The 72,089-nt window shown below is 37.5% G+C and overlaps 1 protein-coding gene and 1 long non-coding RNA gene across 2 annotated transcripts; one reads left to right on the top strand and one right to left on the bottom strand.

The window, feature by feature from the left end:
• Window positions 1-20,792: 20,792 nt before the first annotated feature.
• Window positions 20,793-21,776, bottom strand: LOC101283058 (28S ribosomal protein S33, mitochondrial-like). The gene has a single exon (XM_033416023.2). It carries the CDS (start codon window positions 21,387-21,389, stop codon window positions 20,979-20,981), a length of 411 nt encoding a protein of 136 aa, XP_033271914.1. The 5' UTR covers window positions 21,390-21,776; the 3' UTR covers window positions 20,793-20,978.
• Window positions 21,777-52,539: 30,763 nt separating this feature from the next.
• On the top strand, window positions 52,540-53,106 carry LOC125964983 (uncharacterized). Its single transcript, XR_007478380.1, has 2 exons — window positions 52,540-52,664; window positions 53,008-53,106. It is a non-coding gene; the product is annotated as an uncharacterized LOC125964983 (long non-coding RNA).
• The last annotated feature ends 18,983 nt before the right edge of the window (window positions 53,107-72,089 follow it).

Raw genomic sequence — 72,089 nt, 5'->3', positions numbered from 1 at the left:
TATAGTCTGAAGTCAGGGAGCCTGATTCCTCCAGTTCCTTTTTTCATTCTCAAGATTGCTTTGGCTATTCGGGGTCTTTTGTGTTTCCATACAAATTGCAAAATTTTTTTTTTCTAGTTCTGTGAAAAATGCCAGTGGTAGTTTGATAGGGATTGCATTGAATCTATAGATTGCTTTGGGTAGTAGAGTCATTTTCACAATGTTGATTCTTCCAATCCAAGAACATGGTATATCTCTCCATCTATTTGTATCATCTTTAATTTCTTTCATCAGTGTCTTATAATTTTCTGCATACAGGTCTTTTGTCTCCTTAGGTAGGTTTCATAATTCTTAAATAAATCATATTTTTAAACTGCACCCTGCCTTATTTTTGCATTAATATGCAAAAGACCTTCAGGTTTTTTTGAATTATTTTTTAAACTTTTTAATTGAAATATAGTTGATTTACAATATTGTGTTAGTCTCTGGTGTATAGTATAGAGATTCTGTTTTTTTTAAGATTAGGTTCAATTATAGGTTATTACAAGATATTGGGTATAATTCCCTGTGCTATACTGTAAATTATTGTTGCTTTTATCTATTTTATGTCTAGTAGTTTGTATTTGTTAATCCCCTAGCCTTAATTTGTCTTTCCCTCCCCTTTCACCTTTGGTAACCATAAGTTTGTTTTCTATATCTGTGAGTCTGTTCCTGTTTTTTAATATACATTCACTTGTATTATTTTTTAGATTCCACGTATGAGTGATATCACATAATACTTGTCTCTGACTTATTTCACTAAGCATAGTGTTCTCTAGCCCCATCCACATTGCTACAAATATTTCAATATTTGTAGCAATATTTCATTCTCTTTCATGGCTAAGTAATATTCCATTGTATATGTGTATACACACATACACAACACATGTACATGTGTGTGTGTGTGTGTGTATATATATATATATATATATATATACACACACACACACACACACCACATTTTCTTAAGCCAGTCCTCTGTTGGTGGACACCTGGGTTGCTTCCATGTCTGGTTTTTGGAAAAATGTCTATTCAGGTCTTCTGTCCATTTGTACTGGACTTTTTTTTTTGATTTTGAGTTGTATAAGCTGTTTGTATATTTTGGGTATTAACCCCTTATTATGGCATCATTTGCAAACATCATTTCCCAGTCCATAGGCTGTCTTTTCATTTTGATGATTTCCTTTGCTGTGCAAAAGCTTTGAAGTTTGATTAGGTCCCATTTGTTTATTTTTGCTTTTATTTCTTTTGCCTTGGGAGACTGATCTAAGAAAATATTGATGTGATTTATGTCAGAGCGTTTCATCTATGTTCTCTTCTAGGAATTTTGTGGTGTCATGTCTTACATTTAGGTCTTTAAACCATTTTGAATTTACTTTTATATGTGGTGTGAAGGAATGTTCTAAATTCATTATTTTATATGTAACTATCCAGGTTTCCCAGACAGAACCACTTGTTGAAGAGACTATCTTTCTCCATTGTATTTTCTTCCCTCCTTTATCATAGATTAATTGAGAGAAGGTGCATGAGTTTGTTTCTGGGCTATCTATTCTGTTTCATTTACCCATGTCTCTGTTTTTGAGCCAATACCAGGCTGTTTTGATTACTGTAGCTTTGTAGTATAGTCTGAAGTCCAGGAGGGCTATACCCCCAGCTTTCCTCTTTTTTCTCAGTATTGCTTTGGCTATCCAGGGTCTTTTGTGGTTCCATATAAATTTTAGAATTATTTGTTCTATTTCTGTGAAAAATGTTGTGATAGGGATTGTATTGAATCTATAGATGCTTTGGATAGTATGGCTATTTTAATAATATTGATTCTTCCAACTCAAGAGCACAGGATAGCTTTCGATTTCTTTGAAACATCTTCAATTTCCTGTATCAAAGTTTTATAGTTTTCAGCATATAGGTCTTTCACCTCCTTGGTTAAGTTTGTTCCTAGGTATTTTTGATGAGATTTTTTTGAAGTATAGTTGATACACAAAACTGTGCTAATTTCTGCTGTACAGCAAAGTGACTCAGTTATACATATATATACACTCTTATTGTATATTCTTTTCCATTATGGTTTATCCCAGTAGTTGAAATATAGTTCCCTATGCTATACAGTAGGACCATAATGTTTATCCATTCTAAATGTAATAGTTTGCATCTACTAACCCTAAACTCCCATTCCATCCCTCTCCCTCCCCCCTTAGCAACCAAAAGTCTATTCTCTATGTCTGTGAGTCTATTTCTGTTTTGTAGATAGGTTCATTTGTGCCAAAATTTAGATTCCATATATAAGCAATAACTTCGGTACTTGTCTTTCTCTTTCTGACTTACTTCACTTAGTATGATAATCTCCAGTTGCATCCTTGTTGCTGCAAATGGCATTATTTCATTCTCTTTTGTGGCTGAGTAGAATACCATTGTATATATGTACCACATCTTCTTTATCCATTCATCTGTTGATGGACATTTAGGTTGCTTCCATGTCTTGGATATTGCGAATAGTGCTGCTAGAACATAGGGGGTGCATGTATCTTTTTGAATTATAGTTTTATCTGTGTATATGCCCAGGGGTGGGATTGCTGTATCATATGGTAATTCTATTTTTATTTTTCTGAAGGACTTCTGTACTGTTCTTCATAGTGGCTGCACCAACTTACATTCCCATCAAAAATGTAGGAGGATTCCTTTTTCTCCACACCCTCTCCAGCATTATTAATTGTAGACTTTTTGATATGGTCATTCTGACTGGTGTAAGTTGGTATCTCATTGTAGTTTTGAGTTGTGTTTCTCTAATAATTAGTGATGTTGAGCATCTTTTCATTTGCCTACTACCCACCTGTATGTCTTCTTTGGAGAAATGTCTATTAAGATCTTCTGCCCATTTTTCTATTGGGTTGTTTGGTTTTTTTTGCTGTTGAGTTGTTTGATCTCTTTGTATATTTTGGAGATTAAGCCCTTGTTGGTTGCATCATTTGCAAACATTTTCTCCCATTCTGTAAGTTGTCTGTTTGTTTGTTTGTTTTACAGTTTCCTTTGCTGTGCAAAAGCTTGTAAGTTTGATAAGGTCCCATTTGTTTATTTTTCCTTTAATTTCTATTGCCTTGGGAAACTGACATAAAAAAACATCTGTACAATTTATGTCAGAGAATGTTTTGCCTATGTTCTTTCCTAGGAGTTTTGTGGTGTCATGTCTTATGTTTAAGTCTTTAAGCCATTTTGAGTTTATTTTTGTGCATGGTGTGAGGGTGCATTCTAACATCATTGATTTACATACAGCTGTCCAACTTTCCCAGCATCACTTGCTGAAGAGAGTGTCTATTTCCCATTTTATATTCTTGCCTCCTTTGTTGAAGATTAATTGACTGTAGATGTGTGGGTTCATATCTGGGCTCTCTGTTCTGTTCCATTGATCTGTATGTCTGTTTTTTTTTTTTTTACCAGTACCACACTGTTGTGATTACTGTAGCTTTGTAGTATTGTCTGAAGTCAGGGAGAGTTATGCCTCCTGACTTTTCCACATCCCCATTGGTTTGTCAATTCTGGATCTTTTATGGTTCCACATAAATTTTAGGATATTTTTTCTAGTTCTGTGAAAAATGTCATGGATAATTCGATAGGGATTACTTTAAAAGTGTAGATTGCTTTCTGTAGTATTGCCATTTTAACAATATTCTTCTAATCCAAGAGCATGTGATATCTTTCCATTTCTTTGAATCCTCTTTAATTTCCTTTATTGGTGTTTTATATTTTTCAGAATATAAGTCTTTCACCTCCTTTGTCAGGTTTATTCCTAGGTATTTTTTTTTGGTGCAATTTTAAAAGATATTGTTTTTTTACATGCCCTTTCAGATATTTTATTGTTAGTGTAAAGAAATGCAATCGATTTCTGAAGGTTAACCTTGTATCCTGCTACTTTGCTGAATTCATTTATTAGATCCAATAGTTCTTGTGTGGAGTCCTTAGGGTTTTTTATATGTAGTATTATCTGCATATAGTAACAATTTTACCTCTTCCTTTCCAATTTGAATACGCTTAATTTCTTTTTCTTGTCAGATTGCTGTGGCTTGGACTTCCAATACTATGTTAAATAGAAGTGGTGAGAGTAGGCATCCTTGTCTTGTTACAGATTTCAGCGGGAAGGCTTTCAGTTTTTCCACTGTTGAGTACTGTATTGGCTGTGTGTTTGGAACAAATGACTTTTATTATGTTGAGATACATTCCCTGTATACTCTTTGGTAAGAGTTTTTATCATGAATGGATGTTGAATTTTGTTAAATGCTTTTTCTGCATCTATTGAGATGATCATGTGGTGTTTGACTTTTTTGTTGTGAATGTGACATATTACATTGATTTGATTTGAGTATGTTGAACAATCCTTGTGAACTTGGGATGACTCTCACTTGGTCATGGTGTATGATCTTTTTATGTGTTGTTGGAGTTGGTTTGATATTTTGTTGAGAATTTTTCCATCAATATTTATCAAAGATGTTGGCCTGTAATTTTCTTTTTAGGTGGTATCTTTGTTTTTTTGTGATGACGACTTCATAGAATTTCTTTGGAAGTGTTCCCTCCTTTCACTCTTTTGGAAGAGTCTGAGAAGGATTGGTATAATTTCTTCTTTTATGTTTGGTAGAATTCACCTGTGAAGCCATCTTGTCCTTGACTTTTGTAGGGAGTTTGTTTGTTTTTATTACAGATTCTATTTCATTTCTAGTGATTGATTTTTTCAAATTATCTAATTCTTCTTGATTCAATTTTGTGGGCTGTATGTTTCTAGAAAGTTGTCCATCTCTTCTAGGTGGTCAAATTTGTTGACATATAATTGTTCATAGTGTTCTCGTATGGTTTTCTGTATTTCTGTGGTGTTGGTTGAGATTTCTCTTTTTTCATTTCTTACTTTGTTTATTTGGGTCCCCTCTTTTTCATTCTTGGTGAGCCTGGCCAAAGATTTGTCAAATTTGTTTACCCTTTCAAAGAACCAGATCTTGGTTTTATTGATTTTATTCTATTTTGTTTTTTAATCTTTATTTATTTAAAAAATTTTTTTGGCCATGCCACATGGTATGTGGGATCTTAGTTCCCTGACCAGGGATCAAATCCACATTCCTTGCATTGGAAGCATGGAGTCTTAACCACTGAACCACTAGGGAAGTCCAAATCTTTATTTTATTTATTTCTTTGCTGATCTGTATTATTTCCTTCCTTCTGATGATTTTAGGTTTTGTTTGTTCTTCTTTTTCTAATTCTTTTAAGTGGCAGGTTAGGTTGTTTGAGTTTTTTTTTTTTTTTAAGGAAGACCTGTATCTAAATGAACTCTCCTCTAAGAACTGCTTTTGCTGCATCCCATGGATTTTGTATGGTTGTGTTTTCATTGTCATTTGTCTCAAGGTATTTTTAAATTTCCTTTTTAATTTCCTCATTAACCCATTAGCTTGTTAGGAGCATGCTGTTTAGTCTCCATTTAACCTTTTTTTTTTCCATTTCTTTTCCTGTGGTTGATTTCTAGTTTCATGCTATTGTGGTCAAAGAAGATGCTTAAAATAATTTCTATACTCATTTTTAAATAAATGTATTTATTTATTTTTGGCTGTGTTGGGTCTTCGTTGCTGTGCATGGGCTTTCTCTGGTTGTGGCAAGCAGGGGCTACTCTTAATTGCAGTGTGCGGGCTTCTCATTGTGGTGGCTTCTCTTGTTGCAGAGCACAGGCTCTAGGCACGTGGGCTTCAGTAGTTGTGGCTCACCGGCTCCGTAATTGTGGCTCATGGGGTCTAGAGCGTAGGCTCTGTAGTTGTGGTGCATGGGCTTAGTTGCTCCATGGCATGTGGGATCTTCCCAGACCAGGGCTCAAACCCGTGTTCACTGCATTGGCAGGCGGATTCTTAACCACTGCACCACCAGGGAAGCCCAATTTCTATACTCTTAAATTTGGTGAGGTTAGCTTTGTGTCCTAGTATGTGGTCAGTCCTAGAGAATGTTATAGGTGCACTTGAAAAGAATGAGTATTCTCTGTTTTTATGGATGTAATGTCCTGAAAATATCAACTAAGTCTAACTGTTGTATCATTTAGGATTATCTGTTGCCTTACTGATCTTTTGTGTAGAAGATCTGTCCATTGATGTGAGCGGGGCATTAAAGTCTCCAACTATTATTGTATTCCCATCAGTTTCTCCCTTTGTGTCTGTTAGTATTCATTTTATGTATTTGGGAGCTCCTATATTAGGTGCATATATGCTGATGAGAGTAAAGTCCTCTTCTTGTATTGATGCTTTTATCATTATATAGTATTCTTCTTTATGGCCTTAGTTTTAAAGTCTATTTTGTCTGATATGAGTATTGCAACTCCCAATCTCTTGTCATTTCTGTTTGCATGAAGCACCTTCTTCCATCCTCTTACTTTCAATCAATATGTGTCCTTTGTCCTAAGGTGGGTCTCTTGTAGGTATCATATTGTAGGCTCTTGTTTTTCTAATCCAGTCTGCCACTCTATACCTTTTGATTGGAGCATTCAGTCCCTTGACATTTAAGGTAATAATTGATACATATATATTTATTGCCACTTTAAACCTTCTTTTCCAGTTGATTCTATGTTTCTTCTTTGTTCCTTTCTTTTTCTTTTCTTTTTGTGGTTTGATGATTTCCTTTTATTTTATGCTTATGTTCTCTTCCTTTTGGTTTTTGTGAATATATTGTATGTTTTTTATTTCTAATAGCCCTGTTTTTTAAGTATGTTAACCCCTTCCTATATCTGCTTGCCTTGGACTGATAGTCATATATGCTCAAACACATTCTAAAAAAAAAAGAATCTACATTTTCTTACTCTCCTTTCACACATTTTATGATTTTGATGTCCTTTTTTAAATCTTCATGTCTATCCTTTTGCTGTTCCTTGTGATTATCATCACTTTTCCAAACACGGTTGTTTTTTCTTTTTGATCTGTATACTGGCTAATGTAAGTGATTTACTTTGCAATTGTGATTTCCTCCTTCCTCTATCTTTTTGCTTCTTTTCTATTTAGAGAAGACCTTTCAATATTTCTTTTAGGATTGGTTTACTATTGCTATATTCTTTTTTTTTTTTTACATCTTTATTGGAGTATAATTGCTTTACAATGGTGTGTTAGTTTCTGCTTTATAACAAAGTGAATCAGTTATACATATACATATGTTCACATATCTCTTCCCTCTTGCATCTCCCTCCATCCCACCCTCCCTATCCCACTCCTCCAGGCAGTCACAAAGCACTGAGCTGATCTCCCTGTTCTGTGCGGCTGCTTCCCACTAGCTATCTACCTTACGTTTGGTAGTGTATATATGTCCATGCCTCTCTCTCACTTTGTCACAGCTTACCCTTCCCCCTCCCCATATACTCAAGTCCATTTTCTAGTAGGTCTGTGTCTTTATTCCTGTCTTACCTGACATTTTTTTCCCTTAAATTCCATATATATGTGTTATCATATGGTATTTGTCTTTCTCCTTCTGACTTACTTCACTCTGTATGACACACTCTAGATCTATCCACCTCATTACAAATAGCTCAATTTCATTTCTTTTTATGGCTGAGTAATATTCCATTGTATATATGTGCCACATCTTCTTTATCCATTCATCCGATGATGGACACTTAGGTTGTTTCCATCTCAAAGCTATTGTAAATAGAGCTGAAATGAACATTTTGGTACATGACTCTTTTTGAATTTTGGTTTTCTCAGGGTATATGCCCAGTAGTGGGATTGCTGGGTCATATGGTAGCTCTATTTGTAGTTTTTTAAGGAACCTCCATACTGTTCTCCATAGTGGCTGTACCAATTCACATTCACACCAGCAGTGCAAGAGTGTTCATTTTCTCCACCCCCTCTTCAGCATTTATTGTTTCTAGATTTTTTGATGATGGCCATTCTGACTTGGTGTGAGATGATATCTCGTTGTAGTTTTGATTTACATTTCTCTAAACACATTCTTTCATGTGTTTGTTGGCAGTCTGTATATCTTCTTTGGAGAAATGTCTATTTAGCTCTTCTGCCCATTTTTGATTGGGCTGTTTGTTTTTTTGTTATTGAGCTGCATGAGCTGCTTGTAAATTTTGGAGATTAATCCTTTGTCAGTTGCTTCATTTGAAAATATTTTCTCTCATTCTGAGGGTTGTCTTGTCATCTTGTTTATGGTTTCCTTTGCTGTGCAAAAGCTTTTAAGTTTCATTAGGTCCCATTTGTTTATTTTTGTTTTTATTTCCATTTCTCTGGGAGGTGGGTCAAAAAGGATCTTGCTGTGATTTATGTCATAGAGTGTTCTGCCTATGTCTTTCTCTAAGAGTTTGATAGTTTCTGACCTTACATTTACGTCTTTAATCCATTTTGAGCTTAGTTTTGTGTATGGTGTTAGGGAGTGATCTAATCTCATACTTTTACATGTACCTGTCCAGTTTTCCCAGCACCACTTATTGAAGAGGCTGTCCTTTCTCCACTGTACATTCCTGCCTCCTTTATCAAGATAAGGTGACCATATGTGCATGGGTTTATCTCCGGGCTTTCTATCCTGTTCTGTTGATCTATCTTTCTGTTTTTGTACCAGTACCATACTGTCTTGATTACTGTAGCTTTGTAGTATAGTCTGAAGTCAGGGAGTCTGATTCCTCCAGCTCTGTTTTTGTTCTCAAGATTGCTTTGGCTATTCGGGGTCTTTTGTGTTTCCATACAAATTGTGAAATTTTTTGTTCTAGTTCTGTGAAAAACGCCAGTGGTAGTTTGATAGGGATTGCATTGAATCTGTAGATTGCTTTGGGTAGTAGAGTCATTTTCACAATGTTGATTCTTCCAATCCAAGAACATGGTATATCTCTCCATCTATTTGTATCATCTTTAATTTCTTTCATCAGTGTCTTATAATTTTCTGCATACAGGTCTTTTGTCTCCTTAGGTAGGTTTATTCCTAGATATTTTATTCTTTTTGTTGCAATAGTAAATGGGAGTGTTTTCTTGATTTCACTTTCAGATTTTTCATCATTAGTATATAGGAATGCCAGAGATTTCTGTGCATTAATTTTGTATCCTGCTACTTTACCAAATTCATTGATTAGCTCTAGTCGTTTTCTGGTAGCATCTTTAGGATTCTCTATGTCTAAACATTCTATGTCTAAACAGTGACAGCTTTACTTCTTCTTTTCCAATTTGGATCCCTTTTATTTTCTTTTCTTCTCTGACTGCTGTGGCTAAAACTTCCAAAACTATGTTGAATAAGAGTGTTGAGAGTGGGCAACCTTGTCTTGTTCCTGATCTTAGTGGAGATGCTTTCAGTTTTTCACCATTGAGGATGATCTTGACTGTGTGTTTGTCATATATGGCCTTATTATGTTGAGGAAAGTTCCTTCTATGCCTACTTTCTGCAGGGTTTTTATCATAAATGGGTGTTGAATTTTGTCAAAAGCTTTCTCTGCATCTATTGAGATGATCATATGGATTTTCTCCTTCAGTTTGTTAATATGGTGTATCACGTTGATTGATTTGTGTATATTGAAGAATCCTTGCATTCCTGGAATAAACCCCAGTTGATCATGATGTATGACCCTTTTAACATGCTGGTGGATTCTGTTTGCTAGTATTTTGTTGAGGATTTTTGCATCTATGTTCATTAGTGTTATTGGCCTGTAGTTTTCTTTCTTTGTGACATCCTTGCCTGGTTTTGGTATCAAGGTGATGGTGGCCTCATAGAATGAGTTTGGGAGTGTTCCTCCCTCTGCTATATTTTGGAAGAGTTTGAGAAGGATAGGTGTTAGCTCTTCTCTAAATGTTTGATAGAATTCGCCTGTGAAGCCATGTGGTCCTGGGCTTTTGTTTGTTGGAAGATTTTTAATCACAGTTTCAATTTCAGTGCTTGTGATTGGTCTGTTCATATTTTCTGTGTTCCTGGTTCAGTCTTGGCAGGTTGTGCATTTCTAAGAATTTGTCCATTTCTTCCAGGTTGTCCATTTTATTGGCATATAGTTGCTTGTAGTAATCTCATGATCTTTTGTATTTCTGCAGTGTCAGTTTTTACTTCTTTTTCATTTCTAATTCTATTGATTTGAGTCTTCTCCCTTTTATTCTTGATGAGTCTGGCTAATGGTTTATCTATTTTGTTTATCTTCTCAAAGAACCAGCTTTTAATTTTATTGATCTTTGCTATCGTTTCCTTCATTTCTTTATCATTTATTTCTGATCTGATTTTTATGATTTCTTTCCTTCTGCTAACTTTGGGGTTTTTTTGTTGTTCTTTATCTAATTACTTTATTACAAGGTTAGGTTGTTTATTCGAGATGTTTCCTGTTTCTTAAGGTAGGATTGATTGTATTGCTATAAATTTCCCTCTTAGAATTGATTTTGCTGCATCCCATGTGTTTCATGTGGGTTTTGGGTCGTCATGTTTCCACTGTCATTTGTTTCTAGGTATTTTTTTATTTCCTTTTTGATTTCTTCAGTGATCACTTGGTTATTAATTAGTGTATTGTTTAGCCTCCATGTGTTTGTATTTTTTTACAGATCTTTTCCTGTAATTGATATCTAGTCTCATAGCACTGTGGTTGGAAAAGATACTTGATACAATTTCAATTTTCTTAAATTTACCAAGGCTTGATTTGTGACCCAAGATATGATCTATCCTGGAGAATGTTCCATGAGCACTTGCGAAAAGTTTGTATTCTGTTGTTTTTGGATGGAATGTCCTATAAATATCAATTAAGTCCATCTTGTTTAATGTATCATTTAAAGCTTGTGTTTCCTTATTTATTTTCATTTTGGATGATCTGTCCATTGGTGAAAGTGGGGTTTTAAAGTCCCCTACTATGAATGTGTTACTGCCGATTTCCCCTTTTATGGCTGTTGGTATTTGCCTTATGTATTGAGGTGCTCCTGTTGGGTGCATCAATATTTACAATTGTTATATCTTCTTCTTGGATCGATCCCTTGATCATTATGTAGTGTCTTTCTTTGTCTCTTTTAATAGTCTTTATTTTAAAGTCTATTTTGTCTGATATGAGAATTGCTACTCCAGCTTTCTTTTGATTTCCATTTGCATGGAATATCTTTTTCTATCCCCTTACTTTCAGTCTGTATGTGTCTCTAGGTCTGAAGTGGGTCTCTTGTACACAGCATATATATGGGTCTTGTTTTTGTATCCATTCAGCCAATCTGTGTCTTTTGGTGGGAGCATTTAGTCCATTTACAGTTAAGGTAATTGTCAATATGTATGTTCCTGTTCCCATTTTCTTAATTGTTTTGGGTTCATTATTGTAGATCTTTTCCTTCTCTTGTGTTTCTTGCCTAGAGAAGTTCCTTTAGCATTTGTTGTAAAGCTGGTTTGGTGGGGCTGAACTCTCTCAGCTTTTGCTTGTTTGTAAAGGTTTTAATTTCTCCATCGAATCTGAATGATATCCTTGCTGGGTAGAGTAATATTGGTTGTAGGTTTTTCTCCTTCATCACTTTAAATATGTCCTACCAGTCCCTTCTGGCTTGCAGAGTTTCTGCTGAAAGATCAGCTGTTAACCTTATGGGGATTCCCTTATGTGTTATTTGTTGTTTTTCCCTTGCTGCTTTTAATATGTTTTCTTTGTATTTAATTTTTGACAGTTTGATTAATATGTGTCTTGGTGTATTTCTCCTTGGATTTATCCTGTATGGGACTCTCTGTACTTCCTGGACTTGATTAACTATTTCCTTTCCCATATTACTGAAGTTTTCAACTGTAATCTCTTCAAATATTTTCTCAGTCCCTTTTTCTCTTCTTCTTATGGAACCCCTATAATTCAAATGTTGGTGTGTTTAATGTTGTCCCAGAGGTCTCTGAGACTGTCCTCAGTTCTTTTGATTTTTTTCTTTATTATGCTCTGCAGTAATTATTTCCACTATTTTATCTTCCAGATCACTTATCCGTTCTTCTGCCTCAGTTATTCTGCTATTGATCCCATCTAGAGTATTTTTCATTTCATTTATTGTGTTGTTCGTTGTTGTTTGTTTCATCTTTAGTTCTTTTAGGTTCTTGTTAAATGTTTCTTGCATTTCGTCTATTCTATTTCCAAGATTTTGGATCATCCTTACTATCATTATTCTGAATTCTTTTTCAGGTAGACTGCCTATTTCCTCTTCATTTATTAGGTCTGGTGGGTTTTTATCTTGCTCCTTCATCTGCTGTGTGTTTTTCTGTCTTTTCATTTTGCTTATATTACTGTGTTTGGGGTCTCTGTTTTGCAGCCTGCAGGTTCGTAGTTCCCGTTGTTTTTGGTGTCTGTCCCAGTGGCTAAGGTTGGTTCAGTGGGTTGTTTAGGCTTCCTGGTGGAGGGGACTAGTGCCTGTGTTCTGGTGGATGAGGCTTGATTTTGTCTTTCTTGTGGGCAGGTCCACGTCTGGTGGTGTGTTTTGGGGTGTCTGTGGACTTATGATTTTAGGCAGCCTCTGTGCTAATGGGTGGGGTTGTGTTCCTGTCTTGCTAGTTGTTTGGCATAGGGTGTCCAGCACTGTAGCTTGCTGGTCGTTGAGTGAAGCTGGGTGCTGGTGTTGAGATGGAGATCTCTGGGAGATTTTCACCAATTGATATTATGTGGAGGTGGGAGGTCTTTTGTGGACCATTGTCCTGAAGTTGTCTCTCCCACCTCAGAGGCACAGTACTGACTCCTGACTGTAGAACCAAGAGCCTTTCATCCACACGGCTCAGAATAAAAGTGAGAAAAAGTAGAAAGAAAGAATTAGTAGAAGTGGAAAGAAAGAAAGAAAGAAAGGAGGCAGAGAGTAAGGAAGGAAGGAAGGAGGGAAGGAATGAAAGAAAGAAAGCAGATAAAGTAAGATAAAATATAATAATGTTATTAAAATAAAAATAATTATTAAGAAAATAAAGCAGATGGATAGAACCCTAGGACAAATGGTGGAAACAAGCTATACAGATAAAATCTCACACAGAAGCATACACATACACACTCTCAAAAAGAGGAAAAGGGGAAAAAATCATAAACCTTGCTCTTAAAGTCCACCTCCTCAATTTGGGATGATTCATTGTCTATTCATGTATTCCACAGATGCAGGTACATCAAGTTTATTGTGGAGCTTTATTCCATTGCTTCTGAGGCTGCTGGGAGAGATTTCCCTTTCTCTTCTTTGTTCTCACAGCTCCCAGGGGCTCAGGTTTGGATTTGCCCCCGCCTCTACATTTAGGTCGCCGGAGGGCGTCTGTTTTTAGCTCAGACAGTACAGGGTTAAAGGAGCAGCTGCTTCGGGGGCTCTGGTGAGGGAGGGGCACGGAGTGCGGGGCTAGCCTGCTGCGGCAGAGGCCAGCGGGACATTGCACCAGCCTGAGGTGCATCCTGCGTTCTCCTGGGGAAGTTGTCCCTGGATCCCGTGACCCTGGCAGTGGCGGGCTGCACAGGTTCTCCGGAAGAGGGGTGTGGATAGTGACCTGTGCTCGCTCACAGGCTTCTTGGTGGCGGCAGCAGCAGCCTTAGCATCTCATACCTGTCTCTGGGGTCTGTGCTGTTAGCCTCGGCTCGTGCCCGTCTCTGGAGCTCCTTTAAGCAGCGCTCTTAATCCCCTCTCCTGGCGCACCGGGAAACAGAGTGAAGAAAAAGTCTCTTGCCTCTTCGGCAGGTCCAGACTTTTCCCCGGACTCCCTCCTGGCTAGCCGTGGTGCATTAACCCCCTGCAGGCTGTGTTCACGCCAATAACCCCAGTCCTCTCCCAGCGCTCCAGCCAAAGCCTGAGCCTGAGTTCCCAGCCCCACCCACCCTGGCAGGTGAGCACCGGTCGGCACGGATCCACTGTGCGGGAATCTCTCTGCTTTGCCCTCAGCACCCCTGTGGCTGCGCTCTCCTCCGTGGCCCCGAAACTCCCCCCTCCGCACCCACAGTCTCCGCCCGTGAAGGGACTTCCTAGTGTGTGGAAACCTTTCCTCCTTCACAGCTCCCACCCACTGGTGAAGGTTCCGTCCCTATTCTTTTGTCTCTGTTTTTTCTTTTTTCTTTTGCCCTACCCAGGTACGTGGGGAGTTTCTTGCCTTTTGGGGAGGTCTGAGGTCTTCTGCCAGCATTCAGTAGATGTTCTGTAGGAGTTGTTCCACATGTAGATGTATTTCTGGTGTACCTGTGGGGAGGAAGGTGATCTCTGCCTCTTACTCTTCCGCCATCTTCCCCTCGTCCTGCGTCCTGCTATATTCTTTTACTTTCTGCTTGTCTGAGAAATTCTTTATTTCTCCCCTTATTCTAAATTATAATCTTGCTAGGTAGAGTATTCTAGGTTGCAGATTTTTCACTTTCAAGGCTTTGAATATATTTTGCCACTCTCTTCTGGCCTGCAGCATTTCTGTAAAATCAGCTGATAGCCTCATGGGAGTTCCCTTGTAATTAACTCTTTGTTTTCCTCTTGCTGCCTTTAGAATCCTCTCTTTAACTTTTACCATTTTTATTATAATATGTCTTGGTGTAGGTCTGTTTTGGGTTCATCTTGCTTGGGACCCTCTGTGCTTCCTGTATCTGGATATCTGTTTCCTTCTTTAGGTTTGGGAAGTTTTCAGCCATAATTTCTTCAAATACATTTTCAATCCCCTTTGCTCTTTCTTCTCCTTCTGGAATCCCTATTATACATAGATTGGCACAGTTTTATTATCCCATAGGTCTCTTATATTGCTTTCATTTTTTTTTTCATTTGACTTTGTCTGCTGTTTTGATTGGGTTATTTCCATTATTCTAGTGTCCAGATCACTTATTCTTTATTCTGCATTTTTCATTCTTCTATTCATTGCCTTTAGTTCAGCTTTCATCTTGGTAAATTAATTTTCTAATTTTTCTTGGATTCTCCTTATAATTTTGAGTTCCTTTTTACAGTAGTCTGCATTTCTGTCAATAGCCTTTTTTAATTCCTTCAGTATTTTCATTGCCTCCTTTTTGCACTCAGTATCTGTTAGACTGAAGTCTGTTTCATTGTTCCTTCAGGGGAATTCTCTTGGTCTTTTAACTGGGAGTGATTCCTTTGCTTCTTCAGTTTGCTCATATTTCTCTTACTCTGTGAGCTTAGGAGAAGCAATTTTCTACTGTAGACTTGGATGGCTATTAATATGTGGGAGCATCCCTGTGTAGCTCATGTGGCTTTAATATTTTTTGGCATGAGGGCTGTTTTTGGTTTGGATGCTGTCTCTTTCCTTAGCGTGTTCTGGCCATTATCCTCTTGATAGGGGGTGTCTAGGTGCATGGCCCACATACGCTCCCAGGAAGGCAGGGGCAGCAGTTGGTGCCCAGTTGTGGGATCCTTGGAGGCAGTGCCAGTGGGCCACACACACTCCTTGGGAGGCAGGGGCAGTGGTTGGGGCCTGGTTGCCATGCTGGTGGGCCACACATGCTTCCGGGAAGGTGGGGGCAGTGACTAGCACCTGCTCGCAGGACCCTTGCTGGCAGCAGCATTCTGCACCCATCTCTGGAGTCTGACATGGCAGCCACAGTTTGTGTCCACCCACAGAGCTTGTGTAGGTAGTCACCTGCTGCCTTAGAGCATATACACAGAGAAAGAAGCTCCTATGAAGGTCCTGTCCCTCTCCTCATGCACCCCCCAACAATGGTACCTTCCCTTTCTGGTGGGCCCAGACTTCTTCCTATACTCCCTCGGTTGTGGCGCACCTCACCCTGCCCTGTCAGGCTGTCTTCACACAACCAACCACAGTCCTCTCCCCGGCTCTGACCTCTGAAGCCCAAGCCTCAGCACTCAGCCCCCACCCACCCCAATGGATGAGTGTCTTAGGCTGGGAAGTTCTGCGTGATGGCACTGACCATCTGTGTAGGTCTCTCTCCCTTTGCCCTCCGTAAACAGGTGTCTGTGCTCTTCTCTAGGGCTTTGAAGTTCCCTCTCTGTCCTGGCTTATCTCCCCACCAGTGAGGGGACTTCCCTGTGTGTGGAAACATTTTCCTCTTTCACAGCTCCCTCCCAGGGGTGCAGGTCCCATCCCAATTCATTTCTCTGTCTTTTTTTCAGTTTTCTTTTGTCCTACCCAGTTATATGGAGATTTTCTTGCCCTTTTGGAAGTCTGAGGTCGTCTGCCAGCATTCAGTAGATGTTCTATGAGAATCATTCCACAAGTAGATGTGGTTTTGATGTATTAATATTTGTGGTAGAAGGTGAGCTCTGTTTCCTACTCCTCCACCATCTTGATCTGATCCTCTTGATGCAATTTTAAATGACAATGTGTTTTTACATTTTCTTTCTGATATTTCATTTTTAGTGTATTGAAAAGCAACAGATTTCTGTGTATTAACCTTGTATCATGAAACCTTGCTGAATTCGTTTTTTAAGTTCTTTGGATGGAGACTTTAGGGTTCTCTATATAGAGCATCGTATCATCCGCAAAGAGTGTCAGTTTACCTTTTCCCTTCCAATTTGGATACATTTTATATGTTTTTCTTGTCTAATTATTGTGGCTAGGACTTCCAATACTATGTTAAATAGAAACAGTGAGAGTAGACCTCCTTGTCTTATTCCTGAATTTAATAGGAAGGCTTTCAGCTTTTCACCGTTGAGTAGTTGAGTGTTATGTTGGCTGTGGGTTTGTTATAATGGCCTTTATTATGTTGAGATATGTTCCCTCTACATCCACATTGATGAGAGTTTTTACCATTAATGGATGTTGAATTTTGTCAAATGCTTTTCTGCACCTATTGAGATGATCATGTAGGTTTTGTCTTTCTTTTTCTTGATGTGGTGTATCACACTGATTGATTTGCATTTGTTGAACCATCCTTGTGACCCTGGAATAAATCCAGCTTAATCATGGTGTGTAATCCTTTTTACATATTGTTGGATTCTGTTTGCTAATTTTTTTTGAGAATTTTTGCATCTATATTTATCAAAGATATTGGCCTGTAATTTTTTGGTTTTTGTTTTTTTTTTTTTTTTGGTAATGTCTTTTTCTGATTTTAGTATCTGGGTAATGTTGGCTTTGTAGAATGAATTTGGGAGTGTTCTCTCCTCTCCAATGTTTTGGAATAGTTTGAGAGAGATAGGTATAAGTTCTGATTTATATGTTTGGAAGAATTCCCCAGTAAACTGTCTTACCAATTCATTTCAACATTTAGTGATCTGTCTGTTCAAATTGTTTTTACTTGACTCAGTTTTGCAGGCTGTATGTTTCTAGAAATTTGTCCATTTCTTCTAGGTTGTCCAATTTGTTGGCATATAATTGTTCATAGTATTCTCTCCTTTTTTTTTTTTTTTTGGTATCACTGTTCTATTGGTTGCTATTTCTCTTCTTTCATTTTGTATTTTCATTTGGATTCTCTTTTTGATGAGCTTGGCTAAAGATTTGTCAATTTTGTTTATCTTTTTAGAAAACTAGCTCTTGGTTTCACCTTTTCTATTGTCTTTTTGATCTCTATTTTATTTATTTCCCCTCTGATATTTATTATTTCCTTCCTTCTGCTGACCTTAGACTTTTTTTGTTTTGCGGTACGTGGGCCTCTTACTGTTGCGGCCTCTCCCATTGCAGAGCACAGGCTCCGGACGTGCAGGCTTAGCGGCCATGGCTCACAGGCCCAGCCGCTCTGTGGCATGTGGGATCCTCCCGGACCGGGGCATGAACCCGTGTCCCCTGCATGAGCAGGTGGACTCTCAACCACTGCGCCACCAGGGAAGCCCTGACCTTAGCCTTTGTTTGTTCTTTTTCTGATAACTTAGGTGGTAGTTTAGGTTGTTTACTTGAGGTTTTTATTGTTTTCTTCAGGAAGACCTGTATTGCCATGAACTTCTCTCTCAGAATTGCTTGTGCTGCATCCCATAGATTTTGTAATGTTCTGTTTTTAATATCATTTGTCTCAAGGTATTTTCTGATTTCTTCTTTGATTTCTTCATTAACCCATTGGTATGGGTTAGCTGTTGTTTAGTCTCCACATTTTTGGTCTGTTCCTATTTTTCTTTCTGTAGTTGATCTTTAGTTTCATATTGCTGTAGTCAAAAAAGATGCTTGCTGTCATTTTTATCCTCTATTTTTATTGAAGTATAGTTGATGTAAAATGTGTTAATTTTAGGTGTACAGCAAAATGATTTATATATATATAAATTCAGATTATTTTCCATTATAGGTTAGTATAATGATATTGAATATAGTTCCCTGTGCTATACAGTAGGTCCTTGTTGTTTATCTATTTTATATATAGCAGTGTGTATGTTAATACAAAACTAGTAATTTATTCCTCCCTATGCCCTTCCCCTTTAGTAACCATAAGATTGTTTTCTATATCTGTGAGTCTGTTTCTGTGTTGTAAATAAGTTCATTTGTATCAGTTTTTAGATTCTACAAATAAGTGATATCATGTGTCTCTGACTTACTTCACTTAGTATGATAATATCTAGTTCCATCCATGTTGCTGAAAATGACATTATTTCATTCTTTGTTATGGCTGAGTAACATTTCATTGTGTGTGTGTGTGTATATATATGTATATATACCACATCTTCTTTATCCATTCATCTGTCGATGGACACTTAGGTTGTTTCAATATTTATCCTCTTAAATTTGTTAAGGCTTGTTTTGTGACCTAGTATGAGGTCTATCCTGGAGAATATTTTGTGAACACTTGAAAAGAATGTGTATTCTTCTCTTTTCGAATGTATTGTCCTGTATGTATCAATTAAGTCCATTTCATCTGTTATGTAGACCTGTGTTGCCTTATTGCTTTTCTGTCTGGATGATCTGTCCATTGATGTCAGTGGAGAGTTAAAGTCCCCTACTATTATTGTGTTATTGCAAATTTCTCTTTTTTTTTTTTTTTGTCTCTTAGTACTTGTTTTATATATTTAGGTGCTCCTGTATTGGGTGTGTATATGTTAACTAGTGTTATACCCACTTCTTGTATTGATCCCTTTATCATTACATAATACCCTTCTTTGTCTTTCATTATAGCCTTTGTTTTAAAGTGTATTTTTTATTATAGACTGATATAAGTATTGTTACCTCTGCTTTCTTGTCATTTCTTTTCATTCCATTTTCATGAAAGATCTTTTTTCAACCCCTCACTTTCGGATTGTGTGTGGCTTTTGCCTTGATGTCTTTTGTCTCTTGTAAGCAGCATGTTGCAGGTTCTTGGCTTTTTAATTCAATCAGCCATTCTGTAGTTTGATTGGAGCATTTAGTCCATTGACATTTAAAGTAATTATTGATAGGTATGTATTTATTGTCATTTTATTCTTTGTTTTCCATTTGTTCTTGTATTTTTTTATTCATTTCTTCTTCTTTTTGTTTCTCCTGTTATGGTTTGATTATTTTCTTTTGTAGTATGTTTAAGTTCCTTCCTTTTAGGTTTTTGTGAATTTATTGTGTTTTTGATTTATGATTACCATGGGGTTATGTATGTTTTCCCATAACTGTATCTACTTGTTTTAAACTGATAATCATTTAAATTTAAACACATTCTAAGAGATCTACAATTTTTTACTCCCCTCTGACCCATTTTGTGGTTTTGATGGTCCAGTTTATATCTTCATGTTTATCCTTTTACTGTTTATTTGTTATAGTCACTTTTACAATTCTTTTGTTGTTGTTATTGTTGTTTTTAATCTGTGTACTGGCTTAAGTGATCTTCAGTCTTTACTATAAATTTATTTGTCATTATTATTGGGATTTTCCCTTTCCTATAGTTTCCTGCTTCTTTTCCATTTAGAGAAAACCCTTTAATATTTCTTTTAGGATAGGTTTAGTGTTGCTTAATTCCTTCAGTTTTTGCTTGTCTGAGAAATTCTTCATCTCTCCTTCTATTCTAAATTATAATCTTTCTGGGTAGCATATCCTAGGTTGCAGGTTTTTCCCTTTCAGCACTTTAAATATATCACATCACTCCCTTCTGGCCTGCGAAGTTTCTGCAGAGAAATCAGTTGATAGACTTATGGGGGTTCTCTTTTAAATGACTGTCTTTCTCTTGCTGCCTTTAGAATTCTCTATCTTTAACTTTTGTCATTTTAATTATGATATCTCTTGGTGTGGGTCTGTTTGGGTTCATCTTGTTTGGAACCCTCTATCCTTCCTGTACATGTTTCCTTCTTTGGGTGGGAAAATTTTCAGCCATAATTTCTTCAAATACATCTTTGATCCCATTCCCCCTCTCTTCTCCATCTGAAACCCCTATTATGTGTAAGTTGGTGCATTTTATATCATCTCATATATCTCATATGTTGCTTTCATGTTTTTTCATTTTTCCAACTGCTGTTCTGACTGGGTGATTTCCATTATTCTATTTATCTTCCAGATCACTTATTCATTTTTCTGTGTCATTCTGTTGGCTATTCATTGCTCTACATTGTTTTTTATCTCAGAAATTGAATTATCTATTTTTTTTTTACTGGGTCATATTTATGGTTTCTAGTTCCTTGTTACAATGGTCTGCATTTATATTAATAACCTTTCTTAATTCAGTTAGAATTTTTATTACCTCCTTTTTGAACTTGATGTCTGGTAGACTGATAATCTCTGTTTAATTATTTAGTCTTTTGGGGTTTTTTGTTGTTTGTTTGTTGCAAAACATTGTATTACCAGGGCTGTGGTAGCTTGTATACAGCAGGTATTCAATACTTTCATACCAGGCACAGCCTTGTACCCCACAAATTTATCTTATAGATATTCTCAAAGGAGTAGGTGGAGAGGTGCATAAAGTTTGTGAGCTTGGTGGTGAGACAGTGGCTGAACAGCCAGAGAGATGAAAGAGTGTAGGGCTGGTTAAGTGGGGAAGCAAGAAGAGAGTAATAAGAATGTTCATTTAATGAGTTTCCCCTCCACTCCCCCAACATCCCATCCCCTCCCAAACAAGTCATTCAACAATAATCATGCATTCATTTCTTTGGGGAATAAGGTAAACCTCAGATTACAGAACCAAGGCAAATAATTTTGCAGAATTAGAATGTATTCATGCAACAAGTTACAATTCAGCTGGATTAGACTTCAACATGGAGATGACTGTGTTCCTCCAAATAACCTTCAACTTAGGAAGCTTACACTCCTCCAGTATGTGGAAGGACAATAAATACACTTCCTCTTGCTCTCAGTCCCTGAGGGAAAAGTCTTCTCTCTTGATGGACCAACACTTTCTTTTTCGCTGTTCTTTTCCCTTCTCCTTTCCTTGGTTTCCGCTTTCCACAAATCTTCTTCAGATGCAGCTGCTCATCCTGAAAGTCCTGATGCTCGTCTCTGTAGAGGTCAAGAAAATATAGTGCTCCCATGAGTGCAAAATAAGTGTTGTGACTTAGATACCAGTCATAAGTCTCCTTCCTATTGGCCAAAGGCTGCTCACTAAACAGCTTCACCACTTGCATGGATTTGGAATCAGTAGGTCTGGCAACTTCACCAAACAACTGGGCACTCAGATGACTCATGTGAAAGGCATATTCTGAAATTGAAGACATTTCTTGAGCAGCAAGGAGAAAGAGTCCCTAGTCATGGCCTTCCTCTCCTTCACACCCCTTCTTTCAGGGGTTTTGTCTTGCTCTTTTAATTTGGAAGAGCTCCTCTGCCTTTTATTTTACTTAACTTTCTCTGTCTTTATGAATTTAGGAGAAATAGTTATCTGTTGTGTTCTTGAAGGGGTATTTTTATGTGGGAGCATCCCTATGTAGACTGTGTGTATCCAGTGTCTTTGGTGCAAGGGCTGTTTTTGATGTGGATCCCAACCTTGTCTTTCTTCAGGGTGTGCTGGTCACTTTCAACTTGATAGGGGTTGTAGTTAGTACTGGAGGATCTAAAGTCTTCACAGGGTGTCAGGTGGACTTCCTCTCTGTTCTGTGTTGGTCACTGCCCTGTCACTGCTCCCCAGTTGCCTGAGCAGAAGCCCTGAGGATTGGGATTGAACAAGCTCTGTTCTCTTTGAATGCATATTTTGCCTCAGAGAAGGGGAGTGCTGAAGTGAGATTTGTGCACTCAGAGCCCTGATTTTCTACATGTATAGGTGTCCATGGCTCAGCTCAGATGCAGCCCAAGGTTGGGTCTCTTCTCCTGTTATGGGCACCCTAGATCTAGTGCAAGTTTGTGGTGTGAAGTGGGCAGGGCAAGATCATACATTAGGCTGGGGCTGGGGGTCAGTGTGTTGTGGCTGCAGGAACTGAGGTGGCTGTGTTGCTGTCAGAGATCAGTGCCAATCACATTGGCACTGATTGAGCTACCACCAAAGTTTGCTGCCAGTGCCCTGCCTGGATCATACCCCAGAGTCCCCCAAGCCTCCTCTGAATCCGTAGATTGAGTCTTGTCCCAAAATCTGTCTGTACAAGTTCCAGTGCCAAGCTGCAGCATGGAGTATGTGGGGCCAGAGCATTTGCTAACCTAGGAGTAGGACTGTGGCTTGCTGACATGGTGGTTCCCAAGGTGCTCCTTGAGTAAGCACCAACAATGGTTGTCATCATCCCACACCCTGGGCCATCCCTGTATCCCTAGATTGAGTCTTTTCCCAGGGCCTGTCTGCCCCAGATCCAGTGCCAAGCTGTGGCATGGAGTGGGTTTGGCCAGAGCATTCACTCAGTTGGGAACAAGGGACCTTGGTGTGCTGGTCACAGTGGTTACTGTGGTGCTGTTTGGATAAGTGCTGACAATGGTCGCAGCTTGCTCCACCTGGACCACACCCCAGGCCCCTGGGCTATCTCTGCATAGCTAGACCAAGTCTTTTCCCAGGACCCAGGGCCTAGATCCCACACCCCACTCAGATTGGGGAGCACCTCTAGGTGGCAGCCAGCTGCCAGTACAGAGCTCTTTTTACCGTTTGTTGACAAGCTGCATACTGTTCGTGTGCAACCGTACACTGTTTGTGAGTGGAGTCTAGGCTTTTCCAGTCCCATCTGTCTCAGTGTTTCTCCCAGCAGACAGGGGAGCTTGTATCCTCTGTGTAGAACCTTAGGACTGGGATGCCCAGTCTGTGGCTCGACCCACTCACTCTCCCAGGGTGAGGGTCTGCCTGAGTGGACCTTCTTTTCCTTACGGATCCTTCTCAGGGTGCAAGTCCCAACACTTTGCTTTTTTTCCATCCTACCCAGTTACATGGAAAACTTTTTTGCAGCTTTTGTTGTATAGGAGTTCTTTGCCAGTTTCCAGTTAGTTTTCTGTGAGAATTATTCCACATGTAGATGTAGTTTTGATGTGTTTGTAGGGGGAGGTGAGCTCCATGTCTTCCTCTTCCACCATATTGATTCAGCCTTCTCTCAGACTTTTGAACATAGATTGCAGAATCAAAATTCACTTCCACCCTGTACTGGGTAATGTTGGGAAAATCACTTAAGTTCTCTGTGATTTGGTTATACCATGAGTCATATGAAGATAATAAAATTACCTTCCTTATAGATTTTTAAAATAATGTGAATTAATATTAATAAAATGCTTAGGACAGTGGCTCACATATAGCAAGAGCTATATAAATGTTTGCTATTTTAAAATCAATTACATAGCAAGAATAAATTCCAATAAGGTATGCTTTATACCATATAAAAAGACTGATAGAATTGTGTTTGAGTTCTCATAGACTCAAAAGAGAGAGCCAGGAGATGACTGTGTGTGTGTTCGCGCATGTGCATGCGTGTATGTGTATGTTTGTCTATTTTGGCTCCTTCTTTAATATTGCAACTCTAGTTCACACTCCATTTAGCTAAATGAAAGATGTTTACACTTACTTTAAGGCTGTTGCTCTTCCAGTCCCTCTGGCAGCAGATATAAGAGAATAACATCCTGCTTTGTGTGGCCAAAGATACCTCGGCTGCAAAAATGTTGGCTGAATGCGTCTGAGGCAATAAAGGATGGGCTGCTCTAAGACTGTATCATGTTTGAAAGAAGTTTAGTCTTTACCTATCAATTTTCCATGCAGTTAGCTATTATCCTAAAACATCCCTAAACTCCCAGAATGCAGTCAGCAACTTCAGGAACTGGCAACATTTATAAGCTCCAAGTAAGTGGTTTCATTCTGTTGATCCCCAGTTCCAAAGGATACATCCGGGTTTTGGTCACAACTGGAAACATTTGAATTTATATTTTAAGTGGAAACCTCATTTGCCATTTTAATGTATATGAAGATTGTAACAATTTTATTGAAGGGATATCTAAGAGAGTTTTATAAAAGTTAGAGACTCAATAGGTGATTTATTCCAACATTTTCCCCATTCCTCAATGATTTAGCATAAAGGACAGTAAAACTTCTAGTATTTTCATTAGGTTTATAAAAGTAGAACCTCTTCCCTGTCCTGGTCCCAATTCTTTTCAAAATGTTTGGGAAAAGGACAGTTCTCTATAAATTAGTTCTTTTTATAATAATTATGTATTAAAACCATCCCAAAACTCAGTGACTTACTTCTGTCATAGTCTGCAGATCTCTAAAGTTGGGCTGATCTTGGCTAGGATAAGTTGGACTTGGCTCCAATATGTAGGTTGGGTTCAGATCTACTTCACATCTCTCTTTTCTTCTTTGGACTGGCAGTAATACATATTTAAGGCATTTCCCTTCATACTGAAATACAGGAGTGTGAGAACACAAGCTCTACAGTATAAGCATATTTCAAGGGTCACACCATACTATTCTCTAATATCCAATTTAAGTCAAGGAGTGGGAAAGTACATTCTACCCACCATAGTATTAAGCTGGGAATGGGTGTAAGAAAGGAGTATTTGTTGAAAAATAATTTTGCAAGCTACACGAACAAATCTGGATAACCAACTCAGTTTTCAGAGTAAGAAGTACCAGGATGATTGTTTCCAGGGCTTGATATTGGTTCAACTTGTCTTTAAGAAGTATAGACAGGGGACCTCCTTGGTGGTCCAGTGGTTAAGACTCCATGCTTCCATGGGATGGGGCATGGGTTCGATTCCTGCTCGGGGAACTAAGATCCCAGATGCTGCAGGTCATGGCAAAACAAAACAAAACAAAAAAAGAAAAAAGAAGTACAGACACATGTACTTTGTTAAAATATACTCTCTTCTCAAGGCCCTTGGCCCACACACTCCTTGCATCACTGTAAACACTTGGTGCCAGAAAATCATCCTTGATGATTTTTTTGATTTTTGATTCATGCCTTGGGCCATAAAAACTTAAAACAGCTTCTACTCTTCTCTAAAAACTTATTCTTCAATCTTCTGGCTTCTTCCTACCACTCTTCATACCATGAAACCATAATCCGTAATTATCAGAAATCTCTAAATTGCCAATCCAAATAGTTTTACTTTAAGTCTTCTGAATTCAAGAAAGTTTAATGAGTTATTACTTTATGAACCATAAACTGCAATAGATGGTGGAGATGCAAGACTGAACCACAGTTATGATCTCTGCTCTCATGGAAAGTAAATATAGTTGGGAATACAGACAGATAGGCTATTGTATATTACCATATGAAAACTTCTGTGATAACAGATGAGCAGGGCAGGAAAGGTAATGGAAGAGAGGTATCAGTAGAAGAAAATTGGGGTTCTGGCTTTAGGAAGTGATATCTAAATTGATACCGGAAAGATGGGTGTGATAAAAGGATGGGATGTGTATATGTGAGTGGGTTAGGGTTCTCTAGGCCAAAGAACCCCAAATGTATTGAAGTCAATAAATGTTAAATGCTTGAAAAAATGAAAAATATAGAATTCATTGGTTCAACTAATTTATCCTTTAACAAATATTTACTGGGTTCCTGGAATGTTCTAGACACAGTTCTAAGTGCTGGGATTCAAGCAGACAAAACATAAAACAAAAAATATTGTGTGTGAGATAGTAACTCTTCTGGAGAAAGTTCAAACAAGAAGGGTAATATACGTTGTCAGAGTGAAAGTCAGATTCCATTTTAAATAAGTAGGTCAAGGAAAAGCCTCACTAAGAGATTGACTAAAGAGATGAGAGAGCAGGCATATAAGAATTAGGTGCAGAGCACTCCATGCACAGAAAAGAGCAAGTGAAGTAGTGGTTGGTGCATTCCAGGTTCACTTGCAGTGAAGTAGTGGTTGGTGCATTCCAGGAACAGCTAGGAGGCCTGTGTGATTGAGTAAAGTAAGGAGCAAGAGAGTGATGCAATTTGACCTATGTTTTAATAGGTTCATTCTGACAGCTTGGTGAAAAATAGGATGTAGGAAATGTGTAAGTTAGATAGTATAAATGATGTAACAAACCCCCAAATCTCAGGGGCTTAATAAAATACGTATTTATCATTCATAACAAAACCCAAAGTGGATGTTTCCGGGTGGGCAGGTTTCTTGATCACTCTCTTCCAATTAGTGACACAGGGGTCCATATTCTTTCCATCTTGCAAGGGAAGGGTCTTCTGCAAAAAGACTCCACGGTTTCTGGAGAAGAGGAAGTGAGCATAAGAAATGAGTACTGCATAATTAATAACCTTGCCTTCCATGGGCTAGAATTATCCACATGGCTCCACCTATTTGCTAGGAGTCGGGGAAATTTAGTTCTTGGTTGGGCATTCACCTTCAAGTAAAACATACACATAAACCTAGCCATTTCTACCATATGAAATAAGAACAAAGGAAGGAAAATCAGTTTGGAGGCTATTGCAATAATATGTGTGTGAACAGATAGGGATTAGACTAGAAGCCTTACAATGGAAGTGGTTGTAATCTGGATATATTTTGAATATAGCACTAACAGGATATGCTTACTGATTTGATGTGGAGTGAAAAGAAAAGGGGAGAAATCAAGATTGACTTTAAGATATTTGGCCTAGGCAATAGGAAGAACTAAATGTCCATAATAGAGATGATGAAGAGTGTAGACGTTTTCTGGGAGACGATGAAGAATTGGATTTGGATTTGTTAAATTTGACTTGCCTACTAGATATTTAAGGACAGGTAAGCACTATGCAGTTGGATTTATCAGTATGCAATACATGGGACAGGTCTTGGATGGACATAAACATTTGGTGATATATAGCCTATTCATAATATTGGAAGCCATAAGTCTTGAGAAAGCTTAGGTGAAAACAGAGGTCCAAAAAGAAGGCTTGAAGAAGATGAAAAATCAACACAGTAAACAGAAGGAAAGCAACGATTAAGGTAGGAGAAAAACTAGCAGATGTGACACTCTGCAAGTCAAATGAAGAAAGTGTTTCAAGGAAAATATCATGACCCATAATGTCTATTGCCAATGATAGGTTCAATAAAGTGAGATCTAAAAATTAGCTGTCAGATTTGGGTCTGAAGGTCATTGATTTCCAGTTCTGGTAGAAAGGTGGGTGTAAAAGCCTGATTGGAGTGGGTTCAAAGAAAAAGAAACATTGGAGGCAGCGAATATAGACACCTTTTTGGTGAGTTTTGCTGTAAAGAAAAATAGAGAAAGGGACTAGTAGTTGTAGGGCAAAATAAAAAGAAGCATTCACTTGTTTTTAGATAAAATTGTGGGCAATTAAGTGCATGTTTGTATGTTATCAGAAATGATCCAGAATGCCGAGGAAAAGTTCATGATTAAAAAGAGGAGAGAACTGGTGGTGTGAGATCCTTCATTATACAAGAAGGTATGAGATCTAATGCATAAGTAAAGGGTCTGGTCTTAGCCAAGAGCATAGAAAGAAGAGGAAACGTTGAGTAGATGGTGGTGGGTGAATAAATATGGCAGTCGGAGTCCCAGGAGGTCTTTTCCAATTGCTTCAGTTCTTGCACTAAAATAGGAAGCAAGGTTGTTATCTAGGTGAGTGATGATGGAGGATGAGTTGCTGAAAACTGAGCAAAATAAAGTCATTTAGGAATGTGAAAGAATGAAAGCACTAGAGGAAAGTAGTGTGATTGCCTGACAACATTAAGGGCCCACTTGAGTTTAAATTAATTAAGATTGAGGCTTTGCCAATTAAGTGCCAGGAGGAGAGAAGAGGGCAAGAGAAATGAGGATATATGTAAGGAAATGATTATGATAATGGGCCATGGAATTAAGCCAGATATGATAATAAGTAAGGATTTAGGGGAGTGAGGAAAAATGAAAACATGATGGGATGTTTGAATGTGTCGAAGAAGTTGGCGTTGAGAAACTAGCTGTAAGTCTATGCCATGGTGCTGCAAGAGTGAGAGATTCTGAATTGATATTATGGAAAGAGTTGAGTTATTGGTAACAGCAAGGTCTAACATACAACGTTAGGAGTGGGTGACTGAAAAAAGGCAGAGGCCAAAATCATTGGAAGGGAGCTCAAGACATGGAGACACTAGGGTATCAGTAGGATCATCTATGACTATGTGGATACTGAAATCCTCAGAAATTACATCAGGAGTGTTATTGAAAAAAATGACAAGCTTACAAATTAAACTTTTAAGCAAGGAGGGAGAGGGACCCATTTCATCTGTTAAAACAAAAAACAAAAAAACCCTATAACATGGAGGGGTACTGGGTGAGATAGTCAGATGATCTGAGTCTCAAAGCTGGGTGTTTTCTGGAAGAAAGGAGAACCCACCACATTCTAGAAGGGAGCTGACTTAACTCTCAATTGTTTAAGGAAGCAACTGAAATCTTGTCTTCCTGATGAATCCAGGAACCACAGAGCCTGTTAGTTTCTTACCTGTAATCTTCAATATTTTCAGTTTAGAATGTAGTGTTATATATGCCTATATCAATATATTCTATCACATGAGCATAATACCACACCACAATTGAGAGAGTCACCATCCTGAATTCAAAGTCCAGTTCTATTTGTGACCGGCAATTTACTTCACTTCTCATGTCTCAGCCCCCTTTCAAGTAGAAGTGAAGTAATAATAGTACAAAGCTCAGGGGTTGTTATGAGGACTCAGTAAATTATGTAAAGCCAATGAAGCAAATGCTAAGTTAACTTACACAATATTGAGTTCGCAGACAATTTAATAGTTTAACATACATTGTGAATTTTTAAGAGAGAGCTGTATTATCTGAAATAGAAGAGATTTGAATCCACACAGATACACATTTGAATTCTATCTCAGCTTCTTACTCTCAGCTTCTTACCAGTTATGCCATATTGGGCAAGTTATTTAATCTTTTAAAAATAGATGCATCTATAATATCTATTTTACAGAGTTGATGAGAGTGAGATGGCTTAGAACACAGAGGCTAATTCTTATTTCATGTATGAACTAGATTAGTAAGTTTGTCACTTGATATGTATTATAACATGTAAAGCATATGTTTTAATTATTAGATAAAATAATATAATTAATCTAGCAGGTTACACAGAACCTTCAGTGGGGGCATATATAAGCAATGGTGGAGTGTAAAAATAGTGATTAAACATTATTGATTTGAATATTATCACAGAAGCATTCTGGCTAAAATTTTTGTCTAAATTATAGATAAGCTATCTATAAGTCATATAATTTCCTACCTGGGGTCCTACTTCACTGAAAAGAAAAAAAGTTTATTGTGGAACTCCATCTTCTTTTTTGTACTCCCTGTTCCATGTGCCTCAACAGTAAATAGCATAATTAAAAATATATTTTAATGGATGTAAACTTATCCTTTATCCAGATTAAATCCTTGTTAACTCTGGGATGAACAACTGGTTTCTTTCTTCTGACAGGGAATTATGTCCTAAAGATATCCATCAGTCTACAGCCCCTCCTCCATCTCCTGTAACTGTCCCTTTGTTCTGAGCAGTGGTTCCATTATACACTGCTGGAGTATGTATGACACCAACACCTGGAAACACTTTCTTATTCAGGAGTTGAGTGTTAAGGCTTTGAAGGCTCAAGAGTTCAGTGGATGTTTATGAGAAGAAATCTGAAGGACACACCATTGGTCCCTAGTGTGATAGAGCTGTTTAGATACTATCCTCATTTTTGGACTGAAACTTCAAGTATATACAGTTGAGGAAAACTGGGACTTCTCTGAGTTTTATTCTATGAAATAACAGGAATAATTGTTATGACAAAAACATAATGGCTAAAAAAATGACTGGAAGCTATTCTGAAGAAATAGTTTTCATGTCTCAATAAAATAATCCAGGAAGGATTAGAGGTGAATTCTTTAAGACCACAATGTCTCTCACTCTTATTAGCACTTTGTAATTTAACTATCCTGCTTGGAACTACACAAAGATGACTTGCAGTATGGATAATGTATAACTTTAGTGTTCAGTAATCACATGTATTATCAGACAATACATAATGTTATTTGTGTTTTATATTTTAAAGTGGCATAGAAAGTACTGAGTAAAAGAATTCATCAGAAGTGTTGACAAGATTTTTAATTCCTTCTGTTTCCTTTGGTATTTTTCTTAAATAGGATATATAAGCAATGTAACCCATATGTAAAACACACCTCAGTTTGTTTATTCTGCTTTTTTATTGCACATTTGAAAATTAATAATTCAATGTTCTAATATTAGCTGTCATCTTAGCTGTGATAAAATTAATAATTCATCAAAATGATATCAAACAAATGGTGCCTTTTTTGTTCTAGATGAGGAGTCCTTTCAGCTTTGAGAAACTACAACTGGTAAATCTATTTCTTTTATTTTAGGTCAAATATTTAAACATTTAAGCTATAATTTTAATGTTTTAATTTTAAATATATAAATCTGCATATATCACAAGTGATGCTAAAAAAACCACCTTTCTCTTGTTATAGTTGGTTGTTCCTGCCCTTGCTCATTTCTTGGCAGATAAGCATTCTTTAGAAAAAAAGCACAATAAAAGTGTCATGTTTTGGAAAAGTTGAATATAAATGATTTCTCCTTGGGTTCTGGTCAGTGTTGTGCTCTGCCTTTTACAGGCTAGAATTCACTGTAGTGAGTGATGGATACGTCAGAGTTTGAAACTTTTTTTCTGAGAATAATTATATATTTTCTGAGAAAAGGACTTTTTGTGAATCTATTTGAATGTACTTTAAGTTAAAATATTGTGATCGTAAAATATTTTCAGTTAAAAATGTGATTTTTAAAATACTTGCTTTCAAGATTCTTCATATTTTTCATTTTTTTTTTTTTTTCCCGTACACGGGCCTCTCACTGTTGTGGCCTCTCCTGTTGCGAAGCACAGGCTCAGCGGTCATGGCTCACAGGCCCAGCCACTCCGTGGCATGTGGGATCTTCCCGGACTGGGGCACGAACTCGTGTCCCCTGCATTGGCAGGTGGATTCTCAACCACTGCACCACCAGGTTAGCCCTTTCCTCATTTTTTTAAGGAGAGAAACTCTTTCCAATTTATAGTTATTGTTTTGGGGATCCTAGGATTGGAAGTGATAACAGTTTATTAAAATCCCACCTGGGGCTCCTTGGTGGCACAGTGGTTGAGAATCTGCCTGCCAATGCAGGGGACATGGGTTCGAGCCCTGGTCTGGGAAGATCCCACATGCTGTGGAGCAACTAGGCCCATGAGCCACAACTACCGAGCCTGTGCTCCGCAACAAAAGAGGCCATGATAGTGAGAGGGCCGTGCACCACGATAAAGAGTGGCCCCTGCTTGCCGCAACTAGAGAAAGCCCTTGCACAGAAAAGAAGACCCAACACAGCCAAAAATAAATAAATAAATAAAAATGTTACCATTCTTTAAAAAAAATCCCACCTGTTTCATTCCCACATTTTTGTGGGGGAAGGGAGAGTCACCAGGAGGCATTTGTGGTGTAGAGCAAAAGACTACACAGCCCAGAATTCACATAAGACCCTATATAATTCCAATATAAGTGGTCCACTCAGGGTGATGATCTATCCCAACTGGACTAGATTACCCCAGCATTGTTCTTAATACTAGTAGTAAACATTAAAAGTGCCCCCTTTAACTCTTGAACGTGTTTGGGTTTGAATGATAATACGGTCACCCTACCCATAGACCACATTTTGAGAAACACACAATCCTTGTCTCAATAAAGCATAGCTCCCAAGTTTCGAAGAAGCATTTCGATGTTGTAGATTAGAACTGGCTGTCAAGTTAACAATCAACTTCTATACCTTGAAATGGTTGTCTTCTTCCTGGTCCTCCCTCCCTGCTGACACTTACCAGTGTCTTCTTTGCTGTGTTCTTTTTAAAAATACATTTAAACCCCATTAGTTTATGTTTGGATTATTCAAATAAGCATGTACTTCAAAGATACTAGCACTCACATTAAAATATAGAGTTTTTCACTTAGCTGATTTACTTTTAAGTACATAAACAAATTCTCATAGGTTTACAGGCTATGTGCAAAAGACCCTGATAAATTTGCCAATCAGAACAAAGTAAGAGGACATATTAAAAACAGAGGAATTTACGGTCTTCTATCCTTTCCTCCTACTTTTGACAAATTAAGTAGGTGTCTTCACAGCAAAGAGAAGCTGTCCAAAAAGTTTTTCCTCCTCATTTGGTACAACTTGTTTCATTATAATTAATTTATCACAATTTTCTCTTTAAGGATTCTAATTCAACAACTATTGAGTCACCGATACATAGGATCTAACACAGCTCCTTCCATTGATGCCAAGAAAAGAAAATATAGTCCATTCTCTTGAGAAGAACATAATCTAGTATAGCAAGTGGATAAACATTTCTTTAAACTGATGTATGGTATATTGGAGTCATATGTAAAATGCCATGGGAACACAAAAGTTGGTTAACTCATTTGATTTTTACCTTAAGAAATGCAGCAGTATCTATCTTTTTTCATAGACAGATAGATAGGTAATGGAACATTTTGCCAGGGAATCCATTAACAGCCAATTCTAGTTGAAGACAGTACTGATGTTTTACAAAAATGAGATTTTTCACTGAAGCTTGATTTGACCAACAACATTTGTTGAATAAGGACCGACTATGTGCAAACTATTTTCCTTGGCAATGAAGGTGATATAAAAGTCATACTCTTTGCCCTCCAAATGCTTAAAGAAATACATGTAAAGAGAAGAGCTTAGTTAAGACACTAGGTTTGAGACAAAGATAAATTTCCCGTTGGCTGGGAAAAAAACATGACAATCTGTAATAATGAAGGTCATATTCCAGCTTTGACTTTATAAGATTTTGTAGATTTGTCTGCAAGAATTTTTCTGTGATAACTTTCTAATCAAAATATTCATTGAATAAAATGTTCTGACAAAGATAATGAATGACTCATTGATCTTTTCTGTTCTCTTGGGTTTTGTTTGTTCACTTTACACATATTGGAATATAGGTCTATGCCCTACTCAGTAATTCATTTTATTTAGGGCCCCAACAGTCTCCCCTGATGTGACCATACTTCATATCCCTGGGCCTTATGCACATATTTTTGCAATTTAACAATCCCTAATTAACTACACATGCTTTCTAAATATAACTACACATGCTTTCTAAATATTCTTCAATGTCTAGTGTGCTCTACCATTTCACATTTGATGAAGCAAGAACCTGCAGGGCAGAGATCATAGGTTTTGTGAATTCTTCATTTATGTCTCCTATCCATATGTGGCCTTCCGTAGATACTGGACCACCTTTTTATTATATCAAACTGATTTGAGGGATTGAGAAGTCTCAAGAATCTGAAGTCAGGCATTATGGGGGAATAACAGATCTGCTCACTAATTAAACATTAGTGAAGATACTATAAAACTAGAGAAAAACATAGGCAGAACACTCTTTGCCGTAAACTGTAGCAATATTTTTTTGGCTCTGTCTCCTAAAGGAATAAAAGAAAAAGAAATGGGTCCTAGTTAAAGTTAAAATTACTGGCCAATATCACAGATGAACATAGATGAAAAATACTCAACAAAATACTAGCAAACCAACTCCAACAATACATTAAAAGGATCATACATCATGATCAAGTGGGATTTATCCCAGGGATGCAAGGATTCTTCAGTATCCACAAATCAATCAGTGTGAAACACCACATTAACAAACTGAAGAATAAAAATCACATAATCTCAATAGATGCAGAAAAAGCTTTTGACAAAATTCAGCATGATAAAAGCTCTCCAGAAAGTGGGAATAGAGGAAACCTACCCTCAATATAATAAAGGTCATATATAACAAACCTACAGCTAACATCATTCTCAATGGTGAAAAGCTGAAAGCATTCCCTCTAAGATCAGGAAAAAGAAAAGGATATCCATTGTCGTCACTTTTATTCAACATAGTTTTGGAAGTCCTAGCCACAGTAATCAGAGAAAAAAAAGAAATAAATCTAAAAAAGAAATAAAAGAAATCTAAATTGGAAAAGAAGTAGAACTGTTACTATTTGCAGATAACATACCATACACAGAAAATCTTTAAGATGCTACCAGAAAACTACTAGAGTTCATCAATGAATTTGATGAAGTTGCAGGATACAAAATTAATACACAGAAATCTGTTTCATTTCTACACTAACAGCAAAAGATCAGAAAGAGAAATTAAGGAAACAATCTAATCTACCACTGCATCAAAAAGCATAAAATACCTAGGAATAAACCTACCTAAGGAGACAAAAGAACTGTACTCTGACACTGATGAAAGAAATCAAAGATAACACAAACAGGTGGAAGGATACACCATGTTCTTGGAAGAATCAATATTGTTAAAATGACTACACTACCCAAGGCAATCTACAGATTCAATGCAATCCCTAACAAATTACCAATGGCGATTTTCACAGAACTAGAATAAAAAACTTTAAAATTTATATTGAAACACAAAAGACCCTGAATGGCCAAAGCAATCCTGAGAAAGTAAATGGAGAGGGAGGAATCAGACTCCCTGACTTCAGACTATACTACAAAGCTACTGTAATCAAAAAGTATGGTACTGGCACAAAAACAGAAATATAGATCAATGGAACAGGATAGAAAGCCCAGAAATAAACTCATGCACTTATGGTCAATTAATTTATGACAAAGGAGGCAAGAATATACAATGGAAAAAAGACAGTCTCTGCAATAAGTGGTGCTGGGGAAACTGGACAGCTACATGTAAAAAAATAAAATTAGAATATTCTCTAACACCATACATAAAAATAAACTAAAAATGGATCAAAGAACTAAATGTAAGGCTGGACACCATAAAACTCTTAGAGGAAAACATAGGAAGAACACTCTTTGACATAAATCACAGCAATATCTTTTCTGATGCATCTCCTAGAGTAATCAAAATAAAAACAAAAATAAACAAATGGGACCTAATAAAACTTAAAACTTCTGCACAGTGAAAGAAACCATAAAGCAAAAAGGCAATCAACAGAATGGGAAAAAATATCTGCAAGTGAAGCAACAGACAAGGGATTAATCTCCCAAATGTACAAACAGTTCATGTGGCACTATGTGAAACAACTATGTGAAACAACTATGTGAAAAAACAACCTAATCAAAAAATGGGCAGAAGACCTAAATAGACACTTCTCCAAAAGAGATATCCAGATGGCCAACAGACACATGAAAAGATGATCAAAGTCACTAATTATCAGAGAAATGCAAATCAAAACTACAATGAGGTATGTCCTCACACCAGTCAGAATGGCCATCATCAAAAAGTCTACCAACAATAAATGCTGGAGAGGGTGTGAAGAAAAGGAAACCCTCCTACACTGTTGGTGGGAATGTAAATTGATAAAACTACTATGGAGGACAGTATGGAGGTTCCTTAAAAAACTAAAAATAGAGCTACCATATGATACAGCAATCCCACTCCTGGGCATATATCTGGAGAAAACTGTAACCCAAAAAGATAACACACACCCCAATGTTCATTGTAGCACTATTTACAATAACCAAACCATGGAAGCAACCTAAATGTCTATCAACAGAGGAATGGATAAAAAAGTTGTGGTACCTATATACAATGGAATATTACTCAGCCATAAAAAAGAATGAAATAATACCATTTGCAGCAACATGGATGAACCAAGAGATTATCATATGAAGTGAAGTCAGTCAAAGATAAATATAATATCACTCATATGTGGAATCTAATTTTAAAAAATACACAAATGAACTTATTTGCAAAATAGAAACAGACTTACAGATATTGAAAACAAACTTATGGTTACCAAAGGGGAAATGTGGTGTGGGGGAAGGATAAATCAGGAACTTGGGATGAATATACACATACTACTACATGTAAGATAGATAACCAAAAGGACCTACTGGGTAGCACAGGGAACTATACTTAATATTCTGTGATAACCTATATGAGAAAAGAATCTATAAAAGAATGAATACATGTATATGTAAAACTGAGTCACTTTGCTGTACACCTGAAACTAACAACATTGTAAATCAACTATACTTCAATAAAATTAAAATATAAAAAATAGATAATAAAAATAATAAAAGCTTTTGCACAGCAAAGGAAACCATCGACAAAACTGAAAAGACAACATACCAAATGGGAGAAAATATTTCTAAATGATGCAACAAACAAGGTGTTGATACCCAAAATGTGTAAACAGCTCATAAAACTCAATATTGAAAAAATAAACCCAATTAAAAATAGAAATGAATAGACATTGTTTCCAAAGTGGAAACGCAGATGGCCGACAGGCACATAGAAAGATTGCTCAACATCACTAATCATCAAGGACATGCACATGAAATCCACAATGAGATACCAACTCACACCTGTCAGAATGACTATCATGAAAAACAACCCAAATGACAAATGTTGGCGAGTACGTGGAGAAAAGAACACTTGTACACTGTTGGTGGGAATGTAAATTGGTGCAGCCACTGTGGAACACAGTATGTAAGTTTCTCAAAAAACTAAAAATAGAACTACCACATGACCCAGCAATTCCACTCCTGGGTATATATCTGAAAAAAAACAAAAATTTGAAAAGATACATGCACCCCAATGCTCATAGCAGCATTACTTACAATTGCCAAGATATGGAAACAACCTAAGTGTCCATCAACAGATGAATGAATAAAGGAGATGTGATCTACATATATATATAAATATATTTATATTTATATAATATAAATATATATATATGTGTGTATATATATATCACACACACACACACACACAATGGAATACTACTCAGCATAAATGAAGAACGAAATTCTGCAATTTGCAGCAACATGGCTAGATTTGGAGGGCATTACGCTAAGTGAAATAATTCAGAAAGAGGACAAATACTGTATCATATCATTTATATGTGGAATCTAAAAAATACAACAAACTAGTGAATATGACAAAAAAGAAGCATATGCACAGATATAAGAAAAAACTAGTGATTACTAGTGGCAGGTGCAAGTGGGGAGTGGGAGATACAAACTCTTGGGTATAAGATAGGCTCAAGAATGTACTGTATAACACAGGGAATATAGCCAATATTTTGTAATAACTGTAAATGGAAAGTAATCTTTAAAATTGTATAAAAATAAAAAATTTAAAAACATATTTTGTGTTACAGTATGCAAGTGCTACATTCTGAATGTTTATGTTCCCCCAAAATTCGTATGTTGAAATCCTAATGCACAATGTGATGATATTAGTCAATGGGAAGCTTTGGGGGTGATTAGGTCATGAGACTGATGTCCTTATAAAGGAGACCATAGAGAGCTCCCCTGCCCACTTCCACCCTGTAAGGATTCAATGAGAAGTCTGTAAACTGGAAAAGGGCCCTCACCCAACCATGCTGGCACCCTGATCTCAGAGTTCTATCCTCCAGAACCATGAGAAATAAGTTTCTGTTCTTTATAAGCTACCCAGTCTATGATACTTTGTTACAGCAGCCTGAATGAACTAAGACAGACTGGTACCTTGGAGCACACGGGAGCTATAAAGATGAAGAAGATACTAGTAAACCAAGCAATTATAGTTCATGCTTGGGAATCACATTTCAAGTGATGTTGGGTCAAAAATTGAACAAAATTTCTCTTCAGCATCAAACATTCTCTCATTTGTTTCTTTGTCTCTGAGGCAGATAAATAAAAGCTAAAATGAAGAACTTTGATAGTGTACGATTGAAAAATGTGTCTTAGGGAGACAGGAACATTGCCATTGTCTAGTATAGAGGTTAGGTTCTCAGGACTACTATGTAGAATTATTTTCTTCCATATACCCTCACAGTATAATAAGATCCCATAATATTTAAAACTGGCAAGTCAAATTTGCTTAGGAAATTTCAAAATTACAAACTTTTTGATCAGACGTTTTTCTCTTCCTATCAACTACATACATTTACTGAGCTTCATTTTTTGTTAGTATCAAAAGCTATTGATTTGCAAGATAAATATTGAGCTGACCTTGCTTTCACCTCGGTTTATATTTACTTCTTAAGTCAAATCTAGAAACTGATCTGACAGCAGTCAATATTAGTTTAAAATTCTTAAAATAGCAGTTTGCTGTAAGGTAATAATTCAGTATTTTATAGATTCTGCCTCAAAGAAATAACAAGGCAATGTAAGTTACCAATTTGCTAGATAAAACTATTTCTGTGTCATCTGGTTTCAAACATGAGGATCTCACTCATGCCAAAGAACATCTTTAATGTATCTTCTAATCTCTGACCCAAAGTATTTCAAATACTTTATCCCACTTGCTCGTGGCAATTGAACACCAGCGTCTTGCTTTGCTTCTAATTATAATTAAGCTATATAATTATTCTCTAAATGACTGATGCTTTCTGTTGGGCCCAGTTCCCTCTGGACTGAATTTTACCTAGAGGTATAATAAATATAGTCAACAGCCATAATGGACTTTGGAAGTTAAAGGTAATAATATATTTGTTACCTCATTAATCAGCTTGTTTTTATCTTTTCAGAGTCTAGGAGATATAAAGCCACAGGTCAAAATTTGCATATATTTATACTATAGAGAAAGAATGTAAGCTTAGGGGTCTGGTCATAACCAAAGCAATATATTCTACAATTTATTACTTTTGTTAAGGCCATAGCACTCATCTGTTACTTACACTATGTCCCAGTGCTTTGGGGGATGGATGACATACTCATACTACAGAATTCCATAATGCAATCACCTAAAAGGTATTTTTTTAAAAAAACTTAAACCTTAATTTTCCACCTAAGTAACAAATAAGGAAATTTTGTTTTCAAAATAACCTATACCCAATTATGTTCTAAAGAAACAGGTTGTAATATAAAAATATATTTAATCAGACAACCATTTAGGAATTGAGTCTAAATAGCATGGAGATAGATGATGAGGTCAAAACAAAAAACATGTTATATAGTTTTCATTTCACCAGTTAAACGCATCCTACTGTAGGACATTTCAAAGTGTAATATGGGATAGAAGTTATTCATAATCTTTCAAAAGTTTAGTGCATTCTTAGTGAATGACCATCTAACTAGAGCACAATCATGCTAATTGGCCAAACCATGCAAGGAAGATAACAATTGCTTCAGGAAATACTGACACCCACTTGAAATCACATTAGAAAACCTTATGAGTGCAAAGTTAATAATCCTTCCAATACATTTTAAAGAATTTGAGGACAGCTGTGTCTTGTTTATATTCACATCATTACATGCTTAGCACGTACGTGGCTCTCAAATTCGTATGCTTACCATAACAAACTTACGCAGATGATTTTTATTCTACATTAATTAACCATCTTTGGGGTTCTTTAGTCAAGTGCTAAATCTAGATTTAGAAGGGACTAGTAAATACAGTGGCTAACTCTATCATGAAGAAAACCCCGCTGGTAAATATTAGAATGGTAAGGTTAGTATTATTCTTTCATTTATTAACTTTTAATCCCACTGTTCTTACAAGCTGCTATTTCTTTTTATCCTGAACTACTTCTTATAATCTATTCCAGCTCCATGATTGTGTGTTTATACTGAATTTAGCATTAGAAGAAATATTCATTATGATACCTAATTGAAAAGATCATGTAGACGAGGTATTTTGAAATGATCAAAATGCAACTGGTAATAAGTATGTAACTGATAAGTTTTGATAGGATTACTTTATGCTATTTTATTTAGTTTTTATGTTACTAACTCATGTCCAAAAGGATAAAAAATATTCAAGGGAAGTCTTCATCTAATTATTCAGTTCTCTCTCTCATATATCTAAGAAACTGAAAATGGTTAGAGAGAGACAGTTATTTCCAGAGAATTAGCATTTGAAATTCAACAAAATGAATTCTCTTTTTACCTAGAATTCTTTATATTTTTTGTACTTAGTTTTGGTTAACAGAATGCTGCTTACAGTATCTCTCATTTGTGTAAGTGAAAAACAACTATGTTTTTATTACTTAAAATATTACAAAAAGGGACAATATGCTAAAAATATGCAGTGAACAAATATCATCTGTACAGACTGGAAGAGAACCTTCATAAATTAACCTTATTAGTGCATTACTGTAAGCGAATGCCAAAAACGCTCCTAATTTGCATTAAGATAGATTTTTCAGGTTGGCTGCATGATTTAATTAAAGAAAAGATTAAGAATCATTAAACAAGCTGCTCTACCTTGCAATAACAGAATTCATATCTGATTCAGGTTAACGAAAACACAGATGGTGATTCAGTAACTGTTGAGTTGCTATAACAGAATGAAAATGATCCCATTAGTTCTCTGGAAATGTGAGGGAATTTGGAAATTAGTATGCAGATACATTGTATGGTGCTAGACAGCTTGGTCTGCTCGGATCATCGCTGATTATACTTTGTTTGGGTTGGCAACACTGAACTTAATAAATGAAAAAATGTTCCAGTATACCACAGTTGGAAACTGTTCAAGGTTGAAATAGGTGTGCAGGCTTTCAAAAGGAGAGAGTTAAGTAAACAAATGTCAATCAATTCAGAGCTGGAAACTTTTTTTTTCTTTAAAGAATGTGTCTGTTCTTGAGAAGCAAGTGTCATAAAAATGGAAACCCTTTACTGGATACATATGTCCGTGTGGTATTTATTATTACAAAAGTATTTTAAATGCATAGTACCAGTTTAAGGGAGATGTGCAAGTGTTTAAATAGCTTTTTTTTTTCTGGCAGAAATAGAAAAATTCAGTCACTATAAGGATTATTATATTTTTCACAAAAAAATCAATATAATTCTGATGGAAAATGTTATGACAGGATAAAAGAAAAGTGTAAGTATAATGGCTATTGAAAGTTTAAAGGTGTCAATAAGGACCACAAAGTAATCCTCAAGGAGCCTTCTGGGAAAGAACAGCTTAAACAAGTAGCATAGTCAATCACGGCAGCTGACAGAAAAAGCCATCGTTCAAGATCTCAACTGCACAAACTGCCTCCATTTTAAACACCTGGTTCACGCCATCAGTCTGAGTGCTCAGCATCTGACTCTTTGGAATGAATCTCAGTGCCTTAGCAAAAGACTCTTCTGGACAGAGGTCCTCAAAGGCAGGCAGCAAGTGACCCTGTTTGGTTAACATGTTACAATAAAGCAGATACAACAGCAGCAGAGTTAAAATTGATTTTGGTCTTATAATAATTTCCTAGCAACTAACTTAAAGGCCAGAACACTGATCATGTGGAGTGCTCAGGGGGTTACAATAAAAGTGGAGGTGAGTCATTCCGGATTAAAATGTTCCCTGTTCATTGTGTGTTACAATCTTTCCAGATATTGTACTATACCACAATTTTATCCTACATATGTAAAACATCTTAAAAATTTGACACCACATAGTCTTGGACAACCCATACTTTCTATGTGATAATACTAATCTCATGGAAGACATAAGCCCATTTTCAGTATTATTACAATAAGGCTTTAAGCAGATTGACTTTTCTCTGGCCACTATTCATTTCATTAAACTTTTTAAGAAGATTTATCATGTTTTTTTCCCAAAACTTACTAAAAATTGTAGTCTACAATGCATAATAGCTTCAACACCTGGCAACTTTTAAAAGTACATATGTTATTATAAACATGAGTGTCTTAATTACAAATGACATCCCCATGGTTCCTCTATTACAAGCCCTTTTTATGGCTTTCAAACTAATTTCTAAGGAAATCATATTATTGAGAAGAAATACTACAAAATACTTTCCATGCAGTAGAGGATACAAACTCAGTATATAATTATAAAGGCCTTGGTACACCTCCATTCCTTTTAAGCACAACTTTATATCTGTTTTGTTCCCTTAAAAAAAATCCATGCCAGTTTCCTCAAACACTGTACTATCAAGAAAGACACTTGACTTTATTGGGGAATTATACTAAACATACAAAGAGAAATTATACCTATCTTTCTCAAACTAGTCCAAAACTTTGAAAAGGAGGGGGCATTCCCAAATTCATTCTATGAGGCCAACATTACCCAGATACCAAAACAAGACAAAGACATTACAAAAAAGAAATTTTGGGCCAAAATCTTTGATAAATATTGATGCAAAAATCCTCAAAAAAAGAAACCCCAAACCAAATCCAACAATGCATAAAAAAATCATACAGCAAGATCAAGTTGGATTTATTCCAGGTTCACAAGTATGGTTCAACATATCCAGATCATTCAATGAGATACACCACACTGAGAAAAGGAAAGACAAAAACCACGATCATCTCTATAGATGCAGAAAAAGCATTTGACAAAATTCAACATCCATTCATGATAAAACTCTCATCAGAGTGGGTATAGAGGGAACATATCTCAACATAATAAAGGTCATTTACAACAAACCCACAGCCAACATAATACTCAACAGTGAAAAGCTGAAAGCTTTCCTGCTAAATTCTGGAATAAGACAAGGATGCCCACTCTCACCACTTATATTTAACATAGTATTGGAAGTCCTAGCCACAGCAATCAGACAAGAAAAAGAAAAATGTATTCAAACTGGAAGGAAAGAGGTAAAAGTCTCACTATTTGCAGATGACATGATGCTTTATATAGAGAACCCAAAAGTCTCTACCCCAAAATCTATTATAACTAATAAATAAATTCAGCAATGTTGCAGGATATAAGATTAAATATACAGAAATATTTAATTTTTAGTGTAAAGAAATGCAACATATCAGAAAGAGAAAGTAAAAACACAATCCCATTTAAAATTGCATCAAAAAATACCTAGGAATAAAGTATGCAGTGAAAACTATAGAACATTGATAAAGGAAATGAAGATGATTCAAAGAAATGAAAAGATAGCCCATACTCTTGAATTGGAAGAATCAGTATTATTAAAATGCCCCATACTACCCAAAGCAATCTACAGATTTAATGCAATTCCTATCAAAATACCCAGGACATTTTTCATGGAACTAGAAAAAATAATCCTAAAATTTACATGGAACCAGAAAAAAAACCCAAATTGCCAAAGCAATCCTGAGAAAAAAGAAAAGAGCTGGAGATAAACCCTCCCAGACTTCAGCCTATATTACAAAGCTACAGTAATCAAAACAGCATGGTATTGGCATAAATAGAGACACATAGATCAATGGAACAGAATAGGAAGCCAAGAATTAAACCCACAGATCTACGATCAGTTAATCTATGACAAAGGAGGCATGAATATACAATGGAGAAAAGACAGTCTCTTCAACAAGTGGTGCTGGGAAAGCTGGACAGCTACATGTGAAACAATGAAATGAGAACATTTCCTCATACCATATACAAAATAAACTCAATGGTTTAAAGACCTAAATGTAAGACATGACACCATAAAACTCCTAGAAGAGAACACTGGTGAAATGCTCTTTGATATAAATCATAGCAATATTTTCTTAGATCCTTTTCCTAAGGTAAAAAAATAAAAGCAAAAATAGACAAATGGGATCTTATCAAACTTAAAAGCTTTTGCACTGCAAAGGAAACCATCGATAAAAGGAAAAGATAAACTAAGGAATGGGAGAAAATATTTGCAAATAATGGGATAAACAAAGGGTTAATATGCAAAATTTACAAATAGCTTATACAACTCAATATCAAAATAACAATCCAATCAAAAAATGGGCAGAAGACTTGAATAGATATTTTTTCCAAAGAAGACATACAGATGGCTAACAGACACATGAAAAGATGTTCAACATTGCTAATTAGAGAAATGCAAATCAAAATCACAATGATATATCTCTTCATACCTGTCAGAATGGCAATCATCAAAAAGTCTACAAATAACAAATGCTGGAGAGGATGTGAAGAAAAGTGAACAATTCTATACTGTTGGTAGGAATGTAAATTGGTGTAGCCACTATGGAAAACAATATGGAGGTTCCTTAAAAAACTAAAAATAGAACTACCATTTATCCAGCAATTTCAATCCTGGGTATAGATCCCCCAAAAAACAAAAATGCTATTTCAAATAGATACATGCACCTCAACATTCATAGCAGCACTACTTACAAAACAAGTAAGACACGGAAGCAACCCAAGTTCTCATCAACAGATGACTGGCATAAGATATATATGTGTACAATGTGATATATATGTGTACAATGGAATACTACTTAGCCATAAAAGAGAATGAAATATAGCCGTTTGCAACAATGTGGATGGACCTAGAGAAGATTATGCTTAGTGAAATAGGTTGGAGACAAATACTGTGATATCACTCATAAGTGGAATCAAAAAATAATACAAATGAATGTATATACAAAATAAAAACAGACTCACAGACATAGAAAACAAACATGGTTACCAAAGGGGAGAGGGCAGGGGGAGGGAAAAATTACGGGTATGGGAATAACAGATACAAACTACTATACAAAAAATAGATAAGCAACAAGGATTTACTGTATAGCACAGGGAATTATACTCAGGGTCTTATAATAATCTATAATGGAATATAATCTGTAAAAATTATCTATGCTGCACACTGGAACAGATACAATACTGTAAATCAACTATATTTAAATTAAGAAAAAAGGAAAAAACGATCCTGATATATGAATTGCATGTAAAATATGCTTCTATTTTAAGTTGAAATGTTTAAGAAACTAGATCAAGGTATTTACCACTAACAGTATAGCACTGTCCCTGTTACAGATCGAATGGATGCCACCTTCACACTGAATGCACAATGATTGTTAGCTACATTTAAACATGATTATCTGAAGATTTTCAGGCACTTCCCTCCCCCAATGTTCAATAATGATTTTAACTAGATTTTTCTTGTACGGCATCAGTTTTATTCATTATCTCCATGTCTAAATATTCTCTTGAAAAGTTTGAAGCCAAGTGAACAGAGGTTTTGGAAAGATTTATGATACATGGCAATTTTTTAATGCTATTTAAAATTACTTAACCCATTTCCTTTAAAACAAGAGACTATTCTGTGGCAATTGGTAATTACTTTTTTATTGTTATGAAGCTGTTTATAGGTGTTGCAATATTAACTCTGCAATGACTTGGAGAAAATTTGATCCATAAAAGTAAAAAAATAAAATATAAGGAATAAATAAACAGTGGTCTTCTCTATTTTATAAAAAGCTTAATGATAGGATTCTTTATTATAAAAAGTTAATTCCTGATTGCTATAACTTACTTTACCGAATAAAGCAAATATTTACCCATATTTTAGATAAACTTTCTTATATGACATCAAGTTGGGTAAATATATAGTATAAATCAATTTCACAATGCTATATTATGTTTCAAAGGCCATCAAAATTAAAATACACTTTAAATATAAACCAAATATGGGGCTTCCCTGGTGGCGCAGTGGTTGAGAGTCCGCCTGCCGATGCAGGGGACACGGGCTTGTGCCCCAGTCCGGGAAGATCCCACAAGCCGCGGAGCGGCTGGGCCCGTGAGCCATGGCCACTGAGCCTGCGCATCTGGAGCCTGTGCTCCGCAATGGGAGAGGCCACAACAGTGAGAGGCCCGCGTACCGCAAAAAAAAAAAAAAAAAAAAAAACCAAATATGTGTAGAAGAATGAAGGTTTGGTATTACCTTTAGTTGCTCTGCACTTGTTATCTTTCCTTAAGTTACTATTTAAAAATTATCTATTATACTGCACATGATCCCAAGATTTAAATTACTTTATTTTTCAGTATTACCCTGTTACTATTTGTATTTCATAGATTATCAAGTTGAAATTTTTAACTTACCAAAATTTTCATAGCTAAACAAGATTGGAACATGGCGCTTCTGATGCCAAATTCAGTTATCTTCCCTTATATAGATATTAACTTTAACTAATGCAACTATTGCAACCCTAACTATACTTCTGATTCAAAAAAGCCATTTCGTGGTAAATAATACAGGTAAGGGGCAGTTCTGTCTTCAATTTGTACTGTACCAAATTGATTTTGACTTGCTGACATGTTGTTTCACACAGTGTTCTGTAACTTGTTTCTCACATGTGTGGTCTATGTTTCCAGCAATGTAGATTTAAGTACTGATCTCAGTCACCACTGTGCCCAGGATGGAGAATGAATGCCTCTGCCACAGCACCAAAATCCATACAAAAAAGGAATCAAAGTCTCTACTGGAGAGTCTTTGTTTACTTACCCACAACCAATAAATTAAGGAGTACATTTGTTTAGCATTCACTTATATGAACAAATTGTTTCCATAGAGTGGTGGGGAAGAGTTCCTTACCCCAAATTCCTGGAGGAAAGTCAAGACTATGTTCAAAGAAAAGAGGGCCCTGAGCTACTAATTATTCAGCAACCACATTAATCTGCCTACCTGCCCTGGAGAAATTTTGTTCTAGCTCTTGTCCAGAGCAGACCCACTATTCTCCATGCTCTGCTTAAGGCTCACCTGTTCTTAATAGAAGGAATTCTGCCTACTGCAAAGGCAAAGTTAAAAATAAGTGGGTGAGGGAGAGAATGTGTTCAAAGAACAAATTATACTGTCCATATTAGATAAATGGAAGCAGGGGAAGGAGCTCTATGGAGGAGGGACAAAGAGGGGATGGGGAGAGGGAAGGGATGGGGGAGGGAGGAGGGGGAGAGGAGGAAGAAGCAAAGGTGAAAGGAGGAAGAAAGAGGGGAGGGGGAGAGGGATAAGAAGAAGAAGAGGAAGAAGAGAAGGAAGAGAAGAAGAGAGAAATCATGATGCAAACCAAAAAAAAAAAAAAAAAAATTAAAACAAGACCAAAAAGAGGAGTGGGGGACAGATTGTGAGATGACAGGGGAAAACTCATGAGAATCCATATGCCAAAACAAAAGTGTCATGAATCCAGAGTTGTTGTTTCTTCTTCTTTTCCCCCAATTAACATTCCACCCGCTTCCCCTATCTTCTCATGGACTAAACTACGGACACTCCTTCCCTGACAGGGTTCTCATTTTCTCCCTCAGCCCACAGATCAGCCTTGGTAGACAAGGCATGAAAGCATGGTCATTAGGTCAGTGCCACTGTCCAATAGCTAACAAAAAGGGCAAAGAAAGAAATGGCGGTAATCCCCATAAGCAGGCTAGTTTAGAGTTATGCCAAGGAGGTGCCAGGGAAATCAGTAAATATGTCAACTGTCAACAAAGTTAACAAACATCTTGGTACTTTGTTATTTAGGTCACCTCATCCTTTTTAACTATAATTCCCTCAAGGGTCAAAAAAGGACATTAGTATTTAAACAGAAGGCAACTCTAGGAAATGGGAATTTTTTTCTCTATGCATGTATTTTAAGTTTCTTTTGGGTATAGCATCCCACGGGACCAACGAAAGCTTCAATTGTTCTATTCCCTGATATATTTTATGTCTTTCTACATCTTTATTGATCAATGGCGTCTGGCTGCCACAACTCCCTTCAAAATAGAGGTCCTGGTGGCGCAGTGGTTGAGAGTCCGCCTGGTGATGCAGGGGACACGGGTTCGTGCCCCGGTCCGGGAGGATCCCACATGCTGCGGAGCTGTGAGCCATGGCCGCTGAGCCTGCGCGTCTGGAGCCTGTGCTCCGCAACAGGAGAGGCCACAGCAGGGAGAGGCCCGCGTACCGCAAAATAAAAAAGTAGAGAACCCCACAGGATCTGCAGAAGTAATTCCTCAGTAAAAATAAGATGGGTTGTAGTCTCACAGCCTAATGCTGTGCTGATTGCTTTGCCATACGTACTGGTTAAGTTGTGTAAATGTGGCATCAAAATGAAAGAAAAAAAATGAAGACTAAAGAGGGTAGAATTAATAAAATTAGACATAATGTCTACCTTAAATGCTATGGTAAGAATGAAATACACATAAAATATTAAGCTTTCAATACATTAGTTATCATTAACAGTTTTTATTATTTATGAAATGTGTAGACAGATACATGATACAAGGATTTCATGTGGATCAGCGTATTAAAATTGAAATTTTAGACAGGAAAAAATTCCCTTTGTTTCTCCCCCAAAGACAGCCCATCTTTCTCTATAATCTCCCACAGTACATCTAAGTGGCAAGTCAAGATTTTTCAGATTTCATAAAATGGGAAAGTGGTATGGTCTCTTTAGCCTGCTTTGCCTCTAGAGAAAATAGAGGTGAATTTAACTGGTATACAATTGTTTTGACAGCTAAGGTATCTGAATCAGTCATATTCCTGGGATGTAATTGGAGATGGGATCCATTTTCAATGAACACTGAGTACTTCCATTCAAAGCATCAGTTTCATTATTTGGTTCTCCTTCTACGTATCATGGCAATACATACTATGGAGCACTAAGATAAAATTGTGGAAATTGGAAAAATACTTCCTAGAGATACTGTTTGAATTTGGGAATAACTGTTATAAGTTCATAGAAAGAAGTTATAAATCTAAGACACAACTAAAGAAAGAATTTGCAATTTCCAGTGACAGCTCCAGTTAATAACACAACTCTGTGTAGGACCTGAAGATTTACAGAGCCTTTTGGCAAGATGATCACTGTACTTTCATGTAAGATGATGTTTCTTACCATTACAAGGTGCTTTAAGCGCAGCTTAATTTATCCTAATACCCACTGGAAAATATTGTAGAGATTGACAGATTTTTTTAATGGAGAAAAACATTGAAAAACAGTAAATTACGCTATAAAGTGACATTCACATGCTCAGCACAGTTCTTAGTCTATGGTAAGTACTTAGTAAATATTTATTGATTGATCAAACTATTGTCCATGCTTTAAAATTCCTAAATGGGCCTAAAATTAAGAAAATGATTCTTTTCCTAATTAATAAGCAAACAAATGAAAATTAAGAAATATAAAGTCAGATTTTTTTAATACAAGTTTGTTCTGGGAATTATAGTATATAGAGGCTCAGAATTTTAAGTATTATATGAACCTAAATATCATCTGGTACAACTCAATCATTTTTCAGATGATTATATAGAGGTCCAGATAGGTTTTAGTAGACTTTTGAAAATGATGGTGAATTAGTATATTCGTACATTATTCTTATGGAGCTAAAGGTCTATATTTTAGTTTAATAATTAGGATGAAAATAAAATCTTTACTAATATAGCTAGATCAGAAGATCAAAATAACTGTTTGACATTGACACCTATATTTACTAATATCAAGCACCAAATCGAAGGTGAGACAGGCCAGTCTGAAAAAGTGGTTATCCAGGACCCAGTTACCTGATACTCAGACACTCACCTCCTATTTGGGATTCGAAACAAAACCAAGAGTTCAAAATTAAGAGATTATTTTATGTTTAGTTTTTAAAAGAGCTACTGAAATGCTGTTATGCATATTCAGGGATCTGGGTTCGATGGGCTGTCCCAAACCTAGTAAGAAATTACTTAAGTAGGGAGCTTACTTTGGAAGACCCAGAATACAGGTGCCTGTGTCTGTTTAGTAATTACATTCACTGCCAGCAGTAAAGAGGGGTAGGGCTTGGGCCTGCACTCCCAGTTTCCTAGGGCAGAGGATGTGAGTATTCCCATGTACAAGATGTGGGCCACATGGAGAAGAGGGGCCACTTGTGGCCTCTTAGGTTCCTGCTGAAGAAGGCCTGGCAGGACAAGGGACTCCAACAAGGAGAGTTTGGGATGAGTAGACATGGAAGACCACGAGGCGAGAAGCAGGGGCAATCAGAAGAATAAAGGATGCAGCATCCATGCCACAAAATATTGTCAGAGGCACCAATGCAGGGCAGGAAGAACTCATAAAAGTGCCCATGAAAGTCAGCATTAAACATCTGCTCACCAGAGGGTCTCCATGCCAGTTGACAATGGCACCCGCCACATGGGGCTAGCTATACTCTTTCCCCACGACCTCTCAACCTCCTCAGTCTGACCTTTAAGAGGTCAGAAGTAACAAAATGCTGGAGGAGGAGGAGAAATGGATGGTAGGGGAGAACCAAAGAGAAGCACAGATTTCCCTGCCCTCTCCTGCTGCCCCAAGCAGGCCCTGATCTGGGGGAGAGAAGACTTAGTGCCTGATCAAGTTAGGAGTCAGGATTATTCCAGAAGATGAGTGTTCTATTTTCTGAATTGAAACTGGGTTTGTGACTTAAAGCAACCAGAGGACTTTTATTACCAGTAAACGCCTAGAGGGGAAATAGACCTGCTAGTACTTCTCTAGTGACTGGGAAAGACTTTCTTGGATTAAATAAATTTTAAAGGGATAGTGGCAGCCTAAAATAAAGTTATATTTTGCTTATGTTCCACAAATCCTGCATGAGCTTATAGAACTCTTCACTAATGCAACTATGAAGTATATAGGAAAATACACGTCACATTTATTGATATTATAGTATTAACTAGCCATAAAATACTTCCAAAAATATTCAGTAAATTTTGCTATGAGACTAGCCACCTCTTTTCAGGTTCTTCTATCGTTTAGCTAGTAGGAATTTGGTTAGAGCAGTCATTATCAATTGGGGTGATTTTGTCCTCAGGGGATATTTAACAATGTCTGGAGACATTTTTGGTTGTCACAACTGGGGGTTGCTGCTGGCATCTAGTGGGTAGAGACCAGGGATGATGCTAAACATCCTACAATGCCCAGGACGGCCCCCACAGAAAAGAATTATCTAGACTTAAATGTCAATAGTTTCATGGTTGAGTTAGAGGCATAATTAAGTAACTATTGTAAGTTAGCCAGCAAAGCTGAGAAAAGACACCATTCAAAGCTTGCAGATTTAACAAATGAAATCTGGATAGCCTATAGACTATCTTCCCGTATTCTCACTGGCTACCTCTTGTCAGTTCCATCTCCTAGAACTTCCTTCTCTGATCTATCTATTCTTGGAGTGCCTCAGAGCTCAATGCCACCTTTCCTATTTATGTGTCTCTAGTTAGTGTCATCTCAATTTGTAAAATAAACAGGCTAGAACAAATGAGCATTTGGGTTGTTTCTACCTATGACATTGAAAGATTCATGTATTTAACAATTTTTTTCACAAATTCACAATGGGGGGAAAGAAATAATGTAAAGTAAATAGCAAATGAAGAGAAATAATGTACATGAATAATTTGATAAACAAAACAATTCATAAAAGTACGTTAGTATGGGACTTTGGTCCCAATACATTTTCCAATCAGATAGATTTAATGATATGGAAACTATGATGGTTCTGCCTTCTATTCTACATTCTGATTTAATTATGATGCAAGGGGTGAGCTTGTTGGTGCCTGATGTGGTGCCTAGAGCCAAAGGGTGTTCAGTAAATGTTTGTGACATGAAAGAATAAAATATTTCCCATTGTTATTAGGGAATCAATTTTTGTGATTCTTTCTAGATCACGCAAGTGTATTTTTTTTCCTGGGAGATGTGGAAAGTTCCCTCCCTTCACTCTGGACATATCTCTAAACTAGTAGAAGTATTTGCCTATAAGCTCAGCTCTCAAATATTAGTAATAAGGGCAGATTGGTCAGTGAAATCAATGGCTACTCTCATTTAATAATCCTGAAACAACCTATCTACTTGATAAGAGTACCTTGGTTAAATTAAGTAGATGGTCATAAATAGATAGCTATTCTTCCATTTAGGGAAGAACAGAATTTGGAAGATAAGCAGAGAGGGAAAGTCAAGGTAAATTCTAAACAAACTTTCTGATTTTACATACAATCTACTAAAAACCTCTTCTGTTTACTCCCACCCTTTGCCTGCTTTATTAGATACATAGGGAAATATATGCTTCTTCTACTTGCAACATACAATTTTATTAGGAATTTGACCACCTAAAAAGAGATCCAAACCATCTCATGTCTACAGAACCATTCCGACAAAATGGAGAAATACCTTTAATTTGAAATATTCTTGAGAGGGATCAATGTTACCCATGCCCACACTAATTCTAAAATTAAAACTTTAATGTTTGGGATGAGGGGAAGATGGCAGAAGAGTAAGACGCGGAGATCACCTTCCTCCCCACAGATACACCAGAAATACATCTACACGTGGAACAACTCCTACAGAACACCTACTGAAGGCTGGCAGAAGACCTCAGACCTCCCAAAAGGCAAGAAAGTCCCCACGTACCTGGGTAGGGCAAAAGAAAGAGGAAAAAACAGAGACAAAAGGATAGGGACGGGACTTGCACCAGTGGGAGGGAAGTGTGAAGGAGGAAAGGTTTCCACACACTAGGAAGCCCCTTTGTGGGCGGAGACTGCGGGTGGCGGACGGGGAAAGCTTCAGAGCCGAGGAGAAGAGCACAGTAACAGGGGTGCCGGGGGCAAAGTGGAGAGATTCTCGCACAGAGGATCGGTGCCGACCGGCACTCACCAGCCCGAGAGGCTTGTCTGCTCACCCGCCGGGGCGGGCGGGGCTGGGAGGTGAGGCTCGGGCTTTGGTCGGAGTGCAGGGAGAGGACTGGGGTTGGCGGCTTGAACACAGCATGCACGGGGTGAGTGCAGCTAGCCGGGAGGGAGTCCGGGAAAAGGTCTGGAGCTGCCGAAGAGACAGGAAACTTTTTCTTCCCTCTTTGTTTCCTGGTGCACAAGGAGAGGGGATTAAGAGCTCTGCTTAAAGGAGCTCCAGAGACGGGCGCGAGCCGCGGCTAAAAGTGCGGACCCTAGAGACGGGCATGAGACGCTAAGGCTGCTGCTGCCGCCACCAAAAACCTGTGTGCGAGCACAGGTCACTATCCACACCCCCCTTCCGGGGAGACTGCGCAGCCCGCCACTGCCAGGGTCCCGGGATCCAGGGACAACTTCCATGGGAGAACGCACGGCGCACCTCAGGCTGGTGCAACGTCACGCTGGCCTCTGCCGTTGCAGGCTCGCCCTGCACTCCGTGCCCCTCCCTCCCCACAGCCTGAGTGAGCCAGAGTCCCCTAATCAGTGGCTCCTTTAACCCCGTCTTGTCTGAGCAAAAAACAGACGCCCTCCAGCGACCTACACACAGAGGCGGGGCCGAATCCAAAGCTGAGCCCCTGGGAGCTGTGAGAACAAAGAAGAGAAAGGGAAATCCCTCCCAGCAGCCTCAGAAGCAGCGGATTAAAGCTCCACAATCAACTTGATGTACCCTGCATCTGTGGAATACATGAATAGACAACGAATCATCCCAAATTGAGGAGGTGGACTTTGAGAGCAAGATTTATGATTTTTTCCCCTTTTCCTCTTTTTGTGAGTGTGTATGTGTATGCTTCTGTGTGAGATTCTGTCTGTATAGCTTTGCTTCCACCATTTGTCCTAGGGTTCTATCTGTCCGGTTTTTTTTTGTTTTTAAAATTTTTTTTCTTAATAATTATTTTTTATTTTAATAACCTTATTTTATTTTATCTTCTTTCTTTCTTTCTTTCCTTCCTTCCTTCTTTCCTTCCTTCCTTCCCTCCCTCCTATAGACAATGAATCATCCCAAATTGAGGAGGTGGACTTTGAGAGCAAGATTTATGATTTTATCCACTTTTCCTCTTTTTGAGAAAGTGTATGTGTCTGCTTCTGTGTGAGATTTTGTCTGTATAGATTTGCTTCCACCATTTGTCCTAGGGTTCTATCAGTCCGTTTTTTAAAAAATATTTTTTCTTAATTATTTTTTATTTTAATAACTTTATGATATTTTATCTTACTTTATTTTATTTTATCTTTTCTTTCCTTCTTTTTTCCTTCCCTCCCTCCTTCCTTCCTCCCTCCTTTCTTTCTTTCCTTCTTTCTTTCTTTCTTTCCTTCTTTCTTTCTTCTTCTACTAATTCTTTCTTTCTACATTTTCTCCCTTTTATTCTGAGCCGTGTGGATGAAAGGCTCTTGGGGCTACAGCCAGGAGTCAGTCCTGTGCCTCTGAGGTGGCAGAGCCAACTTCAGGACAATGGTCCACAAGAGACCTTCCACCTCCACATAATATCAATCGGTGAAAATCTCCCAGAGATCTCCATCTCAACACCAGCACCCGGCTTCACTCAACGACCAGCTAGCTACAGTGCTGGACACCCTATGCCAAACAACTAGTAAGACAGGAACAGAACCCCACCCATTAGCACAGAGGCTGCCTAAAATCATAATAAGTCCACAGACACCCCAAAACACACCACCAGACGTGGACCTGCCCACCAGAAAGACAAGATCAAGCCTCATCCACCACAACACAGGCACTAGTCCCCTCCACCAGGAAGCCTACACAACCCACTGAACCAACCTTAGCCACTGGGGACAGACACCAAAAACAATGGGAACTACGAACCTGCAGCCTGCAAAAAGGAGACCCCAAACACAGTAATATAAGCAAAATGAAAAGACAGAAAACACACAGCAGATGAAGGAGCAAGATAAAAACCCACCAGATCTAATAAATGAAGAGGAAATAGGCAGTCTACCTGAAAAAGAATTCAGAATAATGATAGTAAAGATGATCCAAAATCTTGGAAATAGAATAGACAAAATGCAAGAAACATTTAACAAGGACATAGAAGAACTAATGATGAACAACACAATAAATGAAATGAAAAATACTCTAGATGGGATCAATAGCAGAATAACTGAGGCAGAAGAACGGATAAGTGATCTGGAAGATAAAATAGTGGAAATAACTACTGCAGAGCAGAATAAAGAAAAAAGAATGAAAACTGAGGACAGTCTCAGAGACCTCTGGGACAACATTAAATGCACCAACATTTGAATTATAGGGGTTCCATAAGAAGAAGAGAAAAAGAAAGGGATTGAGAAAATATTTGAAGAGATTATAGTTGAAAACTTCCCTAATATGGGAAAGGAAATAGTTAATCAAGTCCAGGAAGCACAGAGAGTCCCATACAGGATAAATCCAAGGAGAAATACACCAAGACACATATTATTCAAACTGTCAAAAATTAAATACAAAGAAAGCATATTAAAAGCAGCAAGGGAAAAACAACAAATAACACACAAGGGAATCCCCATAAGGTTAACAGCTGATCTCTCAGCAGAAACTCTGCAAGCCAGAAGGCACTGGCAGGACATATTTAAAGTGATGAAGGAGAAAAACCTACAACCGAGATTACTCTACCCAGCAAGGATCTCATTCAGATTCGATGGAGAAATTAAAACCTTTACAGACAAGCAAAAGCTGAGAGGGTTCAGCCCCACCAAACCAGCTTTACAACAAATGCTAAAGGACTTCTCTAGGCAAGAAACACAAGAGAAGGAAAAGAACTACAATAATGAACCCAAAACAATGAAGAAAATGGGAATAGGAACATACATATCGATAATTACCTTAACTGTAAATGGACTAAATGCTCCCACCAAAAGACACAGATTGGCTGAATGGATACAAAAACAAGACCCATATATATGCTGTGTACAAGAGACCCACTTCAGACCTAGAGACACATACAGACTGAAAGTAAGGGGATGGAAAAAGATATTCCATGCAAATGGAGACCAAAAGAAAGCTGGAGTAGCAATTCTCATATCAGACAAATAGACTTTAAAACATAGACTATTAGAAGAGACAAAGAAGGATACTACATAATGATCAAGGGATTGATCCAAGAAGAAGATATAACAATTGTAAATATTGATGCACCCAACATAGGAGCACCTCAATACATAAGAAAAATACTAACAGCCATAAAAGGGGAAATCGACAGTAACACATTCATAGTAGGGGCCTTTAACACCCCACTTTCACCAATGGACAGATCATCCAAAATGAAAATAAATAAGGAAACACAAGCTTTAAATGATACATTAAACAAGATGGACTTAATTGATATTTATAGGACACTCCATCCAAAAACAACAGAATACACATTTTTCTCAAGTGCTCATGGAACATTCTCCAGGCTAGATCATATCTTGGGTCACAAATCAAGCCTTGGTAAATTTCAGCAAACTGAAATTGTATCAAGTATCTTTTCTGACCACAATGCTATGAGACTAGATATCAATTACAGGAAAAAATTACAAACACATGGAGGCTAAACAATACACTACTTAATAATGAAGTGATCACTGAAGAAATCAAAGAGGAAATAAAAAAATACCTAGAAACAAATGACAATGGAGACACGACGACCCAAAACCTACGGGATACAGCAAAAGCAGTTCTAAGAGGGAAGTTTATAGTAATACAATCCTACCTTAAGAAACAGGAAACATCTCGAATAAACAACCTAACCTTGTACCTAAAGCAATTAGAGAAAGAAGAACAAAAAACCCCCAAAGTTAGCAGAAGGAAAGAAATCATAAAAATCATATCAGAAATAAATGAAAGAGAAATGAAGGAAATGATAGCAAATATCAATAAAACTAAAAGCTGGTTCTTTGAGAAGATAAACAAAATAGATAAACCATTAGCCAGACTCATCAAGAAAAAAAGGGAGAAGACTCAAATCAATAGAATTAGAAATGAAAAAGACAAGTAACAACTGACACTGCAGAAATACAAAAGATCATGAGAGATTACTACAAGCAACTCTATGCCAATAAAATGGACAATCTGGAAGAAATGGACAAATTCTTAGAAATGCACAACCAGCCAAGACTGAATCAGGAAGAAATAGAAAATATGAACAGACCAAACACAAGCACTGAAATTGAAACTGTGATTAAAAATCTTCCAACAAACAAAAGCCCAGGACCAGATGGCTTCACAGGCGAATTCTATCAAACATTTAGAGAAGAGCTAACACCTATCCTTCTCAAACTCTTCCAAAATATAGCAGAGGGAGGACACTCCCAAACTCATTCTACGAGGCCACCATCACCCTGATACGAAAACCAGACAAGGATGTCACAAAGAAAGAAAACTATAGGCCAATATCAGTGATGAACATAGATGCAAAAATCCTCAACAAAATCCTAGCAAACAGAATCCAACAGCACATTAAAGGGTCATATACCTTGATCAAGTGGGGTTTATTCCAGGAATGCAAAGATTCTTCAATATATGCAAATCAATCAATGTGATAAACCATATTAACAAATTGAAGGAGAAAAACCATATGATCATCTCAATAGATGCAGAGAAAGCTTTCAACCAAATTCAACATTTCTCCAAATAGACATTTCTCCAAAGAAGATATACAGACTGCCAACAAACACATGAAAGAATGCTCAACACCATTAATCATTAGAGAAATGCAAATCAAAACTACAATGAGATATCATCTCACACCAGTCAGAATGGCCATCATCAAAAAATCTAGAAACAATAAATGCTGGAGAGGGTGTGGAGAAAAGGGAACCCTCTTGCACTGCTGGTGGGAATGTGAATTGGTACAGCCACTATGGAGAACAGTATGGAGGTTCCTTAAAAAACTACAAATAGAACTACCATATGACCCAGCAATCCCACTACTGGGCATATACCCTGAGAAAACCATAATTCAAAAAGAGTCATGTACCAAAATGTTCATTGCAGCTCTATTTACAATAGCCCGGAGATGGAAACAACATACGTGTCCATCATCAGATGAATGGATAAAGAAGATGTGGCACATATATACAATGGAATATTACTCAGCCATAAAAAGAAATGAAATTGAGCTATCTATAATGAGGTGGATGGACCTAGTGTCTGTCATACAGAGTGAAGTAAGTCAGAAAGAGAAAGACAAATACCATATGCTAACACATATATATGGAATTTAAGGAAAAAAATGTCATGAAGAACCTAGCGTTAAGACAGGAATAAAGACACAGACCTACTAGAGAATGGACTTGAGGATATGGGGAGGAGGAAGAGTAAGCTGTGACAAAGCGAGAGAGAGGCATGGACATATATACACTACCAAATGTAAGGTAGATAGCTAGTGGGAAGCAGCCGTATAGCACAGGGATATCAGCTTGGTGCTTTGTGACTGCCTGGAGGGGTGGGAGAGGGAGGGAAACGCAAGAGGGAAGAGATATGGGAACATATGTATATGTATAACTGATTCACTTTGTTGTAAAGCAGAAACTAACACACCATTGTAAAGCAATTATACTTTAATAAAGATGTAAAAAAAAAAAAAAGCAAAAAGAAACTTTAATGTTTGATGAATTAAGGTTCATCCAGAGATGTAACAGTGTAAGAACAATTTCTGATTCCAGAATGAGAATTTTGCATAAGTTTGTTTGCAGTCTGAAATAGACTATAATCATCTAATCAAATAAGCTTTGAAAATGCTGATCTTCCTTATCTCCTGTTTCCCCATTCCCTTTCATTCATCCCTTTTCCTCTATTACTTCTTTTATTGGGTTGGCCAAAAAGTTCGCTTTTTCCATAACATGGAAAAACTCGAATGAACTTTTTGGCCAAATCAATATATTTTGAAATGCATTATCTTTCTAACCAGTTGACTAAGAACATGAATCCACTAGGTACTTGATGTTACCTTGAATTGCTGTAATTCCATGCATATGTTAGGTCTACTGTACACAGCCCATGGGCCTTTTTTTGGCTACAAATAACAATAATTTCTTGTTTGCCCTTTCGTGTTCTGTTACTTCCCATTAGAGGTAGAGTGGCATGTTACTGACTCACACTATTTCAGTCAGATCACACATAATACAGCCCAATCCAGCAGGAGCGATCATAAAAACAGAATTATCTCTCACCCTGGGAGGTTTGCCTTTCCTGGTCAAAGGTTGAAAGAAATGTATGGAAGTTCACATTAACACCGCCCACGGCTTACCAGGCTCTGAATACAGCACAACTTTAGTAAGGGCGCTCCATGGACATTTTTGCATAGGTTGAGAGGGGTATAGTGAGGAGATATCAGTAAAAATACCTGCCAGCAAAACCCATAGTGATAGACTGCCATCTAAAAATACCAGCATTATCCAATTGCTAAAGCATTTTAAGAGAAAACAGATTTAAAATTCAGAATGCACTTTCTTGTTGCTTTTGTTTCCATGTTCCTTGGGAAGAAGACAAAATTAACAAACATTCATGTGTCTTCATAAGATTGTGCTTTTGTAAAAACCTCATTAATTCTAAAGTAACTTTAGATGGGACCTAAGGGTAAAGGAGGCAGAGTAAAAGTAAAACACAGTATCTCTTTCCTGCAATATCTCCTCACTGCTCCAGGAAAAAAAAGGAAAACCTACCACCACCATAAATGCCTCAAGGGTAACACAGAAAGGGTAAGTTCATTATGGCAGCCAAGCAGACAAAATGGAACATTCTAACGTGGCTTGTATTTTTGCTAGTCTGCTATGCCTTCCCTCTCATTACCTAAATATAGTGCTGGAGAGACAATGTGAATGAGCAGAATTTAAAGAAAACTATTCAATTTAGAAAGAAACAGATTAATGACCTGGGATGAGATGGCGGGGTGGCGGGGGGCAATTACAAAAAATCTACTGGGCAAAGTTCCTACCTACAGCGGCAGGATCTCAGGGGACAACATAGAAAGGGCCACCTGGGCTTCCCCCATTATTTATGCTCAGTTTAGTGGGGTAACCAGAGAGGTAGCTGCCAATTATCAAAATCAAATGAAGCTGAATATCTCAGGTAATAAAAATAGAATTTATGAGAACTGAATATAAAGAGAAAATAAGACAATATCTTTGGAAACAGAAAAGGTGGGAGGATAAAACAAGCCCGAGGTGCTGTGTGACCTCCTTGCCCCCAGTTGTCAGCATTGGTGCCATGGGCACCCTAATACGTTCCCTAGTTAATGCAGATTTTGATTGAGGAAATCTGGGGTGAGGCCTGAGATTCTGCATTTCTAACAGACTCCCTTGTGATGCTTGTGCTGCTGGTCCATGAATCCTTCACACAGCAAGGAATTAGAAGAAATTAACAAGTGGACCTGGCTCCATTATAGCAGCAGAGGTCTTAAGTTTAACCAGAGAGAGGAGGAGAGGGGGAGAAGGGAGAGGGAGATGAAGGGTGGAAGGGGGAAGAGAAGGTGAGGAGGCAGGGAGAGAAATTGATTAATTTAAGTCCTAGACTGTTGCTCCCATGTTCCTAAATATCGGTATGCCAAAACTTTAGAAAAGAGCAGAATCTACAAACTCCAACAAGACAGCATGTACATAATCCAACTGAGTTCTTCCCCCTCCCCCTTACTCCCCTATGCATGTTGCTACACACATACACACATACACACACACACACACACACACACACACAAAGGGAGAGGGAGAGGGAGAAGGAGAGGGGAGGGGGAGGGGGAGAGGGGGAGAGGGGGAGAGGGGGAGAGGGGGAGAGGGGGAGAGAGGGAGAGAGGGAGAGAGGGAGAGAGGGAGAGAGGGAGAGAGGGAGAGAGGGAGAGAGGGAGAGAGGGAGAGAGGGAGAGAGGGAGAGAGGGAGAAAACTACTCCCGACATCTGAAACTATAGAAAAAGCATGTTGGAGTTCTGAAGTGAAAACAACCTATCCTTAAATAAGATAGAAGAGGGTACAGGGGAATTTGTCCCTTATATATTAGAACATAAGAGCTTGAATAAAGACTCTGTTAAGTGAAAGCAATGAAAATAAAAAGTGCAAAGACAAGTATGAAAACATACTTTAAAAAAAAGAAAAGCAAAATACAAAGGAATATAGCATGCAAAAATAAAATAAAATAAAGCAGATGAAGGCCACAGTCTAGAAGAACATATAACACAAGGATCAAAATAATATTTCCTAGGACTGATTCACACTACAGAAGGCTCAAAGATGAGTGACTTAGAAAAAGAAGAGAATTAGCTGAAAATGGATGTGGTCTACCTAAGAGAGCATTACTACAAACAAAAAATGTGAAAAAATAAGTAAAAGAATGTGCACAACTGCACTGTGAGGGAGATGTCATAAAATCTTTGTGACTGCAGAGAAAAGGGAATAAAGATTTTGAATAAACAGCAGTATTAATAAAATTGGGAACATATTGTCAATACAAAAATATTTGGTGTTACCAAATTAGAGATCTGAACATATGGAAAGGAAGTGCTCAATTAATAGATGAGTTAATGCAATTTAATTATACATATGGATTTAATTTATCAAGTCAATATAAAGATAAACTGAGACAAATTAAATGCATACAATGGATAGAGCTAGATTACAGAGCAGGTGCTGTATCCATGAAACAAGAACAGCATGCTATTTAAAAACAAATATTAAAGCAAAAGCAATAAGGAAAGCCCAGAGCTTTTGAAAGTTAAGTATATTATAGCAGAAAGGAAAATTCAGTAGAATAGGAAAGTAAATGTGATTTATCTCCCAGACATGTAAGCTCTCAAATTATTGAACTACAATACACCCTTCTCAGGAAATTCCTAGAAGATGGTCAAACAAAAGAGTAATTCAAGAAAGACACAGACATATAATCTAAGAACAGAGGCAGTTGGTAAGGGCAAGACTGGGGTGATAGCTGTGTAGCAGCCATGAAGCACAAGCCTCTATTAGACCAGGTGAGCAGGCTATACAACTGATAGACCACTGATGTGTTTAGACACATTGAAATGAGGTTTCCTCTAGGTAAGGTCTGGGGGAAGATTTAGTAATTAATACAAGGAAAACTAAAGCAAACAAAAAGCAAGGTAATTATTAACTTCAGGGAAAATCATAAATTGTTCAAGATGGGAAATGTAATTATAGTCTCCTATGTGGATCTTCTGTAAATAGGATTTACATATTAAAAATAATATGAAATCTGAGATAGAATTATGTTGCGAGGATGTGTCAGGTCAAATAACAATTATGCCCATGTAACATTTTACTTGTATTAACTCATTTAAATATCCACGGTAGATACCATTATTATCCCCAACTTTTTAGGCAGGAATTTGTCTAAATTTGATAGTTTTAATAACAAAAAAAGAAATATTTTCTTGAAATACAGAAAGGCCCATTTGTGTTGCAGTAATAAGTGTATAAGGAAAGCCAGCGCCAGAATACATCCCAGTTAAGCTATTAAAATGTAAGAATTATGAAAGAATTTCTCAGGTACCTGAACAGGAATAAAATCCAGGCTAATATCAGGATTTTTTACACAATATTCTTTCATTCATTCCACGAATGCTTCTGGAGTATTCCCTACATGTAAGATGGTTTCAGGCCACAACAAGACAAAACAGACAAAACTATCTTTCCTCATAGAGTTTATCTTCTCACTAATTCAATGACAGAAGACAATGGAACAATGTGTAAAAGGTCAGAAAATATTAAATGCAGATCCAATACTGTTTAAATAAAACATGAAAGGACAAATATTCTCAAACATAAAAATGCTCAGGAAATTCAGCACCTGTGAGCTTTTTAGTTTCAAGCCAACCTAGAGTTAATTCCAAATAAATCACTCAGGACAAGAGAGACAGTGGTAAATGAACCAGGAGCAAACATTTGATATGTAAATATAAACCTACTTCAAAATAACTATGAGAATTTTATTATGAAATGTAATGAAATTATTATAAATGTTATTATACAATTATTTATAATTTAAAAATGTTAAGACTCAGAACGAATAGAAAAAGTAAATTTTCATTTTTCTTTTTATCGTGTAGCTAAAAGTTATTGAGCTTAGCCTCTTAATTTTTGTGATAATCTTTTCCTTGAGAGGAATTTTTTTTAGTAACTAGTATATCTAGGAATAATTTTAAATGTATCTGGAATTTAGGAATTTCTTCAATATTATTCAGGGATTTTTAAATTCTTGTTTTAAATTAAGTGAAATTATGAAATTTGATACGACATACATATATACAACTTTATGGTTTGGGGTATGTTTTAATTTTCTTATTCATATTTACTTTATTTCTCGAATTTAATATAGAAAATGTATATAACTATTTTTTGCAGATTTTATTTTGGCTTTTGTTTTTTCTAAATACTTTCATCACATTTAGATGACTGCTAAAGTATGTTAAATTTTATCTTTAAATTCCAATCAGGAAACTGTTCTGTCACAAAAAGGATCAAAATGTAAATAACCCTTCCTGGTACTGCAACAAAAAATAGAGTAGTAAGGATGATATGATAATCAGAAATTCCAGGTAGAGACTGCAGTTCTGAAGAAACAAATTTGTTGCTTCCAGGACAGTAAGGGATTAATAAAAATCATGTAGCAGAGCACTGAAGAGAACAAAATGCCTTGGAATTTCAGGATGGTTCTAAAAATAAACTGAGCAATTACAAAAACCTGGAAAATCTGCAAACATTGGGGAATGACCCCTTCCTGAACCAGAAAGAGAATCAGCAGTTTCTCAAAAACATACCAAGTAGAGGATTTCAGAGGGTCCAAACTAGATACTGTTCTTTTAATCTCACCCGAGGGGGAACTGGTGACACAACGGTAAGTCATCCAGTTGTGGTTGTTTACAGTTATATTTAATTTATGCCTAGGGTAATCCAGCTATTTCCACTGTGCACATTTAATTTGTCTTGGTTTATCTTTTCATTGACTTGATGTGATTCTGAATTAAAGAACCCCATCAGGTATTTTAATAGATTAATTTAGGCAACAGGTATCTAGTGAGCACTGAATATGTAGTAGGCCTTCTGCTAGGTGGTAGGGTTACATTGTTGAAGAAGACGATTCTTTCTTTGGGGAGCTTAGAATCTGGAGAAGAGAATCAAATAAACAGGCTAGTGTAACATAGGATGCTCCCTCTAACTTTTGCAATCAAAATGCTGGCACACTCTTTAGCAAAACTGGAAAAGGATACTTCTTCCAGATAGCTGGTTTTCACAGAGTCCCTTTACAGGCAGGTATTTTAAGACATTACTTACACACCTTGGGTTCTTTTCCAACAAAGCAGATGCCTCTAATCTCACCCATTAACATGGTCTCACTCAGTTCCCTTTGTGACTGTAACACATTTTCTGATGACAAATGAAGATTAAGGTTTCGCACATATTTAGAAGGCCTAAATTAAGATTCCACATTCAGCTTTAATCACATTAACAATCACCTTCAACTAGAAAAGTACAGAGAAAATAGCCATGTATCATAATGTGACATCAACCCATCTTTTAAAGCCTTTATCATGTATTTCACAAATGTTTCTTGAATCCTACTAGGCGGCAGGCACGGTCATCCTGCTTGAAACCTATGTGAGCCTTTTAGCCAAATTCGATCCCTCAGTTTTCCCACACCCTTTCAATCTCCCCTAGGTGGAAAGTTTGCTCACATCTCCTTTCCGTCTGAAATGTTCTTCTTTTTGCTTCTGAAATTTCTGATTCCTACTTGCTTTTCACAGCCCCATTTATGTTCCAGATTTTTAAAGCATCCTCTGATTGCTACAAACCATAATGATTCCCATTTTACTTTCAAATGTTTTATGGAACTAATCTTCTCAAGAACTAAATTGAAACCTTGTATGTTATGTTCTGTATTTCCAGTTACTTTCAATATGTTGGGATTCCCCAAACTGACTGAAATTCTGAAAGTTGGGGGCTTTGTCTTATACTTGGTACACTTGACATTTTCTACCCCAGGACCTTACTCCTGGTAAATATTTAATAAAGCTCAGTGAACCTTTTGCTTGCTTGTCATTTTCCCATTCCCTACGTTTTCTTCAAGTTAGTAGTGCTCCATTCTGTAATGGCAAAAGCCTCTGTGACTTCCCAGAATTCTGCATTCAGGTATAGAGAAGTTGAATAAAGCTGGTTGTGTGTTCTAGGCACACATTTCTGCCTCCACAGATGGTCCTTATAGCAGAAGGTTGAAAAAAAATGAATCAAAGTACAGGAATCACCATCATGCATCGGCACATGGCAGCAGTGATTGCAGCTCAGGAGATAACAGATTAGCAAAATAAGAGAGAGGAAAACTTGAATGGGACATTTAGACAAGAAAAGTGGAGCCCCAGCTCAAGATTTTCCACATTTTAGGTTTGATAGTTCCTAAAAACATATATCAAGTTCTGCCTGCATTTCCAAACAGAATACATCCTCCACTGGCACTCCATTTCTTAAAGTAGCTTCTTTACAACATTTAACAGGCCTCAGTTAGAAATATGTGTGTATAAAAATGTAAGTGGTCGTGCAAAGAGAATGTGACAGGTAGATTGGATGGAGAAGAAGGGGAGGGAGTGAAGATGGTACAAACAGCCATGACACAGTCATTGCATCGCAACGCACGAGAGTCCCTTTTCCACTCTCTTTAGGAGTATGTCGCCATTTCAGAACACCCAAGATCGAATCATGGCTGTCAAAGACCCATGCTGCATCATCACATTGCTGGTGGCCAGGAGCCAGAGCTGTCATCACTTGGTTTTGTGCAGCTTAGAGAAGAAAATCTGATTGTTCAGCAACATGTAATCAGCTTTACACAAATCTGGAAGATGTTACCCTAAGACTAGATGATATCCAGGCCCTGGAATTTTGTATGGACAAAGAAAATGAAGGATTTGCTTTAAGATAAAAACTGTATCTGTGGCAAGAAACTTGAGACATTGGGACAAGATTCAAGTCAATAAGTTTAATAGTAAAGCTTTAAGAAACTGGGATTACATCCCAAACAAGCCAGGCAGGTCTACAGAGCAGTGAGAGAAGCCAGGGTCCAATTTCTAGACTTTTCTGTCTTCAGTGGCCAGATATCACTTATAATACATTCTTCAGAGACGGCACACTCCCGTGAGAAATAGAATTACAGTTACTAAACACCAAGATGATAGAAGTTTTAAGAGTTAAACTGTCTTGATTTAACTGCTTGCCATGTGACCTATAAACTTGAACATGTCATTCTGTCTCCATTAACTACTCTTCCTTTATCAGAAAAAGTAGGGATGCTTTTCCACTAAACACTAGCTCTACTAATATTTTGATACAAATTTTTTTTTCTTCCTTCCTTTCTTCTACTCCCCCACCACTCCTCCTGGTGTACTAATGTAGCAGAAGTGGAGTTTCTAATATTATGTAGGATTGGGGAAGGTAACAGACTCTTTTAACATCAAAAGTTGCAGCAAATGTATTCACAGGAGGCTACTCTACAAAACGTGAAAGACTGCTTTCCCCTGAGAAAATGCATCCTGTGCCCTTTCCAATCAATGCCTCTGACCCCTTCTTTCACCATCCTCAGTGGCTGAAGTCTGGCCTCTGAATTTAATTGACTACCAGGGAAAGAAGAATGGGAGTAACATGGGGGTGAGCATGAGGTGCTGTGGGTCCTCAGAAGACAGGTACTGAATCCAAGTCAAAGTCATTCACGAAGACTATCAGAAAAACAATGGTATTAAGTGAGTCTTGAAAGGTGAGTGGAAATAGTCAGTGCCTATTATTCACTAGATACCATTTTAAGTACTTTATACATATTAGTTCATTTAATCCCCCTAGCAAACCCTTGAGGAAGGCACACTTGTAATTCCCATGCTGCAGATGAAGAAACTGGGCAGAGAGAGGTTAAGTAACTTGCCTATCACCTCCACATGGAGTAAGTGGTAAGTGGGTTTGAGGCCTGAACCCAGACACCACACTCTTTCCCATGATGCTTTACTGTGTACGTGTGGAATTGCCCAGGCAACGAAGAAGGTAGTTTGGACAGGAGTCACATAAGTAAAGGCGCAAAAGCATGAAAGAGGATTTGTGTTCAGAGATCTAAAAGTTGGGGGAAGTATATAGGAGAAATTATTGAAAAGTCACCTGTAGCCAGGTTCAGAAATGTTATGATTTGCTGATTTATAGATAACTGGATAAACTTTTAATATTAACTGATGTACTTTCCCTGGTATCTCCTCATCTAATGGTTGTTTATACAGTTGTCTCTCCCTTGTCTGCTGGGCCATGAGGCGTTGGTTGTCCCAAGAGAGGGTTTGATAAATCGGAGGGAGAAAACATCTTCAGTTTGAAAAGGGCTTTGGAATTCCAGAGAACCTCAGATTATTGTGTTTCTAAACACTAAAGTACTCATGGCATAAGATTCTTACCAGAAAAGACTTGGACTAATTCCTAGTGGGTAAGAGAAGATCTCTGGAAATACAAAATATTCTACAGGTTGAGGAAGGGGGCAGGGAGGAAAGTAGGGATGATATAAACCTTGGCTAGGGTTGGGTGTCTGAGAAAAAGGTGAATGTGCCCCCAAATCAGATCAAGTCTAGAGAGCTAGCAAGATCCAGAGTTGTCCATTACCCAGCATTGTAAGGGGCCAGTAGCACAGACATGGCTTCACAGAACATCTAGATAGAGAGAGCTTGGCTGAGCACATTTCCAGAAATCCCAGAGTAGAAGCACGTAAAGGCAGAGGCAGAGAAGAGCATGATACCTCCTCTGAGAGAGCTGGCCTGGAGAGGCTTTGAGTTTGCACTAAGAAGAAAACAGCAATAAAGAGCATGTGCTCGGGAGCAAAGGTCCCATGGGTGATCTAAGTCTCAGTAGATGTCAGTGTGAATGGATGCTGACAACCTGGACCAGATTCCTCTCTCCCCACTCATCTCATACACACTTGTTCTTAATACTAGGTACTCCTTTCTCAAGGATTGAGTTTAGGGATGGGAGACTGTTGGATGAGGATTTAATTTTCAATACATAGTGAAACAAGGCTTAAATAGGAAATAGGTTCAGTTACAGAAAAATTAAATTCCTTATACACCTCAATTTGCAATTTGCCATTCATGCCTATTACATGCCAAAGTTTTATTGTGTATATGTGAGTGTGTGTGTCTGCAAGGTATAAGCAAATTGAAGGTGTGCACTCTGAGATGCAATTTAAAAAGAGCAATTAATTAGGGGAGATTAGGTGGAGCTAGAATATGGAGGAAGCAGTAATACTGGGATGGGGAGAACCAACTTCTACCTGATGAGCAGGTTTTTCTCATAAATGGACTATACAGTAATTTTACAAATGTATACACACATTTATTTACTCACTTTCCAAACAAATGTGCTTATTTTTGTCACACTGAGTATGACTACTGAAGGGCACTATTTTCTTTCCATCTGTGGCCTCCTCATTCCATGTGTCAATTTGCTCCAGACAATGGCTCTAGGCCTTTCTTGGACTGGTCCTGCCTACCCTGTCCTTGGGGTGATTTAGATATTCAGATATTCATTCCTCAACTGACTCCTAGCAGTTCAGGAGCGAGCATTTTGGTTTTTAATTTCTTCTAAACTCTTTGCACAAGTGTACTCACCCAGTACTGTAAAACCCTGTTGCAATAATTCAATTTATAACATGCTTCTCTGAAGTTTTCAACTGTGTTTACTTCATTTTTAAGTTTTTCTAAATTTAGCAATGTTAAGCAGGTAATTTGATTTGGTTCTGAACTGCAAAATCAGTACCCTGTTTGCTAATACTGAGGATCCAATTTAATTTGAATCTTATTTCAAACAACCATAACTTTGTGCAACTCTATATTTTCCTTATCTTGCCTTTTCATTTGTTAATATATACCAAAGTATGTAAGCACTTTCCAATGACCTTAAACCCTTTTATATAATTCTTAATCCTCACCTCAACCTTCATGTACTGTATCCACATACTTTTATCAGTATTTTGAATATTTATTTTCTTTTTCTGTGATATATGTTCTAAATCTTGCCCTATGATGACCTTGCAATGAAGGGTATCTAAGCTATTTAACTTGTCTAGGCTCAACTTCCTCATCTCCAAAGTATAAATATTAAGACTAATTATTAATTAGCTAATACTAGCGTGGCACTTGCAGTGTCCCAGGTTCTGTACTAAGCACTTTGCAAATATTAATTCGGTTCATCCTCATAAGAGCTCAATGAGTAGAAACTTCTAGTATCCCCACTTTATAAAGAAGCGAAGGCACAAAGGTAAAGTAACTTGCTCAACGACACACAGCTAGTTAAGTCATGAACCACAGCTGAGCCCATGCTCTTGACCATTACACGATGCTGCCTCTCCAGTTAAAATTGCTTAGGCTCTGCCTGCATGCACAAGTTAAACAGATATGGTTTCTACTCTTAAGGTGCTGACAGTTGAAGTCAGTACTTAAAGTATTAACACTCAAAATTACTGACAATTTAGTACAGATGCTTACAATCAAATGATCAATAATATTCACTTGCTTCAATTCACCACTGATGATACTTTTTCAAAGCATCGACAATACATTTAGTAGAAATTGAGCTTTATCATATGTGGGATTATTATAAATACACACTAAAGACATTCTAAGAGGCTTGCTAACCATTTGTTGGTCCACAAGAAACTGATCACTGGTCATATCAGCCCATGGGCACACACCAGGGGTCTCAAATGGGTCTGGGCCTGGATAAAGCTAAAAGATACCAGTTTGTCTTTGCCAACTTCTCCATCTTTCAGACACCCCCCACCCCCTGCCCTGGCCAGTATCTACCCTTTTGGACACCTTAGATAAGCACAGGAATTGTCTCATGGTCAGTGCACTCTGAGTTAAATTTGCCACTTAAATTAATTATTTACATTCACACAGCACCTGACTACTCTCCAATCTGGGCTTTCAGACTTCCAAAGTGAGTATCTCTGACAGGAGGAAATACAGATACAATGTGTAATACACGTTCAGCAACAACTTTCTGAGAAGGCCTTGCAACCACAGTAGAAGTTGGGAAACGTTCCACCTCATACTAGAAGGAAAACTACAATTGTCACGTTAGAAAGCAGAAGGTAATAAGCTAGGACTGCTTCAAGAAGCTTTGCATCTCTATGTAAAGTGGCTCGGACACGCTAGCTTAATTATCTTCCTACATATTCTGTTTCTTTGTAGAGCTCTGAATTGTAATCATGATGACTCACAATGTTTGAGGATTTATATGTGTCAGGCACTGTTCTGAAAACGTCATATGTTTTCATTCTCAAAACAATCCTTGCAGGCAGAAGATACCATTACTCCATTTTTGAGACAGGACAATTGAGCATGAGAGATTAACTAGTTTTCTCCAGTTCCCACACCTGTTTAGAGCTGAATCTGTGTTCTTTCTTGAAGCAAGTTCTAGTTACCACTTCATAACAAACTTCCACCAAACTTAGTGCCTTAAAATGACCAATTTGTTTACTCACACGTTGGTGGGTCAGGAATGTTTGGAGGGCTTGGCTGGGCTCCTCTCTGATTCCCGGGGCAGCCTCTGGAGCAGCACGGGCTGGAGAAACCTCTTCCAGGGTGGTTTTTTCACTCACATACCCGCTGCTTCAGTGCTTCTTGTCTCTCTTCAACACTGCGTCTCATCATCTGGAACCTCTCAATGTGGTTCAGGTTTCTCACAGTGCAGCGGGTTGACGAGTCTCACTTCTCAATGGAAGCTGGATTTTAAGAGCCGATATTCCCAGAGAGAAGGAGCAAAAACTGGCAATCCTTTTACAAGTAGGCCTGGAACTGGCTGAACTCCACTCCTACCACATTCTAATGGTCAAAGCAGTCCAAGGTCAGCTCGGATTCTCAAAGAAGGAAAATAGGCCCCGCCTATCAATGGGAGGAGCAGCAACGTATATACAGCCGTATCTAATCAACGAAGCATTTGCAGTCAGGTGGTAGTGGGACTGGAGACATCTGAAGACTCATTTGGGATAGACAGCCAAGTTGGCTCCCTCATGTGCTTGTGAATTGATGTTGGCAATTGGCTGAAAGCTCAGATGAGGCTTTTGACCTGTGTGACCCTACACATAATCTCACTATGTTAGAGAAAGAATCCTACCAGCTATCATTCCAAGATACACAGGCAGAGCTGCAAAGCTCTACCTCAATCTATTGGTTAAACCATTCATTAAGAACAGCTGATTCATGGGGAAAAAAGACTCCACCTCTGAGTATGAGGTGGAGAATTTCCCAACTTCTAACGTGGTTGCAAGGCCCTCTCATAAGGTGGTTGCCGAACATTTATTACACTTTGTCTGTCTCTGCATTTCCTCCTATCAGGAGCATGGATTTTCTTACTAGTTATGGATTGCATGCAATAGAAGGTATGGTTGATTGTATTCAAGAATAAGTGAGGCCTCCAACTGAGGGACCCTTAGCAGAGATAGATTGAACCACATGAAGTGTCTAATATTCAACCAGCTTTTATCAAAAAAAATTGCAATTTCATGATTCAACTTAATATTTTAGGTGCTCATCAGCATTGAGAACACCAGCATTGAAGGTAGTAAAAAAGAGATTTTATATAAATAGTTAGCAGATTTAAAAAAGAAAGTTTTGCTATCTTAACTTCTAGAGAAAGAGGTCATTTTATGCTAGGTCAGGATTGCCAGACCAACATTTTTATCTTCTGGTTACTTATATCCTTTAGTTTAGATTCCTGAAGCCCTTCCTGGCATTGATTCTCTGAGCTTAAGAGGCCAACGCTTACATTTGGTGAATACTTGTAAAGGCCTGCTCACCAACCTTACCCTCATGGGAGGGAATAAGGTCAATTCACTGTGGCAATGGCAGTGAAAGTGTTCTCCTTCGTACCAAATCTTCCATTTTTCTTTGTGACTTTCCCAGTGTTGATCCCCACATGAAGGACCAATGTTACAGTTTACTTCTAACTGAAAAGGTTTTCAATAATAGATTCCCTTGTGAAGCTCCCCACAGCTCTTAAAATGAGGGAAGAGAGCCAAACCTCAAAGCTCAAAGCTGACTACTTGCTGAGGTGGTATATTTTAGGAGGGGATCATTATGTGTCAATAACTCTCTTATACTATGGTTTGTATGGTATGAAACATTCAACAGATGTAAATTAGTAATAGCAATGTGATGATGACTATAATTCTTTTGCTTTGTCTTTCCATTACTTAAGTAGTATTAATTGAAGCAAATATGTTTTCTCTCACACCTTAGAAATGTTAAATATTTAATAATATGTGGCTCAAGACACTAGTGACTTTGGTCTTTAGTGTCCAAGACACCAAGTCTCTAAGAGAACAAATCTCAGGTGTCCTTGGTGAGGTTCTAAATCTTAACATTGGGAGTGTAGGGATTTTACTTGCTATTTGAAACACAATATTCTGATGCTAACACTTCTCACTCTAGAAAACCAGGGTAGACAAAACTTGAAGTGGGTATTGGGGTGAAGGAGATTGTCTTTCTCAGTGGTATCCTACAGTGGATTACAGAAGGGTGTGAACTCATGATCTCTAAGTAGAACAGAGCGCTGCTAACATCAGTTCTGTCTTTAAGGAAGTCTGGGCTCTGCGTGGATTTTGGGCTGAGGTACAAAACAGTTTCTCTATTTTCCCAAATAGTTCACCCCTCCCTAATTATAGCTCTCAGACAAATGTTTTGTTACCATCAGAAAGCAGGCAAAGCA

Source organism: Orcinus orca, chromosome 7 (genome assembly GCF_937001465.1).
Source record: "Orcinus orca chromosome 7, mOrcOrc1.1, whole genome shotgun sequence".
In the NCBI taxonomy this organism is placed as follows: Eukaryota; Metazoa; Chordata; class Mammalia; order Artiodactyla; family Delphinidae; genus Orcinus; species Orcinus orca.
This window is presented reverse-complemented; position numbering and strand designations above follow the sequence as displayed.

Coding starts and splice junctions, on each gene's coding strand:
- LOC101283058 (XM_033416023.2), bottom strand. CDS start 21,389: ATGTCTTCAATTTCAGAATATGCCTTTCACATGAGTCATCTGAGTGCC.